Source organism: Schistocerca americana, chromosome 3 (assembly GCF_021461395.2).
Source record: "Schistocerca americana isolate TAMUIC-IGC-003095 chromosome 3, iqSchAmer2.1, whole genome shotgun sequence".
NCBI classification, from domain to species: domain Eukaryota; kingdom Metazoa; phylum Arthropoda; class Insecta; order Orthoptera; family Acrididae; genus Schistocerca; species Schistocerca americana.
Genome location: NC_060121.1, coordinates 46,642,513 through 46,714,601, shown reverse-complemented (window position 1 = coordinate 46,714,601; position 72,089 = coordinate 46,642,513). Strand labels below are relative to the sequence as shown.

The window sequence follows — 72,089 nt, the reverse complement described above, 5'->3', positions numbered from 1 at the left end:
GTGTCATTCATTTCCGTTAAGTATTGCTAACTTTCTCAGATTCTGCTTTCACCTTTTTTCCTTCGACTACATGTGTACTGATGTATGTTCTCTCTCTCTCTGTATGTGTGTTTGTGTGTGTGTGTGTGTGTGTGTGTGTGTGTGTGTGTCCGTCCCTTTTCTATTTTCTATTGTATTACTTATTTATTTTCAAACTTTTTTTTTCTTTTGACTGTTTATTATCATTTCTTTTCCTTATTCATTTTTCATTTATATACTTGGGAGATAAATGGGATTTGTTAACATCTACTGGGAATAATGTCTGTTAAATAATCAGTCAGTATAAACAGTGAGTGGTTAATCATATTCACTAGATCATTCAGTAGCAATTTCTTTTCAGTCTTTGCTTTGTATACGTGATAATTCGCTTGTGAACACATAAGGTGTCTTTCATTACTTATTTTATCTCTTTTCATGTTGGCTAACTTTTCCTTGTCACAAAATTCCGTGCTCTGATATGTTCTTTGTACCGGGTGTCAAATGTTCTGCTGGTTTTCTACATATCTTCCATCAGATGTGCTACGTTGTAGTTGGCATATTCATGCTTCCTAGTAGCTGTCTTTGGCTTTTGTTATTTTTGTAATGTACTTTTGGATTCAACTCTCTGTTTTGAATGCTATGTTTATGCCTTTTCTTTTGAAACTGTTACTTATTTCACTAGTAAGTTTGGGCTTGTACGTCATTAGGTACCACCTTGAATCATCTTTCTTGTTCTCATGTATTCTTTGTGTCGTTGTTCTATTGTTTTGTGTGCTTGTGTGTGTGCGATGTTTAGTTGTGCTGTTGTTTTTGTATGTGTATGTGTATAATACACTGAAGAGCCAAAGAGACTGGTACACCTGCCCAATATGGTGTAGGGCCCCGTGAGCACGCAGAAGTGTCGCAACACGACTTGGCACGGACTCGACTAATGTCTCAAGTAGTTCTGGAGGGAACTGACACCATGAATGCTGCGGGGCTGTCCGTAAATCCGTAGGAGTACGAGTGGGCGGTGATCTCTTCTGAACAGCATGTTTCAAGGCATCACAGATATGGTAGGTAATACTGATATCTGAGGAGTTTGCTGGCCAGCGAATGTCTTTAAACTCAGGAGACTGGAGCCACTCTATAACAATTCGTCACGTGGGGGGTGTCGCAATGTCCAGTTGGAATTACCCATGTTCGTCGGAATGCACAATGGACATTAACTGATGCAGGTGATCAAAAAGGAAGCTTACGTACGTGTCACCTGTCAGAGTCGTATCTACACATACCAGGGGCCCCACATCACACAAACTGCACACATCCCACACCATTACAGAGCCTTCATCAGCTTGAACAATCCTTTGCTGACATGCAGGGAGCATGGATTCATGAGGTTGTCTCCATACCCGTACACGTCCGTCAGCTCTATACAACTTGAAAAAGGAACTTGTCCGACCAGACAACATGTTTCCAGACATCAACAGTCCAAAAAATGTCGGTGATGACGGGCCCAGGCGAGGTGTAAGGCTTTGTGTCGTGCTGACATCAATGTACATAAGCCCATCGGCTCCGAAAATGCAAATCGATGATGTTTCGTTGAATGGTTCGCACGCTGACACTTTTTGATGGCCCAGCATTGAAATCTGCACTTTCGTCACGGTGAACGATTCTCTCCGTTATTAGTCTCGTTCTTGCAAGACCTTTTTCCGGCCGCAGCGATGTCGGAGATTTGATGTTTCACTGAATTCCCGATATTCACGGTACGCTGGTGAAATGGTCTTGCGGGAAAATCCACACTTCATCGCTACCTCAGAGATGCTGTGTCCCATTGCTTGTGCGCCGACTGTAACACCACGTTCAAATTCACTTAAATCTTGACAACCTGCCATTATAACAGCAGTAACAGATCTAACAATTGAGTCAGACACTTGTCTTATATGGGTAGGCTTTGCAGCCTGCAGCATCACATTCTGCCTGTTTATGTATCTTTGTATTTGAATACGCATGCCTGTACCAGTTCCTTTGGTGCTTGAGTGTATATCAACTTTATTTGTTGTTTAATTTTGTGACTATATTGCTATTGTAGCCATTATTTGTTGCTATTTTCGTAATGATATACAGTTCTTTCTTGTAGTTTCTGTGCTAAGTGGTACTGTGTTGAGATTACGAAGCATGTACCTGAGTGCTGGTTTCTCCTGCGAGTGTGGATGATTTAAAGTCTGATGTACGGTTGGATCAGTTGTTGTTGACTTACAGCAAATTTCAGAGCTATGATAAATTTTTCCTTTCTTAATGGTTTACCGAAGAAGTTTTCTTGGTTGTTGTTTTTCTATTTCGAATCTAAGCTTTTTGTTTACTGTGTTTATATCTTTACTTTCAGAACGACCTCTTACAACCATCATGTCGCAGAAACATCTGATTTAACGGTTTATAATGACCACCCTCGATTCATCATAGATAGTTATCTCTCAACCTACCTGTGGATCTTGCAATTGCGATTGGAAGCTGTTCTTTTCTTTATGCGTCTTGTCCTCACTTGCTCTACCTTTTCACTTAGTTTCTTCGTTCCCTCCTATTGCTACATAAGGTATCTCTTCTACTGTGTGTTACAGGATGCCATAGCCGGCCCTCAGGGACCAAAAGGTGACAAAGGGGACGCTGGAGCTCCAGGAGCACAGGGACCGCCGGGACTCAAAGGTGAGTAGCGAGTAGCGCGTAGCGAATAGGCACTGCAGTCTGCGAGTCGCATACCTAGGACGTTGCCGACGTGTTATTTACTGTCTGCTGAAGGAATTCATTTATTTACTGTATTGAGGCACATCATTCCAGAGTCGGCTTCCTGCTGCTGATATCTACTTAGAGATGGTTGCTGGTACGGGCAGTGGCGACAGTTTTGGGGCAGTTACCAGATACAGGTCTGCATGGGACACATAGTCTAGCACGTTACGTCATTCTCTTTGTCGGCCGCAATTGACAGAATGCTTAGGAACGTGGTTACGACTACCACAGTAGAAATATAATTTGATTACCAATCAAAAATAATTAGAATACATAGACTAAGAAATCCAGAAGTAATAATAAAGGGAAAGCCATGTTCAAATAACTTATTGGACTGGAACCGAGTTACTTTATCGAAAACTGCCGATATTTCGACAGCAGAAGTCCCCAACATTTTCAAGCCTAAACTGCACAAAGTAAGTGTTGTGCAAGCGAATTTTGAACCCCGGTTTTCGCAGAAACTTAGTAAAGATGACACACACACACACACACACACACACACACACACACACACACTGTAGACACTAGTGCCGTACAATGTGTGTGTGTTAGTGTGAGTGTGTGTGTGTGTGTGTGTGTGTGTGTGTGTGTGTGTTCGATCGTTGTCTTCACCGAGTTTCTGTGGATTTTCGAGGTTTAAAATTCGCATGCACAGCACTTACTTGCTGCAGTTTTCCTTGAAAATGTAATCGCGTTCCGACATCGAAGATTTCGTCCACATCTGGGGCGCTTTTCTTTCAGCGTGACAATGGCAGACCACACACGAGCCCTGCGACCTCTGTAACAATGCGACACTTTGGATCCACTGTCGTCGATCGTCCGCCTAGAGTACCCACTTGGCACCGTATATTTTTCATCTGTTTCGGAACTTAGAGGACACCTTCGAATACTACGTCTTAATAGCGATGAAGCGGTGCAAACAGAGGTGAGGTTGTGACTTTTTCAACAGTCAGACTCTCAACAGCGTCGGCATTAACAGTGCGAACACTCTTTGGGAGAAATGTGTCCGTAGCCAGCGTGACTGTTGGGAAATACATTAGTGGCCATTAAAATTGCTACACCACGAAGATGACGTGCTACAGACGGGAAATTTAACCTACAGGAAGAAGATGCTGTGATATGCAAATGATTAGCTTTTCAGAGCATTCACACAAGGTTGGCGCCGGTGGCGACACCTACAACGTGCTGACATCAGGAAAGTTTCCAACCGATTTCTCATACACAAACAGCAGTTGATCGGCGTTGCCTGGTGAAACGTTGTTGTGATGCCTCGTGTAAGGAGGAGAAATGCGTACCATCACGTTTCCGACTTTGATAAAGGTCGCATCGTAGCCTATCGCGATTGCGGTTTATCGTATCGCGACATTGCTGCTCGCGTTGGTCGAGATCCAAAGACTGTTAGCAGAATATGAAATCGGTGGGTTCAGGAGGGTAATACGCAACGCCGTGCTGGATCCCAACGGCCTCGTATCACTAGCAGTCGAGATGACAGGCATCTTATCCGTTTGCAAGACAACAACCATCTGCAAGAACAGTTCCACGACGTTTGCAGCAGCATGGACTATTAGCTCGGAACCTGGATGCACGAATGGCAAAACGTCATTTTTTCGGATGAATCCAGGTTCTGTTCACAGCATCATGATGGTCGCATCCGTGTTTGGCGACATCGCGGTGAACACACACTGGAAGCGTGTTTTGGTCATCGCCATGCTGGCGTATCACCCGGCGTTATACCATGGGGTGGCATTGGTTACACGTCTCGGTCGCCTCTTGTTTGCATTGACGGCACTTTGAACAGTGGACGTTACATTTCAGATGTGCTATGATCCGTGGCTCTACCCTTCATTCGATCCCTGCGAAACCCTACATTTGAGCAGGATAATGCACGACCGCATGTTGCAGTTCCTGTGCGGGCCTTTCTGGATACAGAAAATGTTCGACTGCTAACTTGTCTACCACATTCTCCAGATCTCTCACCAATTGAAAACGTCTGGTCAATGGTGGCTGAGCGACTGGCTCGTCACAATGCGCCAGTCACTGCTCTTGATGACCTGTGGTATTGTGTTGAAGCTGCATGTGCAGCTGTACCTGTACACGCCATCCAAGCTCTGTTTGACTCAAGGCCCAGGCGTATCGAGGCCGTTATTACGGCCAGAGGTGGTTGTTGTGGGTACTGATGTCTCAGGATCTATGCAGCCAAATTGCGTGAAAATGTAATCACATGTCAGTTCTAGTATAATATATTTGTCTAACGAATACCCGTTTATCATCTGCACTTCTTCTTGTTGTAGCAATTTTGATGGCCACTAGTGTAAATATGTAGATATGAAGAATAAGGAGGTTGAATGTTAATAACGCTTATTCATTTAAATGCCTTTAAGTGTTTTCACAGAAAAAGCATTCGTAGGCATTACTTTTCAGCTCGCCCTCATAAGATTTTTGTCATTATATGAATACCTTAATACTGTCGCCGTCTTTTTAGCCACTTTTGTTTCATCATCATTTACAACTGGCACATACATGAGCCAAAAACATCATGACCAACTGCTCAGTATCGTGTTCGCTCACCTTCTGAAGACAATACAGTACTTTCTTCGTGACACGGTTTCGAGACTTTGGTAGTTTTGTGTAGATATATTCAAATGGCTCTGAGTGCTATGGAACTTAAAAACTGAGGTCATCAGTCCCCTAGAACTTAGAACTACTTAAAACTAACTTACCTAAGGACATCACACACACCCACGCCCGAGGCAGGATTCGAACCTGCGACCGTAGCGGTCGCGTGGTTCCAGACTGTAGCGCCTAGAACCGCTCGGCCACCCCGGCCGATGTGTCTAGGCACAGGCCAGGCAATTCGCGTTAACTATGAGCCACTGTTTGCGAGCTCGGAGCTGCCTTCCGATAGTGTCCGAGTTGCGCACCACATTCCTGCAGCCCCACCAGATGGTGGTGTGACTGGGCAGTGGTTGTAATGTTTCGGCCCATTCCTTGAAATTTATCACAATTAAAGTGATACGACTAATGATATTTATTAAAAGTTTTGCTTGCTGGCAGTGCAAACTATCTGTGAATTCAACACTGTGAATCACTAAACTTTAAAACCGATGAACTGACCATCGAAAACCTCGTTGTTCCCTTCCCTTATTATTTAATTTTCGCTTAACTGTTACACAGTGCAAACACCGTGACACTGTTTGGTGTTGCGATTGCACTCTCTAACCTTCTATACCAGTAACACAACCAGTTTGTAGTTGAAACACTTCTTTATTGATTACTCATACACATGAATTCATCAGCAGTAATAATCAATTACCAACATATGCATATTAAGGCCCTATCCACAATTAGTATTTACAACATTAACCGTCACACTTGTGACAACGGCCCCTTTACGTGCCGGTAGCAAAAACGAAAATAATAGATGAAATAGGTAACCAAATGTTTACAATGTAGGCTATCGCCTTTCTCACTCAGTTTTACACTTACTTAAAAGGTAAAATTAATTTGATGCTATCTGACCTGAAGGGTACTATTAATTGCTCTGTTTACACTTAGCATTCTACTACACTCAACGTCCGGAAGATTCTAGACTTTATGCAAGCTTAAGGCAAAACGTCAAATTTGATGAACATGTGATGGACGCGAGCAAACGTTAATCTGTTACGATTTCACAAACACACGATCCAAAGGCTGAACTTAACATTGGGCAGTAGGAAATCTTGTACCTAAAACAAGCCTCTCGTTGAATATAATAGAGGAATCGCGCATTAACGGGGTCCGGACGGCCCTGAGTTCAAATCCTGAGATTTCCGTCACACTGCAAGCTCGCGGGGCGAGGTTTGCTCGCGTCGACCACTATACACCTTTCTGAAAATAGGAAAACATGAGCGGCAGACACACTGTATTATATACAAGTTACACACACACACGCACACACACACACACACACACACACACACACACAGAGAGAGAGATAGAGAGAGAGAGAGAGAGAGAAAAGCAATACCTAAATATAAACATATTACAAGTTCACCCATGAACAGAATTAAGGAGCGTAGTTTCTTTTTATGAATAAAATAAAAAAATCGAGATAACCCGTGTCAGTTCACAACCAATGACTTAAGGTCCACCTTACAAGATAATGTCTTTGCTAAATAGCTGACACCTTATAAATCAAACGTGCAGTACCTCATGTGACAATCAACCTTGAGATAGGTACTTGAAATTGCAATAGAAAACTAATGTCACTTCAAATACGTCGCTAATGCAATAAGCACGGCCGCTGTGGCCACAGACCAATATACACACGGCCTCCATCCGACCATTAAACACAATGTGACCTGTATTTATCATGGCCACTTGCCTTCCATACACACAAGAAATTATTAAGAAACAACAACTACCACTGATTTGTAAAACCATAAAATCGAAATCTATAACTATATTAAGAAATGACATTCAAGTGAACGAGCTACCTTCAGCGTGCCACTAAGCACCAAATCCAAACTTACAAATGCGAGGTGCTATTTCGTGGCCGTCCCAGAACATAACTCGCCTCACCACCACTGCAGTGAATGTTTTGCTGGCCACTAGCACGAGCAACTGCAACAGTCAACAGTCCTTAAGTACACAATAATATTCACTATACATAGAAGGAGGAACCCACCACGAAAACTTGGCGATTAAATTTTTCTTCTTCATGTGAAATTCACACGCCATCCAGCCACATAGCTCTCGCCGTAATAGCAAATCCTGGTCGCCACTGGCCATTCGTGTCAATACAACTTTAATACTTTCCGGCAGCGGCCCATGCTTCTTCGTTGCTCCAGCTCAACTGGACCTCACGGCATACGGCCGTGCCACGTGATTTGGTGTCGCCAACTCCCCACAACGACAACATCACAAGTACGTCACGCCACAGACAGACTCGACTCATGCTCGGACCCACTCTCCTCGACTTGCGCACGCGCGCCACCATAAATAGCCTGCCTCAAAGACGCTAAGAGAACAACGTACAGGGACAACGATCAAAGACGGAAGTAGATATCGCCTGGCGCCAGAGACCCACCGGCTCACTGTTCTTGTATTGAAAGCCCGTCGGATTTACTATGCTACAACGAACTACTGAGATGCGTCTGGCGCAATGCGCACTCTTTTTAAAACAGAGTAAAGCATTACGGTATATTGATAATTTTTGCTTGTGGACCGTGTGACAGACAGTCCACAAGTAAAAATTATCAATATACCGTAATATTACACGCAACTGAGGAAGACAGGACTAGAAAAGTTGAAGAGTAAAGCAAACTTGGTTCCTGACAAATCTGAAGAAGAAAAAAATGATAACTGATATTCTGGCATGAACTCTGGATGCTGACAGAGACTAGGGATAAATCATAGCATCAAATGTAATTAGTTTTCTGGAAAGTTCTATATCGAAAAATTATCTCTTTTTTTGTTTCACAAACATTAATATGCAAAAAAATTTTAAAAATTAAAAATACAGTTCTTGACTGAACAAACGTAACTAGTCTTTAACATCAAATTAGATATTTTCACAAATGCTACTCGTAAAAATGACATTAAATACCTTCAAATTCAAATGGAAAATTTGCATGGCTGTTTATCTTTCTTTATACTCAGGTCTCTGGATGTCTGAACAAAGAATGCATAACTAAAAGCTGCCGCAATAAAGTACAAAACTGAAATCAATTACCTTAAATTAAATCGTCTCACCAAAATCTCATCTCAAATAATTAATCAGTAAATCAACATATTCCACTTCCACAGATATACCGCTCGGCCCATGACACATCACAGTCGACTACTGTGTATCCTCATCTCGCGGTTGACTTCATATCCTGGTAGAGATGGTCGGAGCAAGCCCCCAGGCGACACAGCTTCTCTGACGACATTGCGTGCTTGTCATTTCAAAGGTACAAAGGTGCTTACACGGTCATGGCATCAAAACACACGAGAAATTCCCATGAAATTATCTACATTCCGCTATCAGTCCGTGCACGAACTCGCGAATTGTTTAAGCCTTAAGGCCCTGGATGATAAATAGATTAGAAAAGATCTCTCTAAATTTATGGAAGAACCGACAAAATTCGTCGCAGCATGCACTGAAGTCTCTCAGACTGTATTTTTTTTAAAAGGATCAATGGATAAACAAGTTCTTTATGCAATTTACGCAACAAGGTCGTTTGGGAATGTTCAGGGACAGAGTGTCGATAAATTCTGAAATAAAAGCCTATCTTTAGCTGTCCTCCACCGAGTTCAACATATGGAGGCAAGGGAAAAGTGAAAGTCCGCTACGGAACATACATTGTGAGAATTATTGAACTGTATGAAATAAAATCGTCGTAACTTCTGAACAGTTTGCGGTAGGACGTTCAAACTGCACGGTTCGCGGAGGGGGAATGTTGGGAAATTCTATGCACATATATGATTTGCTTTAGCAACGAAGCCCACTTTCAATTGTATGGCTTCGTTAGTAAGCAAAGTGGGGGCATTTGGGGGACTGAGAATTCGCCTTTCGCGATAGAGAAGTCTCTTCATCCTCCACGGGCGACTGTGTGGTGAGCAATATCCAGTCACGGAATAATCATATTGCTTGATGGCACGGTGGCTACCGAAGGGCACGTGAACGTTTTGGAAGATGACTTCATCCTCATTGTGCAAAGTGACCCTGATTTCGACAAGATGTGGTCTATACAAGGAGCTCGACCCCATTTGATGTCCTGGAGGAGCACGTTGGGGACCACATTCTGGCTCTAGGTTACCCAGAGGCCACAGGAATGGGCCTCGATTGGCCGCCATATTCTCCGGTTCTGAACACAAGCGACTTCTTTTTGTGATGCTACAAGATGTACAGCAATAACTCGAACGCCATTGCTGAGCTGAAAACAGCCGTTCAGGAGGTCATCAACAGCATCGATGTTCCGCTACTTCTGCGGGTCATGCAGAACTTCGCTATTCGTCTGCACCACATCATCGCCATGACGGCAGGCATATCGAACATGTCATAACAAAAATCAAAAATATCTGTAGTGACGTTTACATGTTGAATAAAGTGTGTGCACGCCATAATTTGTAACTGATTTACTTTTTTTATATAGTTCGATAATTGTCACCCTGTACAAGAAGCAGGCAGGCGGGAAATCTATGAGTGCAGTGCACAACGGACAGATTGTGTGGGGTTTAGTCAAGGTAGAACAATAGACGGTCAAGTGTTCAAAGAGCAGTGCCATGTACTGTATTTTACGGAATATAAGACGCACTTTTTTTTTCGAAAAGTTGTCTCCAAAAGTCACGTGTGCCTTTACTCGAAAATAATGTAAAAATGTCCAGTGTTTGATATAACATTCCCGACAGTCTTAAAAATGGCCATATATTCGATGCTGCGGGAAATTTATATCTGCCAACAATGCATTAAACTGACAGCATCAGTGCATCGATACGACGAATATGAGTCGCAAGGATTCGCAAGCTTACTAACCCCCCCCCCAATGAACCATGGACCTTGCCGTTGGTGGGGAGGCTTGCGTGCCTCAGCAATACAGATGGCCGTACCGTAGGTGCAACCACAACGGAGGGGTATCTGTTGAGAGTCCAGACAAACGTGTGGTTGCTGAAGAGGGGCAGCAGCCTTTTCAGAAGTTGCAGGGGCAACAGTCTGGATGACTGACTGATCTGGCCTTGTAACACTAACCAAAACGGCCTTGCTGTGCTGGTACTGCGAACGGCTGAAAGCAAGGGGAAACTGCAGCCGTTATTTTTCCCGAGGCCATGCAGCTTTACTGTATGGTTAAATGATGATGGCGTCCTCTTGGGTAAAATATTCCGGATGTAAAATAGTCCCCCATTCGGACCTCCGGGCGGGGACTACTCAGGAGGACGTTGTTATCAGGAGAAAGCAGACTGGCAGTCTACGGATCGGAGCGTGGAATGTCAGATCCCTTAATCGGGCAGGTAGTTTAGAAAATTTAAAAAGGTAAATGGATACGTTTAAGTTAGATATAGTGGGAATTAGTGAAGTTCGGTAGCAGGAGGAACAAGACTTCTGGTCAGGTGAATACAGGATTATAAATACAAAATCAAATAGGGGTAATGCAGGAGTAGGTTTAATAATGAATAGGAAAATAGGAATGCGGGTAAGCTTCTACAAACAGCCTAGTGAATGCATTATTGTGGCCAAGATAGATACGAAGCCCATGCCTACCACAGTTGTAGAAGTTTATATGCCAACTAGCTCCGCAGATGACGAAGAGATTGAAAATGTATGATAAGATAAAAGAAATTATTCAGATAGTGAAGGGAGACGAAAATTTAATACTCATGGGTGAATGGAATTCCGTAGTAGGGAAAGGGAGAGAAGGAAACGTCGTAGGTGAGTATGGATTGGGGGGAAGAAACGAAAGACGAAGCCGCCTGGTATAATTTTGCACAGAGCATAACTTAATCATAGCTAACACTTGGTTCAGGAATGATAAAAGAAGGTTGTATACATGGAAGAAACCTGCAGATACTGACAGGTTCAAATGGTTCAAATGGCTCTGTGCACTATGGGTCTTAACAGCTGTGGTCATCAGTCCCCTAGAACTTAGAACTACTGAAACCTAACTAACCTAAGGACATCACACACATCCATGCCCGAGGCAGAATTCGAACCTGCGACCGTAGCAGTCGCGCGGTTCCGGACTGCGCGCCTAGAACCACGAGACCACCGCGGCCGGCCATACTGACAGGTTTCAGATAGATTATACAATAGTTAGACAGAGATTGAGGAACCAGATTTTAAATTGAAAGACTTTTCCAGGGGCAGATGTGGACTCCGACCACATTCTATTGGTTATGTACTGTAGATTAAAACTGAAGAAACTTCAAAAAGGCGGGTATTTGAGGAGATGGGACCTGGATAAACTGAAAAAAATCAGATGTTGTAGAGAGCTACAGGGAGAGCATTAGGGAACGATTGACGAGAATGAGGCAAAGAAATACACTAGAAGTAGAATGGGTAGCTTTGAGAGACGAAATAGTGAAGATAGCAGAGGATCAAGTAGGTAAAAAGATGAGGGATAATTGAAATCCTTGGGTAACAGAAGACATATTGAATTTAATTGATGAAAGGAGAAAATATAAAAATACAGTAAATGAAGCAGGCAAAAGTGAATACAAACGTCTCAGAAATGAGATGGACAAGAAATGAAAAATGTCTAAGCAGGGATGGCTAGAGGACAAATGTACGGATGTAGAGGCTTATCTCACTAGGGGTAAGATAGATACTGCTTACAGGAAAATTAGAGAGTCCTTTGGAGAAATGAGAACCAGCTGCATGATTATCAAGAGCTCAGATGGAAACCCAGTTCTAAGCAAAGAAGGGAAAGCAGAAAGCTGGAAGGAGTATATAGAGGCTCTATACAAAGGCGATGTTCTTAAGGACAGTATTATAGAAATGGAAGAGAATGCAGATGAAAATGAAATAGGAGATATGATACTGCTTGAAGAGTTTGACAGAGCACTGAAAGAACTAAGTCGAAACGAGGCCCTGGGAGTAGACAACATTCCATTAGAACTACTGACAGCCTTGGGAGAGCCAGGTCTAACAAAACTCTACCATCTGATGAGGAAGATGTATGAGACAGGCGAAATACCCTCAGACTTCAAGAAGAATATAATAATTCCAATCCCAAAGAAAGCAGGTGTTGACAGATGTGAAAATTATAGAACTATCAGTTTAATAAGTACAGCTGCAAAATACTAACGCGAATTCTTTACAAACGAATGGAAAAACTGGTAGAAGCCGACCTCGGGGAAGATCAGTTTGGGTTCCGTAGAAATGTTGGAACACGTGAGGTAATACTGACCCTGCGACTTATCTTAGAAAGTAGATTACGGAAATGCAAACCTACGTTTCTAGCATTTGTAGACTTAGAGAAAGCCTATGACATGGTTGACTGGAATCCTCTCTTTAAAACTCTGAAGGTGGCAGGGGCTATTTACAATTTTTACAGAAACCAGATGGCAGTTATAAGAGTCGAGGGACATGAAGGGGAAGCAGTGGTTGGGAAGGGAGTGAGACAGGGTTGTAGCCTCTCTCCAATGTTATTCAATCTGTATATTGACCAAGCAGTAAAGGAAACGAATGAAAAATTTGGAGTAGGAATTAAAATCCACAGAGAAGAAATAATAACTTTGATGGTCGCCGATGACATTGTAATTCTGTAAGAGACAGGAAATGACCTGGAAGAGCAGCTGAACATGGTCTTGAAAGGGGAGTATAAGATGAACATCAACAAAAGCAAAACGAGAATAATGGAATGTAGGCGAATTAAATCGGGTGATGCTGCGGGAATTAGATTAGGTAATGCTATTTGGGGAGCAAAATAACTGATAATGGTCGAAGTAGAGAGGATATAAAATGTAGACTGGCAATGGCGAGGAAAGCGTTTCTGAAGAAGAGAAATTTGTTAACATCGAGTATTGATTTAAGCGTCAGGAAGTCGTATCTGAAAGTATTTGTATGGAGTGTAGCCATGTACGGAAGGGAAACGTGGACGATAAATAGTTTAGACAAGAAGAGAATAGAAGCTTTCGAAATGTGGTGCTACAGAAGAATGCTGATGGTTAGATGGGTAGATCACATAACTAATCAGGAGGAATTGAATAGAATTGGAGAGAAGAGAAATTTGTGGCACAACTTGATTAGAAGGAAAGGATCGTTTGGTAGGACATATTCTGAGGCATCAAGGTATCACCAGTTTAGTATTGGAGGGCAGCGCGGAGGTTAAAATTGTAGAGAGAGACCGAGAGATGAACAGACTAAACAGGTTCAGAAGGATGTAGGTTGCAGTAGGTACTGGGAGATGAAAAAGCTTGCACAGGATAGAGTAGCATGGAGAGCTGCATCAAACCAGTCTCTGGACTGAAGACGACAACAACAACGACAACTAACGCTCTTTCTCTCCTATCCCACCATCAGAAATCCAGGAAACTGTCTAGCCTACGGTGCGTCATTAAAATCTACGATGCCAGTGATTTGTGTTTTCGGTAACAGTACAATATTTTCGTTAGTAGGTAGTTTCGTAATGGAGAAAAATGTAAGGTATTAATATCATGCTGGCTATAGATTGAAAGTAATAACATATGCAGAAGAAAATGGAAATAGCAGCTGAGCAGCATTTTGACGCTCCACCAAGGAAAAAAAAACTATTCTCTATTGGAGGGAGAGTAAAGAAGAACGGAAAGAAATGAGGAAGACTAAATGTGCAAATAGAGGACTGATGCAAAATGGTCTAAACTAGAAGTGACGTTCTAAAATAGATTCAAAGACACCGTGAAAATGGCATCGGAATTAACACGAAAATGACACAAATACATGCTGCTAAGCTAGCGCTACAATAGAACTTCAGACTTTAAAGGTATATTAAGCGTCATGGACTTATCATGCGAACCAAAACCAAAATATCACAGAAAATGCCACAACAATATGAAGAGGAAATCAACATCGAACGAAAACCATTGTGGAGCTAAGCCAAACAGCAAATATGGACGAAACTCCACTGACATTTGATGTGCCGAGATGCTAAAACTGTAACTTTAAAGACAAGTGGAAATGAAGAAATACACTAAGCTGACGGTATTAAATTTAATTCAATAATTATTTTGAAAACAAGGAATGCCAAAACCTTCCAAAATACCGCCAGGTGGCGTTGCTCACGTACGTAGACGAGACTGGTATGAAATTATGGATTACCAGAGTGTGGGAAAGAAGAAAACGTGCTTCATTGAAGAAGAGTTCTCTGCTAAATCAATGTAGTAGTCATTTTAAAAGTTCTGTGAAAAAGAAAATGAGACAGGGAAATACAGATTGCTGTTATTCCGGGTGGACTCACTTCACAATTGCAACCTATTGATGTCGCGATAAGTAAACCATTTAAAGTGTATATGAGAGAGGAATGGAACAAATGGATGATAGATGAAACCCATCAAAGCTTTAAGACGACCTACAATCAAACAATTGTGTCAGTGGATAAAACACTTGTAGAGTGAGAGAAGGCATTATTGTTAAATCTTTCAAGATGTGCGGCAAAAGTGTCGCTCTCGATGGCAGTGAAGAGCATCTTATATATGAAGGGGACAACGATGACAACGAAGAGGCAGAAGAAGAAGAATCGGATGAAGATTTTCAGGGATTTTAAAAGTAAGATTGGTTTTATATATATCTATATTTTCTTTGCCTGGCTTTGAATTCTAGTAATAAAAGTGGTAAAAACGTCACTTTAAAAACTTATTTAAAACTTAAGGTGCGTCTCATAGTTCGTAGCGTCTTTTAGTCCGTACAATACGGTACTAAGTCTAACGTAAGATACAACAAACAAGTTTTCTGTCTTGACTACTGTGACACGTGTGGGGTATTGATTTTCTTTCCGATTGTAGCCCTGAAATGTTGGCAAACTGAAATGGTCCCGAAATTTGTGCGGCTCCGTTGCGAATACTATAGGTTGCTCGAGTTAACGATCCTGCACATCAAGCATTAGGAACCATTAACAGCTATATTACGGCTGGCGAACTGGCTATAGTGGCAGACTGGCCAGAAAGGTCAGGCGCTGCCATCGGTGTTAATTGCACGCTGCTTCCCGGAAACCGCTGCACGTGGATCGCCACCCACTCGGCTCAGAATGGAACAACATTGACGTAATACCCAGCTTTGCCGGCTTTCATCGCCAGCCGTATCGAACAAGTCCTGTCAGTTTAGATCGAAGCTACACTGAGAACCGAAGCTTTGTTTTACGTACTGTAACTATAGGATCAGAAAGGATTTAAGCGACTGAAATATCTATTGACGCCGGTCGCACGGAGCCTCTATTCTGGAAATTAAAATATAATATAATATAATATAGTATAATATAAAATATAATGTGGGTCCGGCAGTTGCCATTAGCCAAGACTGAATCTGCGTCCGTGTTTCTGAAGTGTCAGTAATGAGATATATTGGACGGTACTTACGATCCGTCATTGCCAATCTTTCCGGAATTATTGAAACTATCGAAACAAGTTTTGGAAATATGTACCCGACTTCACCGAATGCGTGAAGGGCATTGCGGAACTGTAGACCGTATTGTTTTTACATTGGGTACTTATTGTGCTCCAATGCTTATTTTTATTTCAGTGACAAAATTGCTTTCACACCAGTGAAGATTTTACAAAACTGGACACTTTGTATTTGATAAAGTTAAAACACTGTATGCCATTAACTTTTTTATTGTGAGTTCCGAAATTTTTATGGTTCAAATGGCTCTGAGCACTATGGGACTCAACATCTTAGGTCATAAGTCCCCTAGAACTTAGAACTACTTAAACCTAACTAACCGAAGGACATCACACACACCCATGCCCGAGGCAGGATTCGAACGTGCGACCGTAGCAGTTCCGCGGTTCCGGACTGCAGCGCCAGATCCGCTAGACCACCGCGGCCGGCGAAATTTTTATGTATTAACATATTACTAAAAATGAAGATTACAGAGAGAAGTTAATTTACATTGTTCCTATTTTCACATTCAAACACATATCTCAGTTGTCCAGTTAATTTCAGATGGAAGTTCGCTCCTAATAAAGTAACTAGGTTTTGCTAATAAAGAAAGGAAGTCGTTAAACTGTATGTAGTTTCTTTTTGTGTGGCCGACACGTCACTATGTATAATTTACTTTTACTGCCAGTATTTTTTGATGTTCAAAGGTGCACGCAACTGAAGTTCCTCCTGCATCATGGCTTAAGAAGACGGCCAGCAATGCTGCAATCTCTGAAATTGTGTACACTACACTAAATATTTCTGTTCTTGCGTGATGAATTAGGTTAAATCAAACAGCCTTTCTGAACAACAGAATGACGACACCCTACAATGAAACTTAATGTCATTGTTAATAAGTTCTTTCTGCAACGATACACGCATCCGGATGTCTGAAACCGTAATTCTGTACATGAGTCCGGACCCTTGGATAACCTCAGCTGCTTAGACGACATGGAGTTAAGGAAAACGGGAAGGACCAGGTATACAAATCAACTGGTTATTATTTCATGCAAATAACAATTTATTGATATGTTAAAATTTAAATTAAGATCAAAAACATAAATACACTACTGGATATTCAAATGTTCGTGCAGATGGTTGTCCTCTTGCAAACGTCCCCATCTATTGACTCAGGCATCGAGACGTGGCTGCACGATCCGTTACAACCATCCGTATGCCTGTCATGTTGAGTGCTAGTGATACGAGGCCGTTGGGATTCAGCACGGCGCTCCGTATTACCCTCCTCAACCCACCGATTCCATATTCTGCTAACAGTCATTGGATCTCGACCAACGCGAGCAGCAATGTCGCGATACCATAAACCGCAATCGCGATAGGCTATAATTCGACCCTCATCAAAGTCGGAAACGCAATGGTACGCATTTCTCCTCCTTACACGAGGCATGACAACAACGTTTCACCAGGCAACGCCGGTCAACTGCTATGAGAAATCGGTTGGAAAGTTTCCTCGTGTCAGCACGTTTTAGATGTCGCCACCTGCGCCAACGTTGTGTGAATGCTCTGAAAAGCTAATCATTTGCATATCACAGCATCGTCTTCTTGTCGGTTGAATTTCGCGTCTGTAGCACGTCATCTTCTTGGTGTAACTACACTCCTGGAAATGGAAAAAAGAACACATTGACACCGGTGTGTCAGACCCACCATACTTGCTTCGGACACTGCGAGAGGGCTGTACAAGCAATGATCACACGCACGGCACAGCGGACACACCAGGAACCGCGGTGTTGGCCGTCGAATGGCGCTAGCTGCGCAGCATTTGTGCACCGCCGCCGTCAGTGTCAGCCAGTTTGCCGTGGCATACGGAGCTCCATCGCAGTCTTTAACACTGGTAGCATGCCGCGACAGCGTGGACGTGAACCGTATGTGCAGTTGACGGACTTTGAGCGAGGGCGTATAGTGGGCATGCGGGAGGCCGGGTGGACGTACCGCCGAATTGCTCAACACGTGGGGCGTGAGGTCTCCACAGTACATCGATGTTGTCGCCAGTGGTCGGCGGAAGGTGCACGTGCCCGTCGACCTGGGACCGGACCGCAGCGACGCACGGATGCACGCCAAGACCGTAGGATCCTACGCAGTGCCGTAGGGGACCGCACCGCCACTTCCCAGCAAATTAGGGACACTGTTGCTCCTGGGGTATCGGCGTGGACCATTCGCAACCGTCTCCATGAAGCTGGGCTACGTCCCGCACACCGTTAGGCCGTCTTCCGCTCTCGCCCCAACATCGCGGAGCCCGCCTCCAGTGGTGTCGCGACAGGCGTGAATGGAGGGACGAATGGAGACGTGTCGTCTTCAGCGATGAGAGTCGCTTCTGCCTTGGTGCCAATGATGGTCGTATGCGTGTTTGGCGCCGTGCAGGTGAGCGCCACAATCAGGACTGCATACGACCGAGGCACACAGGGCCAACACCCGGCATCATGGTGTGGGGAGCGATCTCCTACACTGGCCGTACACCACTGATGATCGTCGAGGGGACACTGAATAGTGCACGGTACATCCAAACCGTCATCGAACCCATCGTTCTACCATTCATAGACCGGCAAGGGAACTTGCTGTTCCAACAGGACAATGCACGTCCGCATGTATCCCGTGCCACCCAACGTGCTCTAGAAGGTGTAAGTCAACTACCCTGGCCAGCAAGTTCTCCGGATCTGTCCCCCATTGAGCATGTTTGGGACTGGATGAAGCGTCGTCTCACGCGGTCTGCACGTCCAGCGCGAACGCTGGTCCAACTGAGGCGCCAGGTGGAAATGGCATGGCAAGCCGTTCCACAGGACTACATCCAGCATCTCTACGATCGTCTCCATGGGAGAATAGCAGCCTGCATTGCTGCAAAAGGTGGATATACACTGTACTAGTGCCGACATTGTGCATGCTCTGTTGCCTGTGTCTATGTGCCTGTGGTTCTGTCAGTGTGATCATGTGATGTATCTGACCCCAGGAATGTGTCAATAAAGTTTCCCCTTCCTGGGACAATGAATTCACGGTGTTCTTATTTCAATTTCCAGGAGTGTATTTTAATGGCCAGTAGTGTACTACAATGTACGGCCACATATTGGAGAAGTATAACTTACATTTAATAACAATAATAGAAGGAAAAGGAACCATCTAAATAAAAATTCAGCCGAGATTTGTAATTTAAATGTTAAGGCCACAGTCTGAAGAAATATGACTACAAGGTCACTCCTTTCAGACCACCTTCTAGAGCACGTTGGGTGGCACGGGATACATGTGGACGTGCGTTGTCCTGTTGGAACAGCAAGCTCGCTTGCCGGTCTAGGAATGGTAGAACGATGGGTTCGATGGCGGTTTGGATGTACCGTGCACTATTCAGTGTCCCCTCGTCGATCACCAGTGGTGTACGGCCAGTGTAGGAGATCGCTCCCACCACCATGATGCCGGGTGTTGGCCCTGTGTGCCTCGGTCGTATCCAGTCCTGATTGTGGCGCTCACCTGCACGGCGCCAAACACGCATACGACCATCATTGGCACCAAGGCAGAAGCGAATCTCATCGCTGAAGACGACACGTCTCCATTCGTCCCTCCATTCACGCCTGTCGCGACACCACTGGAGGCGGGCTGCACGATGTTGGGGCGTGAGCGGAAGACGTCCTAACGGTGTGCGGGACCGTAGCCCAGCTTCATGGAGACGGTTGCGAATGGTCCTCGCCGATACCCCAGGAGCAACAGTGACCCTAATTTGCTGGGAAGTGGCGGTGCGGTCCCCTACGGCACTGCGTAGGATCCTACGGTCTTGGCGTGCATCCGTGTGTCGCTGCGGTACGGTCCCAGGTCGACGGGCACGTGCACCTTCCGCCGACCACTGGCGACAACATCGATGTACTGTGGAGACCTCACGCCCCACGTGTTGAGCAATTCGGCGGTACGTCCACCCGGCCTCCCGCATGCCCACTATATGCCCTCGCTCAAAGTCCGTCAACTGCACATACGGCTCACGTCCACGCTGTCGCGGCATGCTACCAGTGTTAAAGACTGCGATGGAGCTCCGTATGCCACGGCAAACTGGCTGACACTGACGGCGGCGGTGCACAAATGCTGCGCAGCTAGCGCCATTCGACGGCCAACACCGCAGTTCCTGGTGTGTCCGCTGTGCCGTGCGTGTGATCATTGCTTGTACAGCCCTCTCGCAGTGTCCGAAGCAAGTATGGTGGGTCTGACACACCGTTGTCAATGTGTTCTTTTTTCCATTTCCAGGAGTGTATTACCACCCAGAGACACACCATAACGCCAGCACTTCCTCCAAGTCCGACTTCGACCAAAGACGCTTACTGAACAAACAGTAAATCGATAGCGAACGCGAGCCAGTGACGCCAAAGAACCAAGCGAAGTAAAATATGGCGCTACGGCTCAGGTGTCCTCTGAACCAACGGAATAAAACTCGGTGACGGCGACCGCGCAGACGTCTGGTGTTGCGTCAGCGCCCGCCTCACAAGTAGAGGTACGCGGCGGTGGGTTACTTGTCGCGTCTGACTGGTTGTGTGATCCCGCGAGAGATGCAAACATGTCAGACTTAAAACGAGGATTAGCAAAGCGAATCAGAAGGACGACCAGAAAGCGCCGCCGAATACCGAAATGACGCTGCAGGCTCCATCAACAGTGTCACTGTGTCCCGAATTTTATTAAATAGACCCGTTCCATGGATTCCCCTTGTAGTGCCATAGCGGGCTTAGATGTTACGGCAAGCCACTGGAGACAAAGTGTTCTGAAACGTAAGCCCCATTCATTCTTGCTCTGTGTTTATCTTAGCTCTTTTAGTAGTGCAAAAGTTGCTAGTAGATATGAGTTGTTAGAAATTAATACTGTAGTATTTGTCTCTCGACATTTAATCTGCAGTGTCTCGGAGCTCGTTTCTCAAGATGGGGCAGGGTAAGGTTACGGTTGTGGACGGGGCCGTAATCAATTACTCTTGGTTGCACAACAAATACGTTACTTCATTAAATTTTTAAACTTTAAAACAATCTCTAAAAAAACAAAAATCATAATTTACTGCATTACGGCTGAAGGCCTTATATCAGAGAAAAAAATTCCGCAATTTTAGGGCCGAAGACCACCAGGAATAACCTCAAACAACAGACGGCTGACGGCCGTGGTGGCCGAGCGGATCTAGGCGCTTCAGTCTGGAACCGCGCGACCGCTACGGTCACAGGTTCGAATCCTGCCTCGGGCATGGATGTGTGTGATGTCCTTAGGTTAGTTAGGTTTAAGTAGTTTTAAGTTCTAGGAGACTGTTGACCTCAGAAGTTAAGTCCCATAGTGCACAGAGCCATTTTTGAACGAACGGCTGAAGGCCAGAATTAGCAGTCAGAAGAACAATTCCAAAGAGCACATATTAAGATAAATACTTCGTTTTAAAACAAACTGTAACACGGTTGAATGCCTTATCACAAAAGAAGTGAAATTATTGCTCGGCTGAAGGCCACCCGCAACTTCAAATAAAAAACGCTTGAAGAACTATTCCAAATAGCACATATTAAGATAAATACTTCGTTTTATAACAAACTGCAACACGGCTGAAGGCCTTATTTTTAAAGAAGTGGTATTATTGCTTGGATGAAGGCCACACCAACAATAATTAGAAAATTACAAATATCCTTGAAACTAACATCACAATCTAAGGAATCAGCCCAAGCGGTTCTCAGCAAGTGTTCCAAGGGTCGGCATGGCAAGGTAATTCAAACATAAGATAAGGATGGCAACTCAGACTAGGGGCAGCTTAAGCGCCGACCGACCGACTAACCAATCCGCCTAACATCCGATCACTGGTACAACGATGGAATATTTTTACGCAAGGGCGAAGAGACAGACAGCACTACATCTTCAGAAAACACCCAAGGCCGAAGTAAACACTAGAACCAAGGTAGACCTCCCAAAAAATGTGCACAGTACAATGCAAGAGACTGTCGAACTACACGCCGTGTAGGACAGCATCAACACGACGAGGAAACGTACACTGCCGGAAAAGTATGGTCACCTCCAGGGCAGGTAACTGGGGCGTTAGCGGCCACAAGGCAGAAAACACCGCTGATTGCACTTCACTAATAAGAATAATACTTAATTCAATGATGAATAACAAATAGAGAAAGACGGCTGCAATATTTCACCGCCTCGAAACACTTCACTCATTGCTGCCAGGCTCAGCGGCCCTGGGAGCAACAACCCGCCTACCAAAGGCGAGATCTCAGAATAGCCGGGGTTGCATTAGCAGTTAACTCTTCACTCAGCTTGAACGTCCAGGGTTCGGTGTACAACAAAGTCGTCCCTCTCGCAGCTACCGCTTCTTGATCCGGCAGTGGCAGCATGCCGCCAGCGGCCCCGGCTTGGCCTCGCACTGCACAGATCTGCTCGCTGCTGCGCCCCAACCGAACTGATGTCCGTTCGCAACTCCGCTCCAAATCCAGTACGTGGACAGCATTAAAATAACTGCCAATTCAAAACCACAAGATACACACGGACTCGGGAAAACAATTCCACCAACAACTCACAATACAAAAACCAGTCGCTGTGAAACAACACGGACTAATTATAAGTCGGCACAAACACAGAGAAGCCAGAAGCGGTCTGGAGACCAAATGCACGTTGTCCGCTGCGACGACCGACCGAACAACCAACCAACGGTAGTCCCCACTTAAGTCAGGCACGGGAAAGATCCCAGTATACAACGTCGACCGACAACTTATTGCCATGAGGTCACTTCGACGGGCGGAAACACACACACACACACACAAACACACACACACACACACACACACACACACACACACACATAGGTGAAAGTTGCACCACTCGAATATCACGGTCCATTCAACTAAGACTCGCTGAATCTGGTCCTTGCCATGGTCGTACACCCTCGCCACCACATCATTCCGTCGAACAATGCATGTGTGTCGCCAGCGGTCGGGCGAGTACTGGCTGTCCGGACTTAACTACTGCTCCTTCCCAACTCAACTCGCTCCACACATAACGACCAGGAAATACTAGAGGCCGCTCCACAGATGGTACCACAGTACGCGCTGTCGATAAGTGCTGGTGCTGCCACTCACGGAGAAACAAGGCGACGTAGTGGCGACAGTGAACACACAAAGGAAATGTGACGCCACTGTCGCTATGAACGTCATAAAAGAGAGCCGCACACGGCTCAGTTTCAGTGAAAGTTTTCAAAAATGCAGGAAATTCAGAAAATGCTAAATTGGTCTTTTCCCTGTCCCTCCGACGTCATATACAGCCAACGTTAAATACACACACCAAAAAAAAGATTTGCATTACCTCGGTCCCGAGAATTCCGGATCCTGTACAGAAAATTGGAGTAGAGATCAAAATAAACATAATTTCCGCCCTTTTTATTACTCATGAAATGCTGTACCACCATACGGCGACACCTTCAAAGGTGGTTGTTCAGATTGCTGTACACACCGGTACCTCTAATACCCAGTGAACCATGATTTATTTTCAAAGAATATTCTTAAGAATTTATTTTATTTACTAGCGATTCATCAAGAACATTCACACATTTAATCACACTATATAAGGATGGAAGTAGTTGCCAGGGAGTAACTGATGAAATCATAACAAAATTCCTTTTAACAAATGGTAATTTTATTCACTTTAGTGGTGCCTGAAAGCATTTTTTAAGAGCGGCCGCGCGGTTCCAGACTGCAGCGCCTAGAACCGCTCGGCCACTCCAGCCGGCGCCACTCTAGTCGAGCGGTATCGTTAACGTGAAGGAAGTCATTCATAAAATGTTCACGATGGGGACGCGAATTGTCGTCCATGAAGACGAATACCTCGCCAATATGATGATGACATGGTTGCACTGTCGGTCGGAGGATGGCATTCACGTATCGTACAGCCGTTACGGCGCCTTCCGTAACCACCAGAGGCGTACGTCGGCCCCACATAATGCCACCCCAAAACAGCAGGGAACCCCCACCTTGCTACACTCACTGGACGGTGTGTCTACGGCGTTCAGCCCGACCCGGTTGCCTCCAAACACGTCTCCGACGATTGTCTGATGGAAAGCATATGCGACACTCATCGGTGATGAGAACGTCATACCAATCCTGAGCGGTCCATTCGGCATGTTGTTGGGCCCATCTGTACCGTGCTGCATGGTGTGGTTGCAAAGATGGACCTCGCCATGGACGTCGGAAGTGAAGCTCCGTAGCTTGCAGGCTATTGCGCACAGTTTCAGTCGTAACACGACGTCCTGTGACTGCACGAAAAGCATTATTCAACATGGTGGCGTTGCTGTCAGGGTTCCTCCGAGCCATAATCGGTAGGTAGCCGTCACCCACTGCGGTAGTAGCCCTTGGGCGGCCTGAGCGAGGCATGTCATCGACAGTTCCTGTCTCTCTGTATCTGCTCCATGTCCGAAGAACGTCGCATTGGTTTACTCCGAGACGCCTGGACAATTCCCTTGTTGAGAGCCCTTCCTGGTACAAGGTAACGGTGCGGACGCGATCTAACTGTGGTATTGACCGTATAGGCATGGTTGAACTACAGAGAACACGAGCCGTTTGCCTCCTTCCTGGTGAAATGACTGGAACTGATCGGCTGTCGGACCCCGTCCGTCTAATAGTCGCTGCTCATGCATGGTTGTTTACATCTTCGGGCGGGGTTAGTGACATCTCTGAACAAAGGGACTGTGTCTGTGATACATTATCCACAGTCAACGTTCAGGGAACTTTTTTAGATGTGTGTATTTTGTTGATATAGTAGTAGCCAATATTTTCAACTGTGTTACGTTACTAACAGGGACTACTGAAAGTCACTTCCTTCACTCATTTTACAACGAAGCAGAAGATAACGAAAGTTTTCCCTGAGACATTTAGGTCTCATCTTTATCTGCGATAATGATGGAAGCAGAAGACAGCTATTAAAATTTGTGCCACGGCCGGCTGTATGTTGACCGTCGTGCTGCAGTGGTGTAATTGCCACCATTTCTGGCAAGTTAGAGGACCTGGGTTCGAGTCCCGGCGGTGTCACAGATTTTAATTCCTTACTTCAGCTTCCATCATTAACAAAATTACTGTTAACAATCAAAAAGCAGAGGTTGCATCTTGCAGCTTGCGCCCTGAAGTAATGGCGGTCAGGTCACGACACAACACGCCAGTGGGGGCACATGTTCGCTCCACGTAAACAATCGGATGTTATGAAAATAAAAATTGAATGTATTACGACTTATAGCATATTAAAATACTAGATATATTAAGTTCACGCTACACTGAACTGCAGACCGTGTAAGGGACGATCAAAAAGTTTCCGTCTAAGAGGGTACCGCTGCGACTCAGCTGCGGGTCTACAAGCACCCACATGCAGGTAAGGCATTAGTGTGGCGCTCGTGTCTTCAATACGTGCGTGCTGTAAATGCGGAGATGTGAACCATGGCGGTGTTATTACCAAATGCATCCAAACAGGACCAGCTAATTGTTATTGTTTTCTTGGCTGCCGAGAGTCAAAGGCAGGTAAACAACCACCGCAGAATGAAGACTGTCTATGGGGCAGCATGTCTGTCAAAAACCATCTGCGCTAAGGGGTTGTGCTGCTTCATGGTGAGCAAGATCGCATGTCGCAAATGCCGTAAAGACGAATTTACGAAGACTCTAGTGGTAGACATTCGAGCAACAGCGCTGTAGTTCTGGTTCCTCACGCTGCAATTATCTCTCGCGTTCCGTCGTTTAAAAAGACCCTGAAGGTGCGACAGTTCCTGTCGGACGAGGATGTGTTGCGGGCAGCTACAGACTACTTCACGCAGCAGGACGTGCTGTGTTACCAAACGGGTAACCTAGTGTGTTGGTGGAATGATTGCTTCAGTGCTCACTGCGGATTCGCATAATTGGCATACCTTTTTTAACTATACGGCCTTCGCACTGAAGCTTTTGGTAGCCCCTTGTGTTACAATTTTCTGTACGTTGACTGCACAAGCAGGATTGATACGAGCCCCATTACAGTACGCGCTATGCTGTTACAGGCGAGCCTGGAAGAGATGGATCACCTGGAAGTCCTGGACCGCCTGGAAGCCCCGGTCCGCCTGGAACAGTGGACCCAGACACACTCAAGGTAAGCGCTTGCTGCTGCTGCTGCTGCTGCTGCTCATGTTATATCCACCAATCACTCTGCGGCTGTGACTGTCGCCCCCAAATCTACGTATGTTTCCTCAAAATGCATGCCAAACCGTTTCTTTGCTACAGAATTTCAGTTCACATAGAAAAGATTTGATAAAACAGTTTTATTTAGTGATCTGGTTTCTAAATCTTCTTCAGATGAACTGACTGAAAGTTATGAGGAGTTTATAGAATATTTATACGTACCTCCAAAAACCGTCTCTAAAGTTATTTATTGTCTGGTGAACTTCTAAGCTTATAATGGTATAAACCACATGCGTATTATTCCACAATACATCATTTAAGCTTTAACGTCTGCTAGGTGATGACGAAATAGTCGAACTATAGCAACAAAATTGAGTCCCTCAGCTCCTTTTTGGTGTATGTAATAATGACTTTTATCAGAGGGTAGAAGCTCATCTTAAAGAAGATAATGTTGAGTATTTTTTTCCAATCTTTGGCTGGGTAACATGCTCATAATACAAACAAAAAGAAAAGCTTGAAGAATGCATCGTATTTTATTCTAAAGATACTTTGAAGCGTTCATGCGCTGACGGTTTAAACTGAAACACATGGTAATACAATAAAAGTGGCAGATTAACTCAGTTAACTTTCCGCTTGTAGTCATAGGAGATGGTTAATCATGGTGTACAATGTGTGTTTCTTAATACATTTAAAATGCTTTCCCTTGCCAGAATTTTAGCCACTGAGTGGAAGCTTTAGGTAGAATAGAACGTTGTGTAATGCTCCCTTTTCGTTTATAATCGTATAAATGATTTTCAGGAGATATTTAAGCAACATTTTTCTTGCTTAACATGTGAAAAAAATGTAGTAGAGAGGTATTTCGTTAATAAATGAAACACACATGTTGGTACTCATCCCTGGCTTCCATAAATTTTTGCGTTTCGTAAATTTTCGCTTAGGACCGAACAACTTTTTTTTTTAAATTTTCATCTACGACTAGTGTCACTGTAATAGTCTGTGGACTGTCGCACATAGTACACGGGTTCCTGGTATCATCGTGTCTACGTCTCGTAGTGGCGTGTGTGTACGCTCTGTTGTGTTTCTCGAAGACTTAACTGTAGAAAAGCTGCTTAATAAAATTCTACCTTTCGTGTAAGAAGTTAGCATTCATTTGACAATTTACGGTATTTAATTACGTGATTCAAGCTGTCTAATGGTATTTCAGTATGAAATGAGAGGTGAAATGCTTGAAATAAAACATATGAGTGTAACACACATGTTTGAAACAGGTGACATAGAAAACACACTAACTGTCCTTCCATTGGGACGTCTGCTTATTAAGATATGTACATGGAAATTCCACTGGATTAGAAGCTATATTAAGAAAAAACTGCTTCTGTATTATACTTTTTTTCAAGAATTTGTGATGTAATAGCTTTTAAAACTGATTTTGTATTCCTCGTATTGTCTGAGGTAAAGAGGTGAAACTACTTGGTCTCTGAACTAAACTGGTGTTCAAAGTTAAAGCAACAAAAGGAAATTTTGCAAGGTTGCGTTTGTTTTGCAGGTCAAAGCAAAGTAGAAGCAATGTAAAGAATACAGAACGTGAACAATTACAACATGCATAATAGTAGACGAAAATTTTCTTCGTTTTTCCAAACTTAACAGATTTGTACACACATTCTGACAACTGGTTCATGTGCTGACTGTGAGATGTGATCATCAATGGCAACAGTATAGGCCTGACAACGACGGAATATGCTGTGAATACAGTCATCAATATCGAGGCAATAACGCCCATTGTTCCTGCGCAGTTACACGCAAGTCTTGGAGAGTGGTTGGTGGGTGCTGTTGTGATGCAACCCGTCTCCCTAATGCTTACCAAACTTGCTCTACGGGATTCAAATCGGGGGAGCGAGCATTATCTTCCGTCTCCCAGAAAACATCAACCATTCGTGCTCCACGAGGTCAAGCATTATCGTCCACCAGTACGAAGTCTGGGCACACAGCACATCGCAACAACCGTACATGAGGTACCTAATCACGATAAATGTCAGCAGTTAAACCTTTCCGATTCACCCGTACAATCTTATGAAGAGACGTTCGAGTGATCAACATAATCACTACCCACACCATTAGCGGTGCTCCTCAATATCGATCTCTTTCTACAATGTTCGGTTCTCGAAATCGTGTTCCACATACCCTTCAGATGCGAATGCGTCGAGAACCACTGTCTAGAACAAATCGGGACTCATCTGCGGAAAAAAAACGTTGACCCACTGTTCGACTGTCCAGGTGGCATGTTGACAACTCACTCTACAGGTTCCCTTTTCCGAACACACACACAACAGGTCTCCGACAGTGAAGACCACTCTGTTGAAGCCTTCCGTGCATCATCTGCCTCGATACAACACAGTGTCCAGTGGATGCTGCGAGGACAGTTGCCGGTTGCTGCGCTGTACTAAGGTGGTAATGTCAGCCACTTACAGCCAAATGACGGCCCTCTCTCTCTGATGTCACACGTGATCGGCCCTGCTCTGGTCTTCGCGATACAGTTTCGGTCTCTGAAAACTGTCGCCACGCCTGACACGTCTCTCCGTTTTTACTGAACGACTTACGCTACGCCATCGTGCCACATGAGTTTGCGATTGTCCTGCTTCAATTCTTCCTATTGAATTCCAGCGCAGAGAGAGTGGTAGGCGTCGTCTCTGCGCCACACTGCACTGTCTGTGACTGTGTCCACACAGAAATTGTGGAGGTGGGACTACCCGGCAAACACTATTCCGTGTGATAGGTATCTCCTGATGTCATAGTTGGTGTGGTTGTCCGTTGACTAGAATGCCATTTTCCGAGCAGAACACTATCTTACGGGAGTCTGTTGTAAGTTTGTATGATTATATCGTGAATTAAACACAGGGCAGAGAAATAGCGGCTTGTTTCTTTAATTTTGAGCACCAGTGTGTTATGGTTTTCTCAACCGCATTTCACAATAAAAAAAAGTTATTGTCTTACAAACAACGGGCTCACGCGAAGAAAAGCAGACGTCTAGTTTCGACAGTAATTTGGGAATATGTGCAAGAACAGTTCAAGAAACATCACATAATCTTCATTAGCTCTTGTTTCAAGTACGCAGTAATGTACTTGTACGTTTAGTACTTGAAACCAGGGTTCGTTTCGTCATTTGACGAAATGCAGCTTCGGAATGATTACCATCTTGTTCTTTGTTGCAGGACGAAGTGTGTTAGTTGAAATGAAAAATGTATATGAATTACTGCATAACTGCGTGTTAAACATATTATCTGCACCACCATTTTCTGGATTAAATTACAATTTCTATTCGCACAATTGTAGACGTTTCCTGACAATTTACTTATGTGTTGCTGCAAATTATTTCAAACATTCATAGCTTCTCACGCTACTTTTGGTATGTTAATATTCCTTAACTATGTTATGTTGAATGTTTCATGCTTTCAAGGGGGAGTGGAACAGCAGGTCATACGTTGAGGTAATGTATTTCACCTCAGCTACTTCGGCTTTTCATGTAGTTACTGAGCGAAGAGAAAATTTGTTTTCTCTGCTTCTCCCCCTCTTGTGTGCTCTTTTGTATATGGAATTTTTTTTTTTTTTTTTTTTTTTTCATTGTGGCCAACTAGGGACAAAGCGAAAATCTGCATCCCTTCTCGTCCCTTATAGCCCTTTTGTTCCAAAGTTCTTGCATTCTCTCTTCGCTGCGTCTTTTTTTATTCCTTCAGAACAATTTACACCTGTTTCCTTAATGCTTGAACCTTGGAATACTTCTAATTTTAATACATTCCTTCTGAAACCGTTTATTCCTTTTCCCGTTACTTTCATACTCTGCAGTATTATATCAGTTTGAACTTCTGAGGTCCATTTCGCTATGAATTTCTGTGCCAGAGACACGTAAACTGTTCTTTCGTTAGCCCTTTGCCGTTCACTCTCGTCATATATCAAAAACTTATGTCTTCCTTTCAATATCGTTTGTCTTTTTTGTGTTCTGACGTGTTGTATTATGACTCTTAATTCAAAGCCTTTTGTCGTTCCTATTGGATTTAAACTTTCCTTTGTAACTGTACTGTTTACTCTAATTTGTTTAATTTATTTTTGAATGCTAGACACCCGCTTGCGTAGAGCCTTTCTCGTTTCACTGCTGTGATGTATCTTTTATTATTGCTGTTATAATTTTTATTGCTGTGATAGTAGCACAAATAAATGTTGTGGTAGGTAGAAGTGACGAAGTTTTCCAGCCATCTAAAAGTGGTTACACGTCCTGTAAATATATATTACTTCCACATTCACTTTTGTTACTTCCTGATTGATTGTTCTTACGATAGAAAATGGATTACGAGTGTATTCTATGGCGTTTTCATATCATTACGTTTAATTCTTCCTTATAAACCATTTGGAATGTAGATTAACATGTATAAACCATTTGGATATAAATGTTAATCTACATTCAGATTCGATGATGGCACCTTTAGTGTGTTGAAACCGGTTATCCAGTAGACAGTATTTAAGCAATCTTGGCTTCTGAATTATTTCTACAAGTGAGTGATCGCCCCACTACGCACTATGTGTTCACTGCAAAGAAGAAATGTATTTGAAAGGCTGTCTCTCTTTTCCTTCTATTCGTGTCCACAGTTTCGTATACTGCTTTTTCTCTTGATGCTCGGAATTTATCACTGTTGCTTTTTTAAAAGTTACTTTAGATTACAGTTTTATCTCTTCACTTAAATGCTACTGTCCTTAAAATTTCGAACATTCTATGTTTCGCAGTACGCACTCTGAGAAGCTATGCTATATACAAAGAATAAAAAAAATCTGTTTGGTTAGGATTTTCGGAAGTGATAAGTACGTGTACGCGTGAATGAGTGCGGCACAAAACTGCCTGCAGTTCATTTTGTTCGAAAAGCGACTCTTGTCAGGCTTTCGGCACACGACACTGAGAACGGACGAATTGAACTGAAACGTCTGAGTCAAACTCGCGACGAACTAATTGAAGCAGAAGACTGAACATTTGCAGGCATAAAATAAACTTTTACTTCTATTTAAGAACTCATCACCGCTGAAAAACGTATTAAACAAGACTTCTTTATTCTGCAATTACCTGTCACATATTTTATTTCCATGAGTATACGTCAAGGACTGATACCTCACATTTAATTGTTCCAAAGCTAATTCGTCTTAGGGGACCCCAGAAAATTTCACCTTTGTGGTATTATGTTTGCGAAATGTTCGTATTACTCCTAATCCCAAATGGAGTGTGGAAGCGAAATATCATCAGGGTATAAATATAATGTGTGGAAAAAAATATTTTCAAAATATTTGCAATGATGAATCACCGTCACACGTTGCAAGTTATAGTCAATAAAGTAGGTGGAATTAGCGATGTCATCGGACTGTGCTGTATCAAGTGTTCCCGTGATGGGGTGTAAACTTTGAGAGTAGATGGACGGGATGGTTGTCTACTGGTGAAGTACGATCTGAAGGCTGTAAGGTCGCGGGATCGAATACTTGTAAGATATCGGAATCGCTCCGTGCACGACAACACACGATACCATTATTTCCTAAAAAGCCGAGTGCGAAAATACGATTTTTCAGGGTGTCATATCTCGGGTTATGTTAATCACATGGATAAGGGGTCAACTGATCTGCATAGTCCTTAGCCTGGTGACCATTCTTATATCTATCAGACGAACGGGCATTACTGTAGCCATCCTGCAACACAGGGTCAAAAGCTGAACATTACATACTTCCTCCAGCTCAGGATAATTAAACGAATCGGTTTGTTCTTTTGCACTGGCTGTGTTGTAGGGTGGACCTCACGCGGCTTATTAAAGCATAATTTGTTCATGGCTGTTCCTAAGGAAAACGCCGAAAAACCATGACTTTTGGTACAAAATGTACAGGTTGTAGGGATAGCCAATTCTATAATTACTATTCATGGCATAGCGTCGAAATTTTTATAATATATTCTACATATGATATTCTCAAGAACCATCGCCACTTTTCTCATATCATTATGTTTTTTCCGAGACCCAGAGACTCAAAGTTAGCGTACTTCTGCACTTAAAATGTTTGTTGTTGTTGTGGTCTTCAGTCCTGAGACTGGTTTGATGCAGCTCTCCATGCTACTCTATCCTGTGCTAGCTTTTTCATCTCCCAATACCTACTGCAACCTACATCCTTCTGAATCTGCGTAGTGTATTCATCTCTTGGTCTACCTCTACGATTTTTACCCACCACGCTGCCCTCCAATGCTAAATTTGTGATGCCTTGATGCCTCAGAACATGTCCTACCAACCGATCCCTTCTTCTGGTCAAGTTGTGCCACAAACTTCTCTTCTCCCCAATCCTATTCAATACTTCCTCATTAGTTATGTGATCTACCCATCTAATCTTCAGCATTCTTCTGTAGCACCACATTTCGAAAGGTTCTATTCTCTTCTTGTCCAAACTATTTATCGTCCATGTTTCACTTCCATACATGGCTACACTCCATACGAATACTTTCAGAAATGACTTCCTGACACATAAATCTATACTCGATGTTAACAAATTTCTCTTCTTCAGAAACGCTTTCCTTGCCATTGCCAGCCTACATTTTATATCCTCTCTACTTCGACCATCATCAGTTATTTTGCTCCCCAAATAGCAAAACTCCTTTACTACTTTAAGTGCCTCATTTCCTAATCTAATTCCCTCAGCATCACCCGACTTAATTAGACTACATTCCATTATCCTTGTTTTGCTTTTGTTGATGTTCATCTTATATCCTCCTTTCAAGACACTGTCCATTCCATTCAACTGCTCTTCCAAGTCCTTTGCTGTCTCTGACAGAATTACAATGTCATCGGCGAACCTCAAAGTTTTTATTTCTTCTCCATGAATTTTAATACCTACTCCGAATTTTTCTTTTGTTTCCTTTACTGCTTGCTCAATATACAGATTGAACAACATCGGGGAGAGGCTACAACCCTGTCTTACTCCGTTCCCAACCACTGCTTCCCTTTCATGTCCCTCGACTCTTATAACTGCCATCTGGTTTCTGTACAAATTGTAAATAGCCTTTCGCTCCCTGTATTTTACCCCTGCCACCTTTAGAATTTGAAAGAGAGTATTCCAATCAACATTGTCAAAAGCTTTCTCTAAGTCTACAAATACTAGAAACGTAGGTTTGCCTTTCCTTAATCTTTCTTCTAAGATAAGTCGTAAGGTCAGTATTGCCTCAGGTGTTCCAGTGTTTCTACGGAATCCAAACTGATCTTCCCCGAGGTTGGATTCTACTAGTTTATCCATTCGTCTGTAACGAATTCGTGTTAGTATTTTGCAGCTGTGACTTATTAAACTGATAGTTCGGTAATTTTCACATCTGTCTACACCTGCTTTCTTTAGGATTGGAATTATTATATTCTTCTTGAAGTCTGAGGGTATTTCGCCTGTTTCATACATCTTGCTCACCAGATGGTAGAGTTTTGTCAGGACTGGCTCTCCCAAGGCCGTCATTAGTTCCAATGGAATGTTGTCTACTCCGGGGGCCTTGTTTCGACTCAGGTCTTTCAGTGCTCTGTCAACTCTTCACGCAGTATCATATCTCCCATTTCATCTTCATCTACATCCTCTTCCATTTCCATAATATTGTCCTCAAGTACATCGCCCTTGTATAGACCCTCTATATACTCCTTCCACCTTTCTGCTTTCCCTTCTTTGCTTAGAACTGGGTTTCCATCTGAGCTCTTTATATTCATACTCGTTCTCTTATCTCCAAAGGTCTCTTTAGTTTTCCTGTAGGCAGCATCTATCTTACCCCTAGTGAGATAGGCCTCTACATCCTTACATTTGTCCTCTAGCCATCCCTGCTTAGCCATTTTGCACTTCCTGTCGATCTCATTTTTGAGACGTTTGTATTCCTTTTTGCCTGCTTCATTTACTGCATTTTTGTATTTTCTCCTTTCATCAGTTAAATTCAATATTTCTTCTGTTACCCAAGGATTTCTACTAGCCCTCGTCTTTTTACCTACTTGATCCTCTGCTGCCTTCGCTACGTCGTCCCTCAAAGCTACCCATTCTTCTTCTACTGTATTTCTTTCGCCCATTCCTGTCAATTGTTCCCTTATGCTCTCCCTGAAACTCTGTACAACCTCTGGTTCTTTCAGTTTATCCAGGTCCCATCTCCTTGAATTCCTACCTTTTTGCAGTTTCTTCAGTTTTAATCTACAGTTCATAACCAATGGATTGTCGTCAGAGTCCACATCTGCCCCTGGAAATGTCTTATAATTTAAAACCTGGTTCCTAAATCTCTGTCTTACCATTAAATAATCTATCTGATACCTTTTAGTATCTCCAGGGTTCTTCCATGTATACAACCTTCTTTCATGATTCTTAAACCAAGTGTTAGTTATGATTATGTTGTGCTCTGTGCAAAATTCTACCTGGCGGCTTCCTGTTTCATTTCTTAGCCCCAATCCATATTCACCTACTATGTTTCCTTCTCTCCCTTTTCATACACTCGAATTCCAGTCACCCATGACTATTAAATTTTCGTCTCCCTTCACAATCTGAATAATTTCTTTTATTTCATCATACATTTCTTCAATTTCTTCGTCATCAGCAGAGCTAGTTGGCATATAAACTTGTACTACTGTAGTAGGTGTGGGCTTCGTATCTATCTTGGCCACAATAATGCGTTCACTTTGCTGTTTGTAGTAGCTTACCCGCATTCCTATTTTCTTATTCATTATTAAACCTACTCCTGCATTACCCCTATTTGATTTTGTGTTTGTAACCCTGTAGTCACCTGACCAGAAGTCTTGTTCCTCCTGCCACCGAACTTCACTAATTCCCACTATATCTAACTTCAACCTATCCATTTCCCTTTTTAAATTTTCTAACCTAGCACTTAAAATATGCACGTAATACCCGCTATGAGGTGTAAACGTGGTTGCAAGTGACGGATCCAAGGGTTCTGGAGACTTCGCAAGGGTGCTGAGGCCGCCAACCTGTTTGTTCTCTGACAGTAAAACTTTACAAAGCGTTGTCTGTACAATGCACACGTCACGCCTGTGCAAATACGCACAAGATGGTAGAGCAGTGACCACGGAGGATGCCATAACTCTGCTGGAACGTGTTTGGCGATTAAATAAAAGAAAATCTATGTTCGTGGAAGGCGGACTTTTTTTTTCCTTCCATTATACACTACTGGCCATTAAAATTGCTACACCACGAAGATGACGTGCTACAGACGTGAAATGTAACCGACAGGAAGAAGATGCTGTGATGTGCAAATGATTAGCTTTTCAGAGCATTCACACAAGGTTGGCGACGGCGGCGACACCTACAACGTGCTGATATGAGGAAAATTTCCAACCGAATTCTCATACACAAACAGCAGTTGACTGGCGTTGCGTGGTGAAACGTTGTTGTGATGCCTCGTGTAAGGATGAGAAAGGCGTACCATCACGTTTCCGACTTTGATAAAGGTCGGATTATTGCCTATCGCGATTGCGGTTTATCGTATCGCGACATTGCTGCTCGCGTTGGTCGAGATCCAATGACTGTTAGCAGAATATGGAATCGGTATGATGAGGAGGGTAATATGGAACGCCATTTTGGATCGTAACGGCCTCGTATCACTAGCAGTCGAGATGACAGGCATCTTGTCCGCATGGCTGTAACGGATCTTGCAGCCACGTCTCGATCCCTGAGTCAACAAATGGGGACGTTTGCTACAGGACAACCATCTGCACGAACAGTTCGACGACGTTTGCAGCAACATGGAGTATCAGGTCGGACACCATGGCTGCGGTTACCCTTGACGCTGCATCACAGACAGGAGCGCCTGCGATCGTATACTCAAAGACGAACCTGGGTGCACGAATGGCAAAACGTCATTTTTCTGATGGATCCAGGTTCTGTTTGCAATATCATGATGGTCGCATCCGTGTTTGGCGACATCGCTGTGAACGCACATTGGAAGCGTGTATTAGTCATGGTCATACTGGCGTATCACCCGGCGTGTTGGTATGGAGTGCCATTGGTTACACGTCTAGGTCACCTCTTGTTCGCATTGACGGCACTTTGAACAGTGGACGTTACATGTGAAATGTGTTACGACCCGTGGCTCTACCCTTCATTCGATGCCTGCGAAACGCTACATTTGAGCAGGATAATGTACGACCGCACGTTGCAGGTCCTGTACGGGCCTTTCTGGATACAGAAAATGTTCGACTGCTGCCCTGGCCAGCACATTCTTCATATCTCTCACCAATTGAAAACGTCTGGTCAGTGGTGGCGGGGCAACTGGCTCGTCACAATACGCCAGTCACTACCCTTGATGAACTGTGGTATCGTGTTGAAACTGCATGGTCAGCTGTACCTGTACACGCTATCTAAGCTCTGTTTGACTCAATGGCCAGGCGTATCAAGGCCGTTTCTACGGCCAGAGGTGGTTGTTCTGGGTACTGATTTCTCAGGATCTATGCATCCAAATTGGGTGAAAATGTAATCACATGTCAGTTCTAGTATAATATATTTGTCCAATGGATACCCGTTTATCATCTGCATTTCTTCTTGACGTAGCTATTTTAATGGCCAGTGGTGTATTTTCAACATGCACCGGAACAGAGCTTAAAATTTCATTACGATAACCTCTAGTTTTCCTTCGCATCAAGAAAATGAGGACGGTGGGACATAATTGGTCAATAAAAGGTGGGTCTCGTTCTGCAGACGCGTGACAATTGGCACGGCGTTCCAGCGCAGGCCGCGGCCACGCACCAGTTGGGCACGACTCCAGGTAAGTGCTGCGGGCGGCGCCGGAGGCGTTTGCCGGCGGGTAACGACGTACTTCTGTCCAGGCGCTGGCGACGGCCGGTCCCCCGGGAGCCGTGGGCGAGAAGGGCGAGCCTGGACTGCCTGGAGCGGCTGGAGGCCAGGGCGAGCCCGGCCCCGCAGGTCCCAAGGGCGACCCGGGCCCCGCAGGCGCGCCTGGCGCCGCCGGACACCAGGTAGGCGCCGCTGCGCTCGAATCGCGTGCTGACCTTGTCCGGGTCGTGACATGTGCGGCCTTTTTCTGTAGGTAAACGTATCCGAAAATACTGAGGATGATTCATTTCCTCCACATTTACGGAACTGTTCTGTGCAAGCAACTGTATTCCGAATTTATGAAAAAAGTTCAATTGCGTCAGGCACTTTTTCCTAATATTTATCCTCACAAAGCGTTTCGGTGGCATACTGTCAACATCAGGTACACTACAGTTAATGTACATTATATTAATCTACTGTATGATGAGTATTATTTCCTGTCAGTGCCAGTGAGGTTATGTATCGCATTTTAACTCATTAGGGACTCGTTAATAAACTGCAGTTTTCCAAGTACGACTGAAGGACGTGAGACGCGCCAGCATATTAATGACTATTATTATTATTATTATTCTAAAAAGACTGATAGGTCACGAGAGTAATCATTAGACTTTGAGGGAATAGCATAATTTTCATGGCATGTTTCGGGTGTGCCTCATCAGATCACTTGCTAAATTAATAACACATTGTTACATTACAAATGTGAGCATATGCAGAAACGTATTTTTAGAGCGCTATATTATCAAACCAAATTTCATAATTTTTTAGAGAAATACGTACCACACTGCAATACGAGTACAACCCTATGGCCGGCCGAAGTGGCCGTGCGGTTAAAGGCGCTGCAGTGTGGAACCGCAAGACCGCTACGGTCGCAGGTTCGAATCCTGCCTCGGGCATGGATGTTTGTGATGTCCTTAGGTTAGTTGGGTTTAACTAGTTCTAAGTTCTAGGGGACTAATGACCTCAGCAGTTGAGTCCCATAGTGCTCAGAGCCATTTTTGAACAACCCTATGACAAACAAGTGTTTGAACTTACAAGACGTGAAGTTACGGTGTTCGCGTAAGGACAGAATTACCGATATGACATACAGACAGTTAGCAGACGAATAAATATAGCGGCTCTCGACACCACGTAAGTAAAATGGCGTGCGCTATGGTGCACCACGAATGGGTAAAGGTGAGTATTTGGAAAATTCCCGTAAGTTTCGAGCAGCTATGGCTGTAAAGTAGTAGTCAAGGGACCGGTTGGCACATGGGACGGCAGGCTCGGGCGATGTTAGAATGTAAATGTCGTGGGACCAGGGTCTCCCGTCGGGTACACCGTTCGCCAGGTGTAAGTCTTTCGATTTGACGCCACTTCGGCGACCTGCGCGTCAATGGGGATGAAACGACGATGATTAGGTCAACACAACACCCAGGCCCTGAGCGGAGAAAATCTCCCACCCAGCCCGAAATCGAACCCGGGCCCTTAGGATTGACATTCTATCGCGCTGACCGCCCAGCTGCAGGGCGCGGACACGGGCGATGTCGATATTTAGCAAATGATTCTGCGAGGCAGATTTAATACATAGCTCACTGCAGCACAGGGCACTGATGTGCTGTGAGGAACACATACACTGTAGTTACAAAAGCGCCTACTGTCCTGTGTGTAGGTGCTGAAACGAGCTGAAGAAAGCTGACATTGTAATTACTAAAGAGCACTCCACTTGCACCCCTCCAGAGGAACTACGTCAGAGGCGTAGAAAAGACGTAAATAAGTGAGACCGGAGGTTCAAATCAGGCAGTCTTGTTGCTATTCTGCAGAGCTGTCTGCGGTCACTGACTGAGCTGCTCTGGGCGAACGGTCGGAGCTGCTATGGCTCGCTACAACGGCGGCTGCCGGTTTTTTCCCTTCGGCGCTCTACTTGGATACCAGAGGTCACTCTTGAGGGAGCAGTCAGCCGTGTTCGTGGATACATTCGTAGCCAACGCAGGCAGCGGCCACTTTGCCACGGATTCTAGAGCTACGTCCACAAGGCTGGGCGATCAGACGCCGACTGCAGATTCCGGCTGGGCTCGCGCCATCGCCCGTGTACAGTCGATGTCATCAAGTCAGTGACGCACTCGCCTGTGATTCTCTGCATGCTTCGGCGTGAGTCACTCCTCTCTCCCAAATCATACCTGTTGGCCATTGTGATATATTACAGCCCCTGAACAGGGGGGAACGGGTTGTAACAAGTAGAGAACAAATGTTTTGTGTCCTTAAATACCTTTGTAAACAATTCACCTTTACAACAGCTGAGATCTTCATTATTAATCTAGGTAATTTTGACGACGTTGCGGCAGCTGTACAAGCTTTTAATTGCATGGATGAAAAAAATTAGTTTTCCGTAGAATATCCAAATGAGGTTCCGTTAAATTTTCTAGATTTACAAACTTCAAGGGTTGTCTCAAAACTGACATTTATTTTAAGCCAGTTACAATAGTTCTAATAATTGCAGTTGAGTCAAAAATGGTTCAAATGGCTCTGAGTACTATGGGACTTAACATCTGAGGTCATCAGCCCCTAGAACAGAACTACTTAAACCTAACTAACCTAAGGACATCACACACATCCATACCCATGGCAGGATTCGAACCTGCGACCGGAGCGGTCGCGCAGTTCCACACAGAAGCGCCTAGAACCGCTGGGCCACACGGCCGGCTTGCAGTTGAGTCCTGCCACACAGCTGCATATAAACGTGCGTATTTTTCTTCACTGTTTTATCGGATGCAATGTTAGGACTCGACAGTGTCGTAGTTTACGAAGATATTAGTATGATAATACAGGTTGCTTTAGCTAACGGATTTGTAGAAAAAAACGATCACATATTTCGGTAAAAAGACTTTTAATAGTGTAAAGAAGCAGACAGTTTCACTTGAATACAGGGTCTGCCACACGTCCATATCATTTTTTAACCCCTGGTGGGACAAATTGCAAATGCTTCTAGGAAGCCTTAAAGTGAAGGTTCGGTTGTTTAAAAACAAAAAATTAGGATTTCTTTCTAGCCATAGTTCGGATGAGAAATTAGATAAATTCAGTCATACAAACAATTATAGAATTAGATCCGGGTCTTGTGACACTATTTAAATAGGCCAGACTGGACGGGATTTTAAAACAAAATTTAGTGAACACAATTATTCCAGTAATGGCAGTGGTCTAAGAGGTCAATTGAAGGGATATGACCAGGAGTTAGTCCTATTCGGAGTAGGTTAAACATTCCACATTTGGAACCCAGAGGTAGGGTTTTGTGTAGTTTAGAGGACCTTGAAAGTCGTGCCCATCGCCGTACTAATCAAGATAATGTAACCAATGACCAAGTAACATGTAATAGGTAACTATTCTTGGGCGTGTTTGATTACTAGCTTAATTAATTCTTTTTTACATTTTTTGCTAGTGTAGATGTACTATTTCCGTTTTATTTGTGACATACACATAGTGTTAGTTTTGTAACTAAGAGTTTAGGCGTAGATTTAATCTTTTTATTTTAATTTTTACCTTTTACCATACGTCTTAAATATGATTTACGTTGCCTATATTTTGGGACGAAATACAAACCACTGTAAATTTGTATAAATATCTGATATTATTGTAAAATTAATCTTATTAAAAAGTAATAGTTTGCTATCCTGTACTAGCGGGCTGCAGCACTAAAACTCACACGCCATCCGGTGCGAGCCAATTCACTTACGCCATGTGGGGAGCCACTGTACTCATTTGTTCTATTAGCTGTCTATATGTAATATCAGTATTTTTCTTCCTATGTGAATACAGTAACTTCATGCCTCATAAGACGAAAGAGTTCTTTGTCACAGCATTACACTCATATTGCACTACCGAGCGAGGTGGCGCAGTGGCTAGCACACTGGACTCGCATTTGGGAGGACGACGGTTCAATCCCGCGTTCGGCCATCCTGATTCAGGTTTTCCGTGATCTCCCTAAATCGCTCCAGGCAAATTCCAGGATGGTTCCTCTGAAGGGGCACGGCCGACTTCCTTCCACGTCCTTCCCTAATGCGATGAGAGCAATGACCTCGCTGTCTGGTCTTCTCCCCCAAACAACCCAAACCAATCATATTGCACTGTGGCCGTTATTTCTTTAAAAGCAATTTTATGATTTTTTTCAAACCGTTGTGCCTCTATGAATACGTTTCTGGATGTGTTCACATTTGTAATATGATAAGGTGTTTTTAATTTAGCAGGTTATCTGAGGACGGGCCACACCCAAAACCTGTTCTGAAAATAAAGGATATTTAGTGTCTACTTTTACAAAGTATGAGCTTTTGTAGAATCATAACAAACAACTGTAATGTGTACCTCAAGCAAAAAGCAAAACGAAGATCATGGAATGTAATCGAATTAAGTCGGGTGATTGTGAGGGAATTAGATTAGGAAATGAGACACTTAAAGTAGTAAAGGAGTTTTGCTATTTGGGGAGCAAAATAACTAATCATGGTTGAAGTAGAGAGGATATAAAATGTAGACTGGCAATGGCAAGGAAAGCGTTTCTGAAGAAGAGGAATTTGTTAACATCGAGTATAGATTTAAGTGTCAGAAAGTCGTTTCTGAAAGTATTTGTATGGCGTGTAGCCATGTATGGAAGTGAAACATGGACGATAAATAGTTTGGACAAGAAGAGAGTAGAAGCTTTCGAAATGTGGTGTTACACAAGAGAGCTGAAGATTAGATGGGTAGATCACATATCTAATGAGGAGATATTGAATAGAATTGGGGAGAAGATTAGTCTGTGGCACAACTAGACAAGAAGAAGGGACTGGTTGGTAGGGCATGTTCTGAGGCGTCAAGGGATCACAAATTTAACATTGGAGGGCAGCGTGGAGGGTAAAAATCGTAGAGGGAGATCAAGAGATGAATACACTAAGCAGATTCAGAACGATGTAGGTTGCAGTAAGTACTGGGAAGTGAAAGAGCTTGCACAGGATAGAGTAGCATGGAGAGCTGCATCAAACCAGTCTCAGGACTGAAGACCACAACAACAACAACAACCTTAAGTGAGCTATATGTCTAAATCTTATCTTGAGTGTAATTACTTACAGTTTTTAGTGGATTGTATACGTCTCACACACAGAGCACAGCAATAAAAACATCATGTTTCCGTATCACGTTCACATTTAGACTTTTAAAACGCTCCATACACTCTTAACTGCGTATATAAACGAATTTCAGTTGAAAATATAGTAGAAACAATGAAGATCGAATCGTTTTTATACAAGCATATTATGATATAGTACAAACTAAATTCTACCGTTAGTTGGTATTTTTAGCTGCACAGAAACGTGAAGCCTTTCTTTTTATTCACTTTCACTACAGATAACAAACTACAAGACACACACTAACGGAATATAAACACATGGACAGATATCACACACAACCTATACTATCAAAACAGTGTGTACTGCAGACAAAACCGTCTCTGTTAGCCAGACTGCAAGAGACTTACGAAATAGATACGATGAACACATAAGACCTTACCACACTAATAATCCTATTGAATGGACAGCAGCAGCCCACGTAAAGGACACTAGCAACACAGTTCATGACATCGCAAATGATCTTTATACGTTACATAAGAATGGTTAAAGGACACCATAGGGACTTCTATCAAGAAGTAGAAATTATCATTCACGGCACAATACATGGGAACAAGGTTGATAAATGATAAGTTATAAAGGACCTATGTAAATTTCTTCAAACATTTCTCCAAAGTGGAATACCTGTTTCAGTAATAATAAAAAGAGATGTCTTGACATTACTGTATAACGTACAATTATCAAATAATCATATCAATGAGTTCTTACTGTGACATAAAAGTGCTTGTATAAAAAGCATTTAGTCTTCATAGTCTCTACTATCTTTACGATTGCATTACGTTTGTCTTAGCATTTAAGAGACTCTGGAATGGTGTAAACATCTAGATGTCAAAGTATTAACGGAGTAGAGTGTATTCATTTCTGTGTGCTGAGATGCAGTGAAATAAATTTCCAGCAAAAATATAAGTAAATACGCTAACAAAATGATAAAAACATACGACTCAGTTATGGTACACAGTAAAGTAAACGTACCTTTCTGTGCAGGGTTAACCTTACTGACACTCCCACAAATAATAATAATTATTTATTCTTTACATTAATTATTTATTCTTTACATTAATGGAATGTAGAAACTACAAGTAACATGTGTGTCTGATGGCAGTATGCTGCCGAGAAGTCTTGAACTAATAGCTGTTACTATAGAGTTACTGATGCAGTTAAAACTATTTCATATCTGTGCAAAATTAGCCTCATCGAATGTTTAGTTTATTGTTACCCGTGTAAAAGGTTGCATGTGTTTTGGTAGACTCGGCAGTCCATTATTTTGTAGGAAAGTTAATTGGAGAATGTGTACCGAATTATTCATGACTGTAAGGAATACAGAGGGTAGACACATATCAGTTTACTGAGCACCTCTGGAGGTTCTTAACTCACATTATAGGTGCTCAATATTGGCACCGTCTGCAGAGTGGCAAACGCCAATATGTGTGTGAAGTCACCGGCAGGATGTGAGTGGGAACGAGCGATCGTGACCCAGCCTGTTTCCGAAACCTGTTTTGTGTGTTGCCTAACTGCGGGCGCGGTTGACGTAGCGAGCCGGTGAATGTTTCCACGTTCTGACACTCCTGCTCCGCAGCGCAACTATGCCACAGCGTGTTATTAGGAATGAAATCGCGGATTGCGTGAAAGAAATGATTGTAATCACCATCAGAAAAATCGTTGATGGTGTTGGCAGGTCAGGTAACTGTAGTCATGTGGTTTTTGGGCAGTTAGGGCATGGAACCTATGGCAGTAAAATATGTTCCGAAATAGGCCTACAAATATGATACGACGGAAACTCCACTGTGCAAACATTTTGGATCGCCACGACCGAAAAAGGCTCAACAAATGCGGCCGAATGTGAAGGTCATGCTCTCTGCGTTCTATGATTTTAACGGCATTGATCACAATGAGTTCTCGCTATAAGGTCAAACGATCGATAAGGAGCACTGCCTACAAGTTCAGCGGAGTTAACGTGAAGCAATCCGTTCGTCTGTGGCGATGTATGTTACAACATTTGCACCACGACAATGGAGCTGCTCACATTCCTTCGCTAGTTCGTGAATGTTGACCAAAACCCAGAACGTATTGATTATTCCGCCCTACGTATTCGTCAGACACAGCATCACGTGACTCTTTTCAGTTATAAAAAAATAAAGAAAACCTGGAATGGCTTTCGTTTTGCAAGCGTACAACAGATAAAGACGCATCGCTGAGAGAGCAAGAAGCTATCCTAAAGATCAATTTGCAGAATTGTTTCGTGGATTGGAAAATCTCTGGCATACGTGTGTAATGTGTAATGGTGACTCTCTTGATGAGCGGAACATTGATATAGACGAATAAAAAGTATTATTTCGAAGAAAGGAAACCGAATATAATTTCTCGTTATGTTTTCAACAGACTTTATGTACGATTTGTAAGCCCCGAGGTAATATGACATTTTGTGGGGTCGTGGGATGTACTTTGTTAAGCACACTTTAGGTAAACCGTGTACCTAATGACAGATTTATTATACTTCCAGTTTGTGGTACTAATTTACTTTAATTACATCTGATAGACACAATTCCCTTAAGTGCAACAGATACACACACTGGCAGCTACCTGGAGAGGTTTGGCAGCGGTCACGCACACTTCCATGACATCCGTGTGGTTTGTCTGGCAGGGTTCTCCGGGTCTACCTGGAGTCCCTGGTCCGAAGGGCAGCCAAGGGCCTCCGGGACTGGACGGCGCGCCCGGCGTGCCCGGAACCGATGGCAGGGACGGCGACAAGGGCCTCAAAGGTAAATTTGTTACTCCTCCTTAATACACCGGTAATCTGTCTGACGTCTGCAGGTTGAAGGCAGGGGAAATGACTGAAACCGATTTCACTTTTAGTGTTTACATGAATATTTTATTCATGGTGATTATCATTTTAGTCCCCTCGCATATGTCACAGCATTTCAACCGATTGGTAAACTTTTTCAGCACATTATCAAATACTGGTCAACTTGAGATTTCCTCAGATCATTTTTGGGGTCCACACTGAGAGATAAAAATATAATTTCATTTTCAAATTGGAGTCTATACCAAACATACTAATTTTCCCTGTTAAGATCCATACTTCTACACACCATGCTTTTAAGAAAGTATAAAATTATATCTACCATCAAAATTGGTTTTAACTAATTTCAGAAACTCATCTCTGCTTTCTATTGCTGATGTTTGTGCATATTTTTCTTCTCATTCATATCTTTTGAGTAATTCTCCTGGAAGCTTCGGTTAACATCATTTTCTGTACATAATTCCATTAAATTTTGCCATAATCTAGACAACACATTAGCCTCATAAGTGGCAATACCTCTTATTTAATAAATGTCATAATTAAGCTACTACATGAGAAAAGTTCAATGAGTCTGCAATGAGACAATCTCCAAAGCAAAAGGCAGCAATCTTTTGCAAATGTTACAAGTTTGTGATACATATTATGACTACGTTGTGTCTCCACAAATAATTTCCAAGTTTCTTAAAACCAAGTACTACTGCAAAGTTTCTTTTTCCAAAATTTTATATCACTTGTTCAAGGCCCTATCCACAAACGCAGTTATTTTATACATTTTTTCTTTGGAATTATTTATTCGTTGGACGATCTCTGCTCCCATACTGTAAAAGCTGATCTCAGCACTCATATGAAAGGCTTAAGATAATTCGGAATAGTACAACATGGTATTCTCTGTCAACATGTGTTTGGAGGCAATCATCCGTCTATATGAAAGCACAGTTTTTCCTTGCAAAACTATTCAAGTTAGGATTACTGGAAGGCTTCCCATTTACAACCGAGCGAGGTGGCGCAGTGGTTAGCACACTGGACTCGCATTCGGGAGGACGACGGTTCAATCCCGTCTCCGGCCATCCTGATTTAGGTTTTCCGTGATTTCCCTAAATCGTTTCAGGCCAGTGTCGGGATGGTTCCTTTAAAAGGGCACGGCCGATTTCCTTCCCAATCCTTCCCTCACCCGAGCTTGCGCTCCGTCTCTAATGACCTCGTTGTCGACGGGACGTTAAACACTAACCACCACCACCACCCATTTACAAACTTCCCGTAAAACCACACAATCCTTAAACTATTTTGCACTTTTTCCGTTTCTCAGGTGCTGGGCAACTGTTAATAACTTTTAATTTTTCAGGATCCTTACCAGTACCACGAGTAGTTAAGATATATGCTAAATTTATTTTTTCCTTTTTGAGAAACACCATTTTCCCCGTTTTAATGTCATCGTTCCTGCTTCATCAGCTTTAAAAATTTATTCAGTGTTTTACAGTGTTCCAGACCAAGTCAACATATTAGTTAAAACGTCGTCTAAGGTTCAAGAACATTATGTAAGGCTCGTGTGACTACAGAAAGACATGTACTTAAGCTGAATCGCATAGCTTGGTAATGATAACACTTGAATGCAAACAAAAAACTGTATATTTGGAAGATATCAGGACTTGTGGTATTGCCTAGTGTACCACTGTCAAGTGTAGGCCATATTGCGTGTTATTAAATTTCTATAACTTTACTCCCACACACTGTGGATGAAGGATGTCTCTTGTTACTATTTTATTTAGCACCCATGTGTCTATTACACCTCTCCCTACTCTGTTCACCTTGTTTACTATGTCAAACGGGTTATTTTCACTATGTTTTGACAAACTAGCCCCATAATGATGCGCTGTGCAGCTATGCCACGGTGAGTACTGTGTGTCGAAACTTGGAAAGACACTATCCACTGGTGTGTTTCATTGTTCTGTATGCCTTGTGTCTTTCGCACAGTCATCTTCTGTAGCCCCAGAGATATTGCTGAATAACCCTCATTATAACCCATGATTATATTGTAACAGAAGTTTCCACAACCTTTCTGGAGATAACAAGGAACACTGTGTCCACTCTGACTGTAGACAAACCTGTCTGTGTGATCAATTTTGGCTCGATTTACTGGAGGCTAGTTTACCCCAGGGAAGTATTCAGAATTGACCGTGGCCGCCAGGGGAGCGGCTAAAGGAAGCGACAATAGGCAGCTTAGGGTGCCTCAAGCTCTGAGAAAGCGGTAACGGTGCGTTGCCTCCAGCCGCATTAAGATGAGTGACAGTGAGTGGGTGGTTGACCCCGACTCCATGCTGGTGTACCGGGAAACAGACGGAGAACTTGTACGCCTGTTGATAAAAGTCCGTCATCCCATTTTCTGTGAAACATGCGAGAAAGCCGCGTAAAGCTACGGTGGAGCGGTCAACAGAGGTCAAAATATGCGTGTTCGTGACTATAGCAACTTCACGCTGAATTCACGGTCCGCAGAGTCTGAAACAAATCAGGTGAAGAGCGACAGAATGAAATACGCCGGCCTCCGATGGGGACGCAGAACCAAGGAATTTTAAGTACTCTCCAGGGAGTCAGAATTCCGGGAAACTTGGTCTTTGTGCAGACGCTAACCTTGGTGGGTGGCCTGGGAGGAGCAAAATAGAAGTTGAGAGGAAGGGAAATTTTGTGGGAATTTGTTCACTTCCCAGAGCAGGCTTTGGTCGGCGCTGGGAAGCGACGCATAATTAACGCGACTTGCGCTGCAGTTGGCGTGAGTGATTTTGCTGGAGAGGAAACCGAGGCGAAGAGCGGACTGTGAGAAGTCTCCGTAGAGGTCTTCCGTTCCCAGAGTGCCAAGAGTGCGGACGTGGCGTTCTTTACTCAGCTTGCCTGACAAAAAAGTGAACATCTCTGCAGTTTAGGACTTAGCAAATGGAACGATTGAGCTTGGAGATAGGAAGTTTTGGTTCAGCTATGTACTGAGCAAGATAGCCAGGAGTGAATAGACGAGCGCAGCCTTGCAGCACCACGAGGTCGGCCGACGTCCACACAACGACGCCGCTCCGCCACGCTGTATTCGGTGATATTGCGCCCGCTCCGGCCACTGATTAATTTGTTGGATCACGTCGGCAAAGTTTCCATGAGGGTTTCATGGGCCGTGTATTGTAGAATTCTTCTCGCACTTCGCATTACGCCTGGGTCAGTCGATAGGAATTACTTTTGAGTTATCGCGCTTTACTCCACGCAAACGCAATTTATTACCACTGCCTGATAGAAGAGTCTTGTAATGTGATGATTGAAGGTCGGGAGTTAAAATAAATTTGTGCTAATCGACTGCATCTGTTTTCAATCAAGTAGTTGAAATCCCAAGTCACTTTCTTAATTATGTTCAACATTTGCATCTGGTGTTCAATAGCTGAATATAACATCAATGTGCACCCCTTTTTAATTAAAAGTGATCGATTCTGAATAAATTAATGTCAACACTGCCACCGCAGTTCAATCAGGAGTCACAGGGCCATATTACGTTTTTGCGTTATCCGATATTGCGGCAGTTTTGCACTACGTGTTGATCTGTTAGTCAATTAGTTGGGGTGAACACACGCCAAAACCAGCTAAGTGACGGGTGGGGTGTTCAAATTAATATCTTCTATAACATCACGTTTTAAATACCTCCAGTTCCTTTCCTTCCTTTTACCTCTGATTAATATTGTATCACCGTACAGTTCTGTGCTCCAGACGTAAACGATCTGGAAACTTTTCCCCGTTTAAAGAGTATGTTTGGTTGTGGCAGAGCTGTTTCGCTGAGTGACAGCATTTCCTTACATCGATACACCTCTGATATTTTCTTTGCTTAGGCCAATCTTTTATAATGCAGCTTCCTAGGCAGACAAAGTGATTCCGTTGTTGTGCTACACTGCCAGTGCTCCTCAGTGGGTTTTCCTGCTGCAGCTCTGCCCAGTTGAGTGAGTGTGCTCTCTGTCGTGTCGCAGGTGATCCAGGGATTCCAGGGAGAGAAGGACCACCCGGTCCTCCAGGACCGACGCCGGAGCTGCCCATCCTCAACGAGGTTGCTCCAGGTAAGTGTGTTCACTTCATTTATCGCCCCTGCAAACCTGCTTCTGTGCACTTATCCAGTCCAAGATCATTGTTGCTTTCAGGCATGGACGGATCGGGTACAGCCGTTTGAATGGCTGCTTTACTTAACCCTTTCGTGGGCAAAATTATTGAGCAGTTTTTTTTAATGAATGGAGAGTAGATAGTAGTTAACAGATAGGTATATTTATCATACAGAATATCAAATTTGCTCCAACTGTGAAAGTGAGGTCACACAACAAGGTGGGAAGTATTCTTCCCACTGCCCTTCCTTGGTGTTAAATGACAAAAACAACTTTTTCAATATATGCCATATTTATTTGATAAGTTTACTTCTTTTGTTACAGTGATTGTTCACAATTACTTGCCATGAAATTTTCTGAAACATGGGTCTATGCAAAGTGGTATTTGACAATATGTACAAACACTGCGAGTGCTCTTATCCGCAGCTTTGGTACTACAATGACGGCACGTCCAGTAGGTTTCTTCTAAAATGGGTTGATGCTCCCCTACAGTCACATGACGAAAATCTTCAGGTACTTTACCCCTTTTTGCCAGAAAGACAGGTATCTGTCCACGCCTTTTTTGGGAAGAGAAGCTAGCAATCAATTTTCTGGCTAGATGGGTCCTGTATGTGAGCTGATCATGCTGTCCACTTTCTCTTTTACTTATTTTCCACAGGATAAAACTGTTCACTGCAGCAACGTCCACCAGGAAATAAAATATTCTGTGCCACCATTTTACACAACGTCTGCCAATAGCATACCTTTCTCGTAATTGATCAAATTTATCGACACCACCCATTATTTTGTTGTATTATGCCACAACTTCAGGACAAGAAATCTCTGTACTAGCACCATCCTTGTTTTTCCTTTTCACTGTGGCTGTTTCTCATGGGTCACGAATTGAGGGCAGGAAAGTGACTGGACGGTTACCCATTCATTTTACTGCAGAAATGGCTCCTTTTGTTTCAAATTGGAATTCTCCTCGTTCACATTTCACGTTTTCCTTCATAAATTTGGGTAAATCAGAAGTATTTACCTTATACTATAGCTTTGAGGTAAAAAAATCACAAACTGTCACGCAATCAGCACTGAAAGGCCCCTCTACAGAGCAACACTCAGCTATACAACGCCTCTGCGCGAAGGTACAGCAAAAACGGCGGGAACTTCCCATTGGAAGTAGTACCCTATTCTGTTCACTAGGTGGTAGCATCGTACAGAGGTGGGAACTGTGAATCCCACGGGACTAGGAGCGAGTTCATTGTAGTGGGAAGCATGTTTCCCACGGCTCACGAAAGGGTTATGCATATCAAAACCATTGCGGCATTTTCCACTTACGTTATTATGTACTTACACTTTTTCTTTGTTTCACAACAAATTTGTGTTTTTCGAAACCATTAACCGGTGTTCAGGTGTGTAGATAAGCACACTACACGATCGCTAAGGGCCAGGAACAGAATGGTCTCAAAGGAAATTCGTGCCGTCCTGTGATGTGGTCACGAGCATGTTCATCATTAAAACTTTAGTGAATAAAATGTCGAAGGGTCCCTGTAAGATAACCCAGTTCTGCTGCACCCTCGGTGCCACTTGCATACCATACGCATAAAAATGGCATCTTCTGAAGCATGTGTCAATCAAGAAGTCTCTTCTGATGGTTAGCACACTGGACTCGCATTCGGCAGGACGACGGTTCAATCCCGCGTGCGGCCATCCTGATTTAGGTTTTCCGTGATTTCCCTAAATCGCTCCAGGCAAATGCCAGGTTGGTTCGTTTGAAAGGGCACGGCCGACTTCCTTCCCCGTCCTTCCCTAATGTGATGAGACCGATGACCTCGCAGTTTGGTCTCTTCCTCCGATATCAACCCAACCCAACTCTTCTGATGGTGTCCTAACGATTTCTTCTTTCTTTCTAAAATATTCTGTAATATTTGTCTTTTTCCGGATAAGAGATTACAATCGTTAGAGATTATAAATTTAACTGTTGTTATGTTTTGACAGTTAGCTGGTGCACCTAAAGCGTCAACGTGCTCTGACCGAAAACCAGAAGTGAGGGTGCTGTAAGAGTTTCAAATATCTCTCTACCCCGCCCCCCTCCCTCACTCCCTCCCTGCCACCCACTCTCTCTCTCTCTCTCTCTCTCTCTCTCTCTCTCTCTCTCTCTCTGTGTGTGTGTGTGTGTGTGTGTGTGTGTGTGTGTGTGTGTGTGTGTGTGTGTGTATTGGTGGGGCGGGGGCGCGGGCGGTGGCGGGGAGAGGGTTCGTTCGTGTGCCTATACCGAAGAAAGAGAACTAGTAAAAATAAAATTATTAAAATATGCATCAAGAAAGAAAATTCCAGTATTTTAAAGTTTCCATTGGTATCTAGACGATACATCTAATCCTACATGTCAGTGTGGAAACTGCAAATAGAATTGCTAATTTGGTTTTGATTAGCCGTAATCAGAGAACCAATAAAATTGTGGGATTCTGTTTTGTATTTCAGTTATGTAGGTTGATAAATGTACCTGATTCGTCTTTAAAATGACTAAAGTTTTCCATTTCTTTCAGAATTTATTTCTCTTCCTTTGAATTATGGAGGATTTATAGAAAATGTTTAGGGACATCAGCGTCTTCTGTATGAGATGCATCGCGACTGCTCGTCTATTATTTTCGTTAGCTGTAACGTGTTCTTTCAGTAGAATGTAGTAATTCTTGCCGGTTTTTCCAATTCATATCATATCATAATCGTCTCTTACTGTAATTCTCTTACTCTAATTACTTTCACAATCTTCTGAAGCATCTGTCAATCAAGAAGTCTCTTCTGATGTTGTCCTAACGATTTCTTCTTACTTTTTAAAATATCCTGTAATATTTGTCTTTTTCCGGCCAACACTTGGTAATACTTACTTGTAATTGACTCTTTCCTTTCAGCGTGTCTTCGTCATCTTCCTCCGTATCCACGTCTCACTAACGTTCTTTCACCTTCTTCCTCACAATTGCTTTTTGTATTACTAAGGAACGAATAACAATAACAATGACTTTCCTTTCATATGCTGAAACGTACATCTCGATGTTATACCGCATTACTGCTTCCATTTTCATACAATGACGTGCAGTAAACGCATGAGGTTGCTGAAGCATAAGTGATTCGTCTTTCAGCGATTCATATTTCGAAGAACCAGAAGAAGTAATTCAAAGTGCCCTTGGATATCAGAAGGAAAAGTGTGGAGTAGACTGTCTTTCCAATCGTGCGAGGCACAATAGAGGCTATAGAAATATATTTTTTTATCTTACTGATATGTGTATCTTCAGATTCTTCGCTGTGTGTCACAAGGTCAGTGGAACGAAGGAAAACCCTTGCACGACGATTTCAGGGCAAGGCTTGCACACTAACAGCAGCGCAGTGGGCGACTGAGCCGGCAAAAGCGTGAGCTCATTTGCCGATGCACATAACCCCAACTGAGACAAAAAAAAGGGTTTGCAGTGTAAAAAGTGTGGTTTTCTCTACATTTAAGAGCTCCACCCAAAAATTATGCTATGTCATATATAAAGCAATCATACTAGCTGACATATATTAAGTCTGATTTCGCAGCAGCAAACCAGCAGAGATCGTAGTGAGACATTAATTTTTTGTTGTTGCAAAATTTCCCGAATCAGATAATGTGTCAATCTTTGAACGCGGTAACAACATTAATTTTCCATGATAGTATAAAGCCCTTTGCCTATAACCATTTATATTAATTGCTAATTTAGTCATTATACATCATTCATCCGCAAAAACAGAAGCACCTATCTACGAAAAAAGCTAGAACAACTACGTCGTATCTTAAGTAAGAATAAGACTCATAATTTTTTCAGTCCAACAGAGTTTCAAATGGTTCAAATGGCTCTGAGCACTATGGGACTTAACAGCTGAGATCATCAGTCCCCTAGAACTTAGAACTACTTAAACCTAACTAGCCTAAGGACGTCACACACACCCATGCCCCGAGGCAGGATTCGAACCTGCGGCCGTAGCGGTCGCGCGGGTCCAGACTGAAGCGCCTAGAACCGCTCGGCCACACAGGCTGGCTACACAGCCATTTATCAAATTTTAAAATGGACAATATTAAGTCTACAAGCACAGCTGACCTCAGAAGTAGTTTTAGAATACACACTGTGCAGTACAAGTAAAAGGTCACGTTTTTAAGCCCTCGAAAGTGACTCCCATAGAGATGTTTCAAAATTGTCTCAAAGGAAGGCACCGTCCTGCGTAATGAAGCAAAAGCGTTGCACCCTGCGACGTCACCCTTGGGCTCGGATACGCCTCAGACAGCGGCTGTCGACACATGCGAGAAAAAGGCCAGAGCTCAGAAGTTCATACGAAGTGTAAGGTGGGTTAATGGAGCTAGAATTCAACTTCAGTTTTGCGCAACATCGCCGTGGATGACTGAGACGATGGGAAGCTGCCTGAACCCGCCTCTTGTCCACATTTCACTTCATGTTTTGACACCTCTGCAACGGAAATCAGTACCACGAAGTCCAGCATTGAAATCTTACAGGTGACCGACGAAAATATTTCAGACACACTCCCGCTCAGAACTGACACTAAAAGGCTTCAAGAGATGGCATAAAGGGCATCACTGAAACCACTCATTCCCTTAGAGCGTCGATTTACACCTGTCTCACGTTCTAAACCGACAGTTCGCAATGTGATGAGCAGCCAGAATGAGTTTACGACAACGCTCGACACCGCTGACATCGCTCCAGACGATCCATCCCTTGCCTAAGCACATTGCGGTGCCACAAACACATTAGTCCTTATATGACCGCTTTATGCATCGTGCGACCGCAAGTTTTACTGTGGAATACAGGAAGGAATCACTCAGTACCGTTCAAAACCATTCAACGAAACCTGAAAGTAATTCAATGCAGCAAAAAGAGTGTTTATTCACTTTCAGCCCTCTTCTTCGTGCCCTCCTGTGGTGCGGTCACAGGCATATTCATCATTGGCACTTTAGTGAATAATACTCGTGTGTCGAATGGTCCCTCTGCAGAACCCCAGTTCAGCCGCCCTCTCGGCGCCACTCGCAGGCCTTGTACCTGCACAGAGCCTCTGACATCCACTCAACTGCGTGCTGCTTCGCATCTGCTCTCTCGTGTGCATGCAGAATCTGAGGGTTGTCGAAATGGTTGCCTGCCCTGAGGCGCTACAACAGTAAGAGAGCCCCTCTCAACTGAATGTGTGTTAGTGTCTCTGTACCGATGTATTTTGTAAGTGCTCAAAAAATGTGCCATGGTGTCACTGAGGGTGCTTCCGAATTGAGGGGCTCTTAGAGGGGCCCTCTGCTATTTTATTCAATCACAGGTCAAAGTTTTTACCCCATTACGATCAAACGACAGGAGGGCGTAAACACTCTTTGCTGTTTTGGTTTACGTTCCAATGTCGTCACGCAAGTTTGTTTTTGGAGAGGTTTCGCCTTCAGCAAAACATAATTTCGTACTTTTTTTATTTCTTATTTTCCTTTTTATTCCCTGGACATGTTTCCCTGAAGTTACAGCATCATCAGTGGATTTTTATGTTATCTTCTTGTTACCAATTGCTGTGGATTTCCTGGATTTCAAACTCCTGCACCGCAATTATAAACAGTTACAGGGTTTCAAAAAAGAGACCCCTTAATTATGTTGCGTAGTGTAGAAGAAAATTGTAATTTGATTTTAGTGTAGTTTCCAATGTAAAGAAAACCGTAGAGTGGTCTGCAATATCAGTGCTTCAGTGAAGCTAAAGTGTTTGTGTTGTAAACGTAAGTGTAGAAAAAGAGCTACATGTTACTGAATGAAAGGCAGCTCCACAGATCAAAATGTAGCCGACAAAGTGCACAATTAATGAAAACGTATCTGTATTATGGTAACTGAAGATGGGTGAGGACCAGACCTGCCCCTTGAAATAACTAAAGCTATATAAAAATGGTTGCTTAATGTATTTCATCAAATGACAGAAACCAATACATCCAAATAGGCAGAAGAAATAGTTTTGTGCAGTGGAGACGGTAATGAGCTAGTCAGGTCACGCTGCACATTACAACAATTTGCCTGTAAGAGTAAATTGTGCGTTACGTGAATTCTGTATACTTCTAAAGACATGTATGTAATTTATATATAAGCAGTAGTCAAAAGAAAACGAGGCGGAAAGAAATAAGTGAAGTGTTTATTGTAAGTAGTCTTCACGGGTTTGCTGCCGGATGACTTTGTGGAAATTCCACCTAGTCGTACCTAGCCACCAGCAAAGGCTTCAAATTGTTCAAATGTCTCTGAGCACTACGGGACTTAACATCTGAGGTCATCATTCCCCTATAACTTAGAACTACTTAAACCTAACTAACCTAGGGACATCACACACATCCATGCCCAACGCAAGATTCAAACCTTCGACAATAGCAGTCGCGCTGTTCCAGACTGAAGGGCCTAGAACCGCTCGGCCACACCAGACGGCCATCAGCAAAGTTGAACCAGCTGAAGATGTCGGACAGTTGCTCCGACTAAATATTGTGGAAACTGCACAACCTCATCCGGCGGGAAACCCGTGAAGACTATTTACAACAAATCAGCCGGGAAAGCTTGTAGAGTCAAAACTGTCAATTATTCCAACTGTGGTCGTCACAGCAGTTATACACTTCTTCCAGCGTAAGACAAGACGGTCAGTGCCTTGGTGGGAAAATGTTTGCGATGGCCTACGGTACCACGATTATACCCTGGCGTGCATCTCGCCATCCGAAGCAAATCGACGGCCACGAATATCTTTCTTCAAGCCTCCAAAAATATTTTGCCTAGCTTACTACATAAATTTCTCTCGGAAGCCTTTCACATCCTCCACACATTTCCGTTCTCTACTTATGCAATTTACAAATTGTTAGAGCCCCGAAGAAAGACGTTCGTGGCCGTCAGTTTGCTTCGGACGAAGAGGTGCACGCATCGGTACAATCATAGTTCCGTAGTTAACAGCAAATATTTTTCATTCAAGACTTCGACCATCACGTCTCACAGTGGGCTAAATGTATTAAAAGTTACGGCGATTACTTCTGAAATAACAGACGCTTTACGTACATTTTTCCGTCTCACTAGTTTTCATTTGATTTCCCCTTGTATACGGTCCGTCCAGAAAGTTCTAAGACTGATTGTTGGCGTAAGACAGACGTCAGTGTAGTAACTTTAATTAACAGCTGTAAACAACAGATGAGCATTTGAGCAGGCAGTGAACTTGCTGCCGTCGTGTGTCAACGTTATTGCGTCGTAAATCACATCGGAGCAACATCTCTCAATCAACTGTGCAAAATACTCCCCAGAATGTTTTGAAGAAGAGAAAAGTGTGTGCAAAGTTTTTCCTGCAAATCTCTACGCCCGAACAAAAGTAACGGCGCGTGGACATGCCCCAAATTGATTGAAATGTAAAAACAGGACATTTTTCCTGAAAAAAGAGTGACGATTAACAAGATTTGGTGTCATCAGTATGAAACTACCACAAAACGACGAAGTGCATTGACTCACATCAAGACCCAACGCTCAACGGAGCTCTAGCTTAGGTGAGGCGCGAATTAAACAACATTCAATCAAGGGCTTTTTTGGTTGTTTCACATAGTTGCTTGAACATTCTGTGCGTAATTCCCAAGTAAAGTCGACTATGTAGAACATCTGAATCATTAAATCCACCATATTAATTTTTCTCAATATTATGTTCTAAACATTCTGCATGGTGTCTGTTTGTTCTGTATCGTGTCTCCCTACCACTTTCGCGCAACGACGCTCTGAGCGTGTTTTTTAGGGAATTGATAGTTTGAACCTGGGACCTGTTGCTGGCAAGGAGACGTCAGACCACACATGACAGGTAGAATTCAGAAGAGTTCAGTGAGACTAGCGATGATATAACCAAATACTTAATGATTTCAGCGTCAGCTCCACTGCACTCCCTGTAAAGGAATCTTAATACTAACTAAATTTAGTGGAAGGGGTTCAAGGCTTTCCTATTTTTAGTTATCTGGTAAAATAACGTCGAAAAAGCAGTTAAGTTTACCATTGGAAATTTTATTCTACTCAAAAAACATCGTTTATAAATTGCACTATTGATAAAAGGAAATGTTTTAATACAGGATGATAAAAACCAACTACATTCAACAAAAATGTGAACGAATATTCCCTGAATGGGTTTCCAAGTTCTACAATGGATCGAAGGATGACCTATGCCATATCACATCTATAATCTAGGTTTAAATTAAGTTTCACAAAAGAGAAAACTATGAAAATGGTCTACAGTGACCCTCAATTATCTTTAATTACTTATCTAACTTGTCGTAAATTACAGTGGCTGATGTGGCTTCTCAATAACTATATAACAGAAAAATCATCGAGTTTCAGATTTTTACTTCAAGTAGCAAATGTGAACACCATGAGCTTTAATTGACAATCGACACTAGTACTACGCGAAGGGGATGTAACAGATGAGACTTCTGCAGTTCTGAGTGAAGCCATATGCACTCAAAAATGCGGCATCGCGTGCGTTCATTACCTTGTCAGTGTTCGTCAGGGGGCGGCGGCCGGCGCAGCTCCGTCCAGCTCGCCCTCTCCGAAGCAACTCTCCCCTAACTTCTCCTTGCTACAATTTACCGAAGTTGGTTTAAAAAAAACTATCTGGCTGTGTTTTCATCTGACCGATCAGGGTCTCAATGTTAACCTTAAGCTCCACCTACAAACATTCTGTCTATCCAATGAGAAACGCTATACTTTTTATGGTGGGTCAATGTTTTTAAAGTTTGCAACATAACAGAGACGCGAAAGAGTCTCACGCTAAAACTTGCAGCTGGTGTGGTCCTTTTAGCGTTATCGTAAGATCTATACTGTTCTTCTGGAGGGCTCTAGCTTTTAACGTGGGCTGGGGGGTGGTCCTGATGTAACAGAGACGCGAAAAAGTCTCACGCTAAAACTTGCGGGTGGTGTGGTCCTAGCGGTTGGCCGGCGACGTGGGTGTCCGTCCGTCCCTTATCGTAGGCCCTTCCAGCTTAACACGGTTCTGTTCTCGGCTTCTGTTCTCGTTTCTCCCCTCGGAACTGCGTCTGTCTCACGGTGGGAAGGTATGACATGCATTTAGGAATTCTTGTGTTAGTCTGTGGTATTCCATTTGCTCATTCGTTACTCGTATTACTTTGGTTAATTTAATGTCACGATTTATTCGGAGCTATGTGACATACTACTGGATTTGCTTATCATGTCAGGGTTTTCATGGAAGGTGTTGGATTTGCCTGACACCTTACAATGTTAGTGTACTATCAAAACTTTGTAAATTGACGGCCTGGATCATTGTGTGGGAAACAGAGGGAGAATGTGTGAATGTATTTAACTTTGATCTATGTCGTCTTAGCTTCAACTGTTGTCTAAACCATACGAGACCATAGATATAGAGGAAGTTCAGTATCTGTATGTGGCTTCCACTATTTTCGAGGAGTCTTTAAAAACATAATGCGTTTCCAGGTGAGTAGCTGAGAGACCTTCGGTAACAGTGGTAAGCAATGAGCCTCATAATTTCTTTTGCCTACTTATGGCAATAAGGTACACCACAATAAGTTGCAGCAAGTAGAAGTTGAATCACTTTTAATCTGCGATGTTAACATCTGTGCTGAAAGATGTTTCTGACACGTCGGTGTGTGATAATCGTAAGACTGGTTCATAATGTTTTTGAGTATGGATGCAATGAAGAGTGAACTTTCTTGTTTGTGGGTCGAATAGGTTCAAAATCCCCTGTAATATGGTATAATTAGAATATATTTTACTTAGAACAATCTTTCACATAAATGGAATCAGTTTTATTCGCCGATCACCGTATCACTTTCATCTCGATTTCCTTGTGACCTTTAAAAATTTAGTTTCAGTTTACACTGTTATACAAAGAAGTACACTCTTGATCATGAGGCGTGACGTACACTGATAAGGTAGAACATTATGACCACTGACCAACTGCTGTGTGTATAAACCCGTCCAGGCGATAGCAGCGCCATCTGGCGAGGAATGACTCCTACTCAGACACGGACGATGTGTGTGTAGTATCAGTGAGCGTGCTGTCCTTGTGTAGAATGGGGAAGATGCGCGATCTGCAAAGGGCAGACTGTGGCGACCCGGAGGCTCGGCGCGAACATTTCGGAAGCTGCAAGACTTGTCGGATGATGGAGAAGCGCTGTGGTGAGAGTCTTCTGGCCGGCCACCCCTCGTTACAGATGTCGGAATTGTAGGCTGCACAGACTGGCAAAACAGGACAGGCAGCGAACTGTGGTGCTAGTAACATCGAATTTCAACGCTGGGCAGAGTACAAGTGTGTCCGCACACACAGTACACCCAACACTCCTGACGATGGGCCTCTGCAGCCGACGACGAACGCATGTCCCAATGTTAGCACCGCGACATGGGCAGCTACGACTGAAATGGACAGGTGTCCGTTGGCAAGAGATGTTGACGCAGTGGTAGAGCGTTGCATGGTCTAATGCCGATTGGAGGGCGCGAATGCGTCGTATTTCAGAGGAACGACTCCTTGACATCTGTAAAGCGGAACAGAGACAATATGGCGGCAGCTCAATTATGCTCTGGGGAACATCTTTCCCCACAACAGTGGCAATTTCCGACGAGATAATGCTCCATGTCACAAGTCCATGAGTGTGATGAAGTGGTTCGAGGAACACAGTGGAGATTCCCGATTGGTCTGCTGGACGCACAATTTCCCAGATCTGAGGCCGACCGAACATCTGGGATGTGATTGAACCTGACTTCAGACCTCATCGACACCCCCGCCCCCCTCGCTGCGCGGCATTTGTGCGAATTAGGTGCAGATGTTGCAGATGTGCCACCTCCCCCCAGCGACCTAGCAGGGCCTCATTGCTACCGTACCACGACGCATCGCCTCTGTTATTCGTGGCAAAGGTGGACATACCGTCTGTTAGGTACGTTGTTGTTGTTGTTGTGGTCTTCAGTCCTGAGACTGGTTTGATGCAGCTCTCCATGCTACTCTATCCTGTGCAAGCTTCTTCATCTCCCAGTACCTACTGCAGCTTACATCCTTCTGAATCTGCTTAGTGTATTCATCTCTTGGTCTCCCTCTACGATTTTTACCCTCCACGCTGCCCTCCAGTACTAAATTGGTGATCCCTTGATACCTCAGAACACGTCCTACCAACCGATCCCTTCTTATAGTCAAGTTGTGCCACAAACTCCTCTTCTCCCCAATTCTATTCAATACCTCCTCATTAGGTACGTAGTCATATAGTTCTGGCTGATGATTACCTCTTAGACATGTTTTGTGGCCTGTCGGGGTGGCCGTGCGGTTCTGGGCGCTACAGTCTGGAACCGCGAGACCGCTACTGTCGCAAGTTGGAATCCTGCCTAGGGCATGGATGTGTGCGATGTCCTTTCGTTAGTTATGTTTAAGTAATTCTAAGTTCTAGAGGACTGATGACCTTAGAAGTTAAGTGATTTGAGCCATGTTAAGTGATTTGAGCCATGTTTTGTGTTCACTAAGTCTACCTCCCTAGGGGTCCCAAATCAGGTGTAACTACGAACGACTTTCCTGATTGCAGCTACGTACTTTACTGACAGATTAACGAAGATTCGGACCGTTATGAGGAAACGCACCAGTGTAAATCAGAATCTAAGTTCCCCCGTCATATCAGGCTTAGTTGATATTGTTCCACTCTGACAGCTATAGAAAATCGCGCTTTACATGCTTAATTCACACGGTTTATGACTAATGAAGTTATGTGTATAGTGTGCTAGCTTTCTACGTCAGGACGCTGTAAATTGTATAACGCCACCGAGTGATAGCGAAATCTGTAAACCAAAGGCAGTACAGCGGATTTGTGTCTTATTATTACAACTTAGAGAAATCTCAAGTCTTCATTTTTCAAACAGGATGACAAAGATAACGAAGAGGACACTTGTAATCTGTTCCCATTTAATCAGAACGGTGTAGACACCGGTAACGTTCTCTACATCGTTTTACTTATTCTGCAGCTTTTTAAACGAAGAAAAAGAAAACCTCATATTTCTCGCAAGGAGAGGAGCTGTAACGGCGGAGTTGTCTGCTAGGAGTCTGTTTCTGCTGCGCATTGGTCTGATTCAGTTAGTGATACACACCCGTGTGGAACTGCCAATTTCGTCGGAGTACCTGTTATGGTAAATACTATTTCACGTGTTCATCAATTTTCGTCGCGTGTCGTCCACATTCTGAAGAGAGCTCTCGTTTTGAAAAATCTGGGAGGCCCAGATCTGGTGAACATCGTATCTGAAAACTGTGTAATAGTGATTTTGGCTCAAAAGTGTAAGCTTCCCAGCGCTGTTTGGCAGCGATCGCCGTTCTCCAGGCTGCTTTTCCAGTTCATGCATACAGTAGCCGTGCGTGACTGTGGTACACTTGAGACGAAGTTCATACTGGACTGTAACGTCCATTAAAATAATTACAGATCAATATAATTTTTCGGGTTTACTTGAACCAAGATTGTTTTCTTGATTGTGGTCATGAAACAAATGGAAAACAGTTACTTAGTTTCTGGAGCACACCCGTAATTCCAGGGATCGTAGATCTAAATGATTTTTGATACAAACTCTATCTTGGCACATTATTCCGTCAGATCTATAACGCTACGTTCGTCGAATATATTTAAATAATGTTTACGAAACATTGTCGGCAGCATGCGAACAACAACAAAATTTAACGAATATCATTAGCATTCAAAAATACCTTGAAGGATAAAATCAGGTTTTGCTGAACGCAATATGTGAATTGTACCAGTGCGCCACTGGAATTTCTGTCATATAAAAGGCAGACTAGAACCTCAGGTTGTCTTGTCTTTGGCAGTGAAGGAGTATTTCAGCACGAGAGGTAGCTGGCACGCACACACACACACACACACACACACACACACACACACACACACACACGCAGTGACAGTAGTGATGGCGCACGAAGCAGTCGAACAGCAAACAGTGCCGCATATAAATTGGTGATAAAAGAGAGAATGCATGCAATATCTGGTCTCGCGGGCTATAGGAATATGAAACGACTTGTCCCTTATAGCGAAATGTGCTGTGCTCTACACCTTTCTCGGAGTTAGATCAGTTTCGACGACTTCTGGATACAAAATGTAAACTAGAAAGTCCACGCCGAAGGACTCTTTGAGAAGCTCACAGAACGAGCAAAGAAACGAACTAACGCTCTCACATACACACATGCAGACCTGCAAACACCAGATAATGGAAGCACAAATGGTATGGTATGACAAATTCCATTGAGAAGACGGGGTGCGCATCATTCATTCGTTGGAGCAGATGTAGCTGAACACGAATTCACAAGATGAGTACGAGACGAGAGCGACTGGTTCGTTGCACGAACTACGCTGTATAGTGGTGAGTCTGGGAACTGATTCCTTATTTCCTTTTCAGAGAAATGACTCACAAATTCCTTTTTTATCCTATTCTCGAAGCGCCTACACATCAGTCACGTATTATTATGTCTTGTTTTGCATATTGAAGTAGAAGTCAGTTATGTATAATGTACCTGCTTTTGTATGGTTGGTTGATTTGCGAGAGGGAACTTAACAGAGAGGTCATCGGTTCCGTCGGATTAGGGAAGGATGGGGAAGGGATTCGGCCGTGCCCTTTCCAAAGGAAGCGTCCCGGTATTTACCTAAAGCGATTTAGGGAAATCGAGGAAAACCTAAATCAGGATGGCCGGACGCAGGTTTGAACCGTTGTCCTCCCCTGCTTTTGTATGATTTCGTTACACGATTATAAGTAAAGAATGAAGGCAAAAACCAGGTTTTACATATTTTAGGGCTCGTAAAATATTTAGTGTTTCAAAAGAGTTCTGTCACCAAGAAGTTTCACTGTTGAAGGTTTATTTGACCCCCTAAGCCTCCTAGCTATTCTTGCTTACTCTCAAACTCCATGTCCCTTCAAGACTAGAAATTCCTTGTTCTTGAAGATTCGCATATCGTGAAGTTACAGTTCGTTAGCAGGATCAGAATTCTTGACGAAGAGCCAAATTCATTGTTGATATTATTTATTTATATTCTTTACAACCGAGAAAACTTCACCTCCCAATCTGCCATCACATTTGGATAAACTTCCCAACTCGCATATACTGCTTCGGCCGTGTATCGCAAATGTATACATCTCGTGCTGAATCATAAAGTGTCCATAAAACTGCAGGAGGAATTCTGCATGCGTACAGATCTCAACGTTCTCCCACAACTGCTGCTAGAAACGAACTTCCAAGCTCGGATAAACACGAACACTGCGCGCACAAAGCCCTTTGTAGAGTGCAGAGTCAGTCAAATTTTTTTGTGTGTTTCAAATGTTGTATTTTTGTGGATCTACGGCCTCCAGATGTTTAATAAACGTACGAGACGAGAGCGACTGGTTCGCTGCACAAACCTCGCTGTGTACAGGTGAGTCTGGGAACTGAATATTTATTCCTTTTTCGAAGGAATGATGCCTAAATCCCTTTTTTACACTATTCTCGAAGCGTTTGTACTCCAGACACGTATTATTATGCCTGTCTGTCGTGTGATTTTTATTTAACGGTGCGATTAGCTAATTTCGACTGCTTATCATTGTGAAGTACCCGCAAAACCAACATGGAAAAGCACTACAGTGTTTGCATACATCGGCATGTACAAGTAACTCTTTACACATCCCATATTACTCGTTTTCACACCTGTCTGGATTCTATTGTTTACAAACCCTCGTCCACATACACTGGCACGGCGGTAGCTGTGCCGGCGGTCAATTTGAACACAACCTGTGATAGCCAGTTGTCTCATTACTGGTCAGAATCCACATAGCTCGTGTACACACTTGTGCTGTTCCTTAGTGTGTGCTACCAAAGTTATTATACAAGCGTCAGTGAGCGAACTTTTCAAAATGCGGTCTAGTAAGCGATTCGCACAAGAATCCTGCAACAAACACACTGGCCTTCCAATTTACCATGTTTTCAATTTGTTAGAGCCAATAGTCATTGTTCCATTTAAAAAAGTGTATGTTTGCACAAAAGATACAATTTCTAAGTATTATTACAGTCTGTTAATTAGCTAACGATACGAGACCCTAAGTAACAATCCATTTTGTGAAAACCGCACATCAATAGCATTTTCAGTTTCCACAACATTTACAGTGCAAGTGATTCAGCCCATATGGGAACATGTGTTACGAACAGGATTATTGGGAGAGGATACGTGTGAGAGAGGGTGATTACGAAATGAGAGAGAAATCTAGTGGCGTACTTAATGCGTTTTAACATTTTCTGTATGTGGAATGGTGATAGTGTGGCACTGAAAAATGGAAATGAGCGTTTGGCGTCATTGGCCGGGAGGCCCCTTGCGGGCAGGTCCGGCCCCCTTGGTGTAGGTCTTATTACATTCGACGCCACATTGGGAGACCTGCGCACCGGATGGGGATGAAATGATGATGAAGACAACACAACACCCAGTCCCTGAGCGGAGAAAATCCCCGACCCATCCGGGAATCGAACCCGGGCCTGGTGGACGGCAATTCGTCATGCTGACCACTCAGGCATCGAGGCGGACAGAGTATGGTATTAGGGATGGGCTGTGATCGCTCTCGAGAAACGCGCGACGCGAAGGCAATTTCTCGAGAATTTCCCGGGTACGCTCGAGAAGTTGACAGTGCTGCGCTCTCTGAGAAATTGCGCAAACCTTCGGTACACGAAGCACTGAGCCGCAGCGGTCGTACTCGTCGTACGTACGTGCTCGGAAAACTTTCAAATCATAGAATCCTTGTTTAAAACAAAGCACAGAATTCGCATAAAACAGAAGCTTTATTCTTACAAAATATATTACCTTGTACATTCTGCATGTATGCATGCATGCTTAAACGTAAAAGAGAAGTGCTATAGCCTTTTATATACAGAAACTGCGTACATGCGTTTACTTACTGAAGAAAGAAAGGAAACAAAATTTGTTCAGCACAAGGCATTTTTACATTGCATTGCTACACTGCCGTCGATTTTTATTTAGAAATATGATTTTATTAACCAGTTGGCCATTTAGTCTGCTTCTTTGTTTGTTTACAAGTAGTCATGTTTTCTAAAATATTCTTTCACTGGGAACAGAAGTGGCAGGGATTGCAAGATATTTTTTTTTTGCCGCGACAGCTAGACCTGGGTAACTGTTTTCATTTTCTTTCCAGTAGTGTAAAGGATTATCCGTGCGTTGCAGGTACGGTTGTTCCAAATATCGTTGTACCTGCAGGTCTATGCTATCACAACCGCTTTTCATTAGGTTTTTATTGGAAACCTCTTCATCGAAAGAAGCCCATAAGGAACTACTGGCGTTTTGTACGACATGGTACTCGTGGCTATTGTCGTTAGCAGCCGAAAGAGTAGATCGTACGGTCCCTACCACGTTTGTGCACTCTGCAATTAGGCTTGCAACGGCATGTTTTGAATGAATGGGATTCGTAAATGGTAACGTTTTGAATCTTGGGTCGAGAACTGTGGCAACGGCATGTACTTTGCTTGTTTCTATTAATCCTAGCCAGGCTATTAGCGAGTTGTGCAGATGTTGCTGTAGCTCTTGCGCCGTCGTGGTAGCCCACTTCCCATTGCATACGGTTACGATTAGCTGTCTGATTATTGGAATAGCTTTCGAAAGAGAGGTGTAGTTTTCAGTTGAGATTTCTCTTGTTGCCACTTCAAATGGCTCTAGTACACATAAACATTCGCTCCTCCTATCCTCTACTGCTGAATCCATGAGTCTCTTGGGTAACCTTGCTTCTCCCATGCGTGTAACATGACCCCACCATCTAAGCCTGTTCGCCCTGACTGCTACATCTATAGAGTTCATTCCCAGTTTTTCTTTGATTTCCTCGTTGTGGAAAAAAATGGCTCTGAGCACTATGGGACTTAACATCTGTGGTCATCAGTCCCCTAGAACTTAGAACTACTTAAACGTAACTAACCTAAGGACAACACACACATCCATGCCCGAGGCAGGATTCGAACCTGCGACCGTAGCGGTCCCGCGGTTCCGGACTGAGCGCTCGTCAGCTGTGAGGTTCTCTACACCTGAATACAAAGTTAATAAACAGGCTGCAATGCATTCCTTTTGCTCCACTAGACGTTGTAGCATATAAAACGTACTGTTCCATCGGGTTTCGGCTTCCTGAATCAATTTATGAACAGGTTTTTTCATTAGATACTGGATCTCATGGAGTTTTTCATTAGAATTGCAACTTGTTTTAAAATAGCTAACATTTTTTCTGGCCTTTTCCCGCATTATGCAGAGCTCACTGTCGCTGTTCAAAGAACTTTTCATAACTAAATTGATAGTGTGTGCTAAACAAGGCACATGTTGGATATCTGTGTTGCAACTGTGAATAAGTTGTACGGCTGCCGCCATGTTACTGGCGTTGTCAGTTGTGATGCTTACAACTTTGTTTTCAATGTTCCATTTTGAAATCACTTTATCTAACGCCTCACTAATATTTAGAGCTGTATGCTTTTCCGGGAAACGGAATGTCACGAGAGCTAAAGCTTTCAGGCACCAATTAGTGTTAATGAAATGACCAGTTACAGCAATATATGCCTCACTATTGAGTGAGGTCCAAATATCGGTCGTTAAAGAAACGCAAGTAGAGTCTTCCACGGCCAAGTTTACAGCCTCTTTCTGTTTATGGTAATAGTCCTCAATCATGAGGCGCAATTTTTTTCGATTTGGTATCGAGTACTGTGGGTCCAACAGTGAAACAAAACGTCGAAAACCAGTGTCCTCGACGATTGAAAGCGGTTGAAAAATGGTTCTGAGCACTATGGGACTCAACATCTGAGGTCAACAGTCCCCTAGCACTTAGAACTACTTACACCTAACTAACCTAAGGACATCACACACATCCATGCCCGAGTCAGGATTCGAACCTGCGACCGTAGCGGTCGCGCGGTTCCAGACTGAAGCGCCTAGAAGCGCTTGAAAATCGTCTGTTATCATGGCCACTAGTGCTTCATCTAGCTGTTGTTGCCGTTTACTTCCCTCTATGAAGAGAAACGTAAGATTTTGATCAGTGCACCTGCGAGGGGATACGTTATGCTCGACAACTAGTCCAATAACTTTACATATCGCAACGTGCAAAAGCTAGGGTAATATAGGTTTGATTTTGGGTTATGTTGTAGATTATCGGAGTACGATTAAAAAATCAATTTTTTTATGCGTGGCGGACCACTTCGGACACTATCCGAACTTTTGCACGGAATTCACCTTTTGTACCACGCGTACCTGGATATTTTGTCTGTCTCGCACTATTGGAAGAATGAGCCTATGTATCGACGAACGTCGCTGTTTTATTGCTCAATAAATTGTGCAGTTTAAGATGTCGAATCAAGCCCGTTGTATTTTTTGATACATTACGGAGATTTTTGCGACAAATGTTGCAAGTAACGTTATCTCCATCCTGCATAAAGTATTGCCAGCACCATGACGTTCGTTTTCGAGTGTGCGTATTGATTTGAATAACAACTTTACTCGAATGAAACCTGAGACATACTAGTTACGAGAACGGCGAGCGTGTTTGTCTAGCAGCGGCATTCATTTCATAAAACAACAGCGGAGCGGCGTATGTTGTCGCAGCCAACTGGCGCGCAGCGGCACACGCCGCCGAGCCACTTCTCGTGAGCTTCTCGAGAATTGCTTGAGAACTAGAGGCTCGAGAAATTCTCGGTGCGCTCGAGTCGCCTCGCCTCGCCATCCCATCACTGTATGGTATTAGTGACCGGGAGATCCCGTCTACAACTGTTCGGCTGTCTCGTGCAGGTCTTTCTATTTGACGCTACATCGTGAAGATGAAATGAAACGGAGAGAACACGAACACCCAGTTCCAGAGTGATGATAATCTCCGATGCGGCCAGAAATCGAACCCTGCGCCTCGCGACGCTAACCTTTAGAACACGAGCTGTTGCCAACGGCGCTTCTTATGCATTTACTGAGTCAAGATTCACCGTGACATCTCACTAATATGGCTTTCTGCCATGAAATTTCTTCAGTAATCAGCAGTAGCCCTGAATCTGAAACTGTGATTATAGATGTATAACGACTACTAGTATCAGCTATTGTGAAGAATATCACTGAATAAAATAAAATATAGCTTAACGGTTGGAGGTAATGTCAGGTTAAAATTACATGTTAAGCGTGCCATGCGGCACACTTTCAGCAGTGATTGATGTAACGTCATCGTCACACAAAAACTTCCAATCAACTGAAACTGTACGATTAATTTCGTTGGGCTTCCTGGTATATCGCGACGTGCTTACTGAAGGGCAAAACGATGCCAGAGCAGAAAATTTATTTTTGAGTGTACGAGATAACATGTTAGATGTGGCTACAGGTGTGCAGCAGAGTGGAGCAGTAAATGGTGTGGGCTTCAGCACAGCTCCCAGACAGTGGGGAGGACTGAAGCATTCGCTGCATAGCGTGGTATGCCTGCATTCGCGTTTACGTTGTTGTTGTACATAGGCAGATCCGAGCGTGACGATTGTTGCCCTTGTTGTTGGAGCTGTAGAGAGTAGACCATGTATGTATATATGTATTGGACCGGAGACCTAGAAACGACCTAGAAGCTTCGACCCGCCGCAGCCCTCAGTGGTTCACAACCCCACAACAGGCCACAGCAGTCCACCCACCCACCGCCGCCCCACATCGAACCCAGGTTTATTGTGTGGTTCGGCCCCCAGTGGATCCACTGGGAACTTATCATACTAGACGAGTATAGCCCCAAATGTTTGCGTGGTAGAATAATTATGGTGTAAGCGTGCTTGAAAACGGTGTTTGCGCAGCAGTCGCTGACACAGTGTAACTGAGTCGGAATCAGGGGAAGCAGCCCGCATTCGCCGAGGTAGATGGAAAACCGCCTGAAAAACCATCCACAGGCTGGCCGGCCCACCGGACCTCGACACTAATCCGCCGGGTCGATTCGTGCCGGGGACCGGCACGCTTTCTCGCTGGCGAAGCAGCGCGTTAGACCGCGCGACTAGCCGGGCAGGCTTAGATTGTAGACCACACTCTAATGCAGATCAGGATTGAACAGGTTCTTGCGTTGGTGTGTCGTACGAGTGTCGATATTTCTGCAGGGCCGCTTACTCTAGTAGATGGGTTGGCTGTGATAAGATTGTGATATGAAAAACATCAGAAGCATTGATATGGAACGTGTTGCTAATTTTGTGTTCGCCTTTCACGCCGATGTCGGAAAGGCATCCAGGTCACGACATGCAGACCTTCTCCATTCGCAGCAGCGACGGTACGTACCTTTCTGTCACTGCATCAGTATCGGCTTCCAATTGTGTACAGGAAACTTTTGCAATGCGACGCAACAATAAAGTTACTGCTTTCTGAGAATACTGTATACTTGCACTGTAGCCGTTGTGCAAAGTCTGTGGGCGCAGTCGTTCACAGGCAGCATTAGTTTGAAGTGCTTCCTATGGCATAGTGGTTACGAAGTGAGATTCTGGCAGTTTTGCGATACAACTTCGCGCGTGGTTTAAACATAGACCAGTGCTTTGAAGAAATGACTCTTGCGCTCAGTGATATATGTCCACATCGTACAACACGCCGAGAGGACGAGAAAGCTACGATCATGAGTTACGGAGGAAAACATTGATACTGTGAGGAAAATGCTAGACAAAGACAGGCGAGTGACCTATAAGCAGATAAGGGATACCTTAGGGCTAAAAGAACCAGCAATTAATTCGGTTCTGTAAGGTCCTCTGCAAGTAAAGAAACTTTGTCGTCTCTGGGTGCTGCATAGACTGACGGAAGAGCAGATGATGAGACGTGGGGCTTCTTGCAGGGAGATGTTAAAGAAGTTTTCTAAAGGACAATCTCAGTATGTCAATACCATAGTGACAGGTGACGAAACTTGGCTGTACATCATGACGTGCCGACCATGGCTCGAAACAAATTTTGGGTCTTTGAGGGTGACGACACACCCGTAGCTGTCAGAGAATCCCGATCAGTAAAGAACAAAAGATAATTTTTTTTTTTTTTTTAATCGAGTGGAAGCATGGAGCTTGTAATTTTACACACACAGAAGACAGTCACAGCTAAATGGTGGACCGAGCAGTGCGTTCCCAAAGTCATCCAACCTTTGAGGACCCTGTGACCGTAGTCAAGAACGGACAGTTGTTACCTCCATCACGACAACGCTCCAACTCACCGGGCCAAAACGTGTGCCAAATATTAGCGGGGTAGAGGACTGAAACTTCTTGAGCACACTCCTTACGGTCCAGTCCTTTCTCCTTGTCACTCTGCGCTGTTCCCGCGCCTCCAAATGAAGCTGAAGGAAGTGATGAGAATCTTCTGAGTGCCTGGGACAACGACTGTGCCTTACTCCCTACAGAAACTTGGGAGAACGGGTTTAACGTATGATTTCAGAGCATGGAGAGGTGTATTCAATATGGTGGAAATTACTTGGAAACAATACAATAAATAAAGCTCTATTGCAAAATTTTCCTAGTACCCTTTCTATTTCATGATAGTCGCATCAGAATGTCGGAGATGGAGAGAAGACATGGAAACTGAAAGAGAAGTAAAGAGTGCGAATTTTTTGTCTTCACCATTTAAGATACATGTACCTTGGTGCTACTTACATGGGAGAGGAGTCAAACGTTAACCTTGATGCGACTGTCAGAAGCAAAAAGAAGCTTATCTAAACCACTTGCTGTTTTCCTGCAGTTTTTTCGAACCACAGCAGGATCGCTTACAGTCATATCTTGTGAAATTAAAGGTGCCTCTCCAATTAGTGCTTCATTCTTATTGTGTGCGAAGATAGTCAAACGTAAAAATCCTTCTTTTATTTTATACGAGAGAGTAACGTGTGTATATCAAATTTAGTTATTATCTGTTTTCAGTTTCATTGTGTCTCGAAGGTACTCAAATATGGAAGTCACTCTTTCACTTTACAGGAGACAGTAACGTGTGTTTATAGCATTTCGTTACTATCTGTGATTGCGTTAACACTAATTTCCAAGCCTATGCTTGCCAATAATTGACGAATTCTTGTTACATTCTAATTTTTTTCTACAATAAACATGTCGAAATTCCACTGCTGTAAGTATTGTACTTATGAGAATATTGTACGAAAATCTGAAATAATTTACGTTGCGATTTCCTCCACGCATCATTTTCTACGGGGTGACAAAACTAAAATATATTTCACGCAGCTTAAGATAGTCAACCAAACTTATATCGGGCGCAACAAGACCGAAGTATGTAAGCTGTGCTGCCTACTTAAAGCTGCGTGAAATATTTTGTAAGTCAGTTTTATTTTGCCCATCCTTTATCTGTAGCAAGCTGTTGGCAGTCTGGTTCTGTAAACCAAGATATAGAACAAGGTCATTGCTGTATATTTTGTTGTAAGAACGTCGACGACACTCACTCGTGCACAACTAAGAGCGTTGGCGGCGTTCCAGTTCCAGGACAGAAGGGCGATCGAGGAGAGCCTGGACCAAAGGGCGCGCCTGGAGAGCCCGGTCCAAAAGGCGACAGGGGAGATCCTGGGCGACCTGGAGTTCCAGGGGAGGACGGCGGTCCAGGACCGCAGGTAAGTTCAGAGCAAACTCATCCTGCAAACTAACAACCAGTTAAAATACTGTGGCTTCTTGACTCTGCGCGTAGGCATTTTTGTCAGCAACATGACCCAGACGTGACTGAGCTTCCAGAAATGGGAAACTACTTAATGGAAGTAGCTATTGCGTCAACAGGACGCGACCCATTCTCAGAGTTGTAGAACTTGTGCACTTGGGGCATCGTTTTGTGTTACTTAGAGTGATGGGCCAAAAAATTATGACTACCTGTTTAGTAGCGTGTTGGTCCACCTTTGGAATACGATACAGGAGCGATTCTGCGTGTCACGGATTGATTCCGCTAATCCTTGGCGGGTTAGGTTCTTCTGCTGCCGATCCCCGTGTTCTACAACGTGTCCTGAACGGTGTGTTCCGAAACACCTTGTCCTGCATCAGCATTCTACCCTGTCATCTGATTTGCCACACAGCACAGTCTATACCGCTTTACAGAGCGGCCAAGCCTTCGACCTTCGCGTTCTGTGACATCCGCCACATTTACATTTGCTGGTGGTTTCACTGTCTTCCCATCGGAGCCCCCAACAATAGCACACGAGCAGCCGTCGTCCTTCGCCATTTCCGAGACGCTCCGTAATAGGCACTGGGCCGTAACAACCTACCCTTTGCGGAACT

The 72,089-nt window shown here is 43.6% G+C and overlaps 1 protein-coding gene across 1 annotated transcript; it reads left to right on the top strand.

Annotated features, from left to right (window-relative positions):
• The first annotated feature begins 25,844 nt into the window (after positions 1-25,844).
• LOC124605268 (collagen alpha-1(X) chain-like) lies at positions 25,845-71,623 on the top strand. The gene is made up of 7 exons (XM_047136832.1): positions 25,845-25,945; positions 36,697-36,763; positions 36,825-36,974; positions 44,599-44,716; positions 48,744-48,830; positions 71,307-71,437; positions 71,525-71,623. Exons 1-7 carry the CDS (start codon positions 25,845-25,847, stop codon positions 71,621-71,623), a joined length of 753 nt encoding a protein of 250 aa, XP_046992788.1.
• Positions 71,624-72,089: the final 466 nt, after the last annotated feature.

Excerpts from the sequence above, each read along its gene's own strand:
- LOC124605268 (XM_047136832.1), top strand. The coding sequence starts at position 25,845 with ATGCTGTTACAGGCGAGCCTGGAAGAGATGGATCACCTGGAAGTCCTG. Across the intron at positions 36,975-44,598 it reads CTGGCGCCGCCGGACACCAG|GGTTCTCCGGGTCTACCTGG; the intron begins GTAGGCGCCGCT and ends TTTGTCTGGCAG. Across the intron at positions 44,717-48,743 it reads CGGCGACAAGGGCCTCAAAG|GTGATCCAGGGATTCCAGGG; the intron begins GTAAATTTGTTA and ends GTCGTGTCGCAG.